The sequence below is a fragment of the Artemia franciscana genome, chromosome 21 (genome assembly GCF_032884065.1).
Source record: "Artemia franciscana chromosome 21, ASM3288406v1, whole genome shotgun sequence".
Classification (NCBI taxonomy): Eukaryota; Metazoa; Arthropoda; class Branchiopoda; order Anostraca; family Artemiidae; genus Artemia; species Artemia franciscana.
Window position 1 is genome coordinate 26,629,828 of NC_088883.1, and position 72,089 is coordinate 26,701,916.

Genomic DNA, 72,089 nt, shown 5'->3' on the forward strand with positions numbered 1-72,089 from the left:
AAAAAAGTTTAAGAGAAGAGAAAACGAGTTTTTTAAATCTTGTATAGTTTTTCAGTCTTTTTTTTCTCCTCATTCGATTTTTCTTTGCCTCATTAAGCTGCTTAATGCTAAATCACAGCAACAACTTCTCCCCTATTCAGCTAGCCCCGTTTAAGTCTTATTACCCACTTCCAAAAACAGAAAATGTAGTTCGGGTATTACTATTTTCTCCTTCTATTATTTTCTCCTTCATCTAATATTTTCTCCTTCCTTCACGATGTTGCAGCTTCTTCATTTTTCTATAACCTTGAAGGCTACTTATAAACACTATTCTAGTTAATATACATAAAGGAATGTAAATAATTTTATTTTTATAAAGAACAAAATCTATGATAAAATTAAACAACAATATTATTACAATTAGCCTAGCACAGCAGCTGCGTGTGCAATAAAGCCAACAATTGAAGATACACTTAAGGGAACAGCAGCAGGAACACCTCAGCAAGCAGATGCAGGTACGACTAAGCCAACAGTCTTAATTACTGCTTATTTATTTTTTGCGAATAAACCACATCAAGCCTATTGTGCCAACTGCTAACAAAACTGAGCCACCATAAATAAGTTTTTTCACATAAGATTTGTCTGAAACAGGGTTTGGCTCTTTTGGCTCTTGTAAAACCTCAAAATCATTTGAAATCTGAATTGGAGCGTCAACAAAGGTTTTCGTCAGGCCTTGATGATCTTTGAATGGGTCATCAGAAGGAATCTGGCTCTGACTAGTTCTTTTCTCCCTTGTCACTTCCTTCTGAACAGTGTTTTCACTACAACCTATTGTTATTATTTCCTTTTCGGTAGTTTCTGCTTCAAGAGCTGATATCTTATCACTTGAAGAAGATTTAACTTGGTCATGAGAAGTAATAGCGATGATATTGCAGTTTGACTCTTTCGAAATTCCTTTATCAGGACTAATAATCTCTTCTTCGTCCAGATCAAAAGAAATCATCCAAACATCTAAAGCCAGATCCATAAGGCGCAATATATGATTTTTTGTGCTGGAAAGAAGGTTAGGATTTTCATGGAGAATTTCCAGGTCGGTAATGATATGTTTATTTTGCTCAGCAAAATTCTTTCCAGCACATGTCAATAACTTGCAAGACCTAGCTATAGAAGAATCTTGTTTAGATTTGATCATCATTTCAATTACCTCCTTGCCGTTCGAAGCAGAAACAAGACCTTCTTTCAAAAGTGTGCCAAAAAATTCAGAATCATTCATGTTTAACAATGGTTTTGGCTCCTCTCCAATTTTTATGCGTGGCATTTCTTGTTTAATGATCCTAGATAGGCTTCCAAGTCAAAATCTTTAACTTTCTGGTTTGTATCCGTAGAGATTTAAGCAGATTAGAAAATATATTGACATCTTCGCCACTTTTAGCCCCGACACTGCAAATTATATTTACTACTTCCTCAAGATCTTCTTTCCCAAATTGCGATACAAGTTCAAAAATCTTGGTTGAAAAACGATTATAAGATGCACTAGTAATATCGCTCAAAATGCTCTTTAGTTCAGTTTTCCAATCTTTTTCATATGTTTTCGATGATGATGCCGTACTGCTAGTCTTGGCCAAAATAACTGCATTGCTGGAATTCTTCGTAGGCATATTAATTGTTCTAGGAGGAGTAGTGAACTGCTGATAATCATCTTTTTGTAAGTTCGACTTAGAACTTTCTGCACCCAATACTTGTTTCTTATTCCTAACTTGATAAGACATATTTCTATGATCACTCTTAATAACTATCTGAATCAGAACTTTAAATGACCGTCACAGTATGGTTCAGCATCTTATATAGCGAAAATGACGTCATGTTCCCTACTGTTATGATGTTTGTAATTGAAAGTGACGTCACAACACTTTAATATTGGCCCTACAGTGTGTTGCCATAGTCCCACTTTCGTGGTCATTTCAACAGAAAATGACGTCACTCTACTTGTACTGCTTTTATGTTTCCATAATCTTAAATAGCGTCAAGCTAATTGTACTACCATTATACGGTTGTAATGTAATGTTATGTAACCTAATCTGGCATGATATCAAACGACTTCAGATGATTCTTCAGAAGAAGTCACATGATTTTTTAAAATCCAAGGCCCAAAAATTAAATTCTGCCACAGTTTTCTAAGCAGGTGCATGTGGTAAGGGAAGGAGGTTTTCAATTTCTTGAACGTCTAGGAGGCTCAGAACTCATGGTTGATACAGCAATCGTCCGCAAGTAAAATTATGTAGGTTCCCTGTACAGGGGCATCAAAACACCAAAAAAAAGGGTGGGGGCAATAGCGATTTTTATTGACTTTGTTGTTTAGTTTGTTTAATGAACATGCAAAAAAGGTATGTCCTTTTTTTAAGTTGAAAGCAACTGGAGACCGACCAGCAGTAGGCAGTATTTTTCGGGGGGGGGGGTGTAAACGCCGGCTCCGACCTATTTTTTGCTTTCTCTTTGACATGTCAATATTGTGTGTTGAAAAAATTTTCAGAGGGAATATTAAGAGGGGCGGGGCCTAGACTCGTATTTAGGGATGTTGAACAGCTTACCTAAATTGAAAAACCCTTTTCAGAAATTGTTTTCTGGCACCGTGTCCAAGAAACGATAGATTTTTATTTGAATGACAATTTGCTACTGTTTCATAAAAGTGTAAATTTCACGATTGCAAATTGATATGATAGCTTCCAAGCCAAACAACCCTGAATATTTTCTCACAACTGTAACAATAAGATTAATTCGAAACCTTTGATCAATTTATTCTTATTTTAAAATGTGTTTGATTCTACGATCTTTATAGATTGGAATTTCAAGTTTAGCGTATATAAGATATTTGTAAATAGAAAATGCAAAAATAGATAGAACTAGGCAAATTGGGTAAACAATCCAAGGGCATTTTATGAGAGGGGGGAATTCAGCGGGGTGGGAAGCGACACTGGCTGTCCGTAAAGCACCAGAACAGGAATTTGGGTTCTTCAACTGGTTATTCACCCCAGAATATTCCTCCTCACAAAAGTCCCGCTGCAGAATTCCCCATGCCTATAAATTTGTAGGAAATGCTTGAAGGTCACGGGGCCACAAACAAGCATTTCAAGTGACTCCTTATTTAAGAAAAAAACAAAAAACAGGCATATATGGCAAAAATTATATATGTCGTTAAATAGAAAAAAAGTTTATTCAGCTGAAAGTAAATAGCTTCATTAAAACTTAAAAAGAGGCAAAAATTATTACGTATATAAGTGGAACTGACTTTGAAATTTCTTCCCGTGACATTTTAAAACTAAGATTCATTTAAGAGACAAAGTTTTTTCAGATGAAATTCAGGAGTACAGATGAAACTTTTTTGTTTGTAGTAAATGAATACTTCTGCTACGATGGGGACTTCTCCTACTAGTCTGGCTAATGGTATCAAGGTGAAAATTTTAAAAAATGCTGAAGTTTTATGAAATTCCGTTTGCACTGTATTCATCAAGCACTTCGTGGTAATGAACTGTAAGTAAAGAGCAGTGGCGATTTTCTAAGGGATTAGAAAACGGTGAAATTTTGGTGGTGGATATTTTTTTCTCTAAGAAATAAAGAGGGGTGAATGTAGATTTTACCGCCCCCTCTCACGCCGTCAACACTTTAAACATTATAACATCAATCTTCATTGAAAGTTGCATGTATTTACTGATAATTTCGTTATTACATATACGTTATTAGTTAATCTTTTTTGGTTTTATCACCTCAGTTTATTTCTGCTAGTTTTGAAAGATGCATAACGTCATTTATTGAAAAAGGCAAATATAGGCAAAGGCACTGAAAAAGGGCACTCTTATTTATATACTGAAGTAATATATATATATATTGAAATATATTATATATTGATATATTGATATGTGGAATTAATTCAATTATCAATTCAATTACTGATATATTGAATATATTGATATATTTAGTACATTTATATATTGAAAAAGGCACTCTTAAATATAGGCAAAGGCTAGAGCCTAAACCTCGAAGTTGTGAGCCACTTACCGCGAGCCAACTGTCGTCAATGATGACTTGCATAACATTGAAGACATAGAAAAGCCGCGAAAGGAAAGGTTTAACTCCTTTGGCAATGAGGCTAAGTAACCGTCGTACCTCTTAAGCGCTCTTTGGTATTAGTCCGATTTTTAATTAGAGGCAGGGTTGCCACCACTAGTGATTCATCACTGTTTATAGTTATTTTTTATGTTGCCTAGTGATTTTCTTCTAGCTAGTGATTTATTGTGATTCTGTTCTAAAACCAGAGATTTTTTTAAAAATCTAGTGATTTTTTTTTCAAAATACGCAACGTAGATTTCTGATTCAATCGAATAAATCAGACAAGACGCTAATTAATAAAATAAACGCAAAATAGTGATTCACTAGTGCTACTGATATTCTCTAGATTAGCATGTTGCAAATATACCGCCTTTGAAACTTTCAATTTCCAAAAATATGTCCAAATCAGTTATGGACCTCAGAGCGTTATCATCAAGATAACAGGTGAGCCTAGTTAATCGCAAAATTGCTAAAATGTTTTATACTTCCTATTTCACAACATTTGATCAGTTTGAATTTCTGTCTTCATCTTTATGGGGTTTTTTCCCCTCAATAATCTATCAGTTCTAAATTAGATTTTCTTATGTTAAAAACTTTGAAAGTTGAGTGAATGGTGGATATGAATACACCCTCTGCATCTGCAAATAGAACAGAAATAGATTCATTGAAAAATAAGAAGGTAGGTATAGATTAAATATACTTTTCTAAATAAACAATGAAATCATTGAAAAAGAAAATAGGACTAAGCGCAGTTAACTTCCTATTCTTGAATTTTTTGGATTTATGTGCTAACATATCAAATAGTTTCAGGTAACGAATTGTAAGAATGAAGCGACAATAGAAACCGAAATTCTAGAAACGGAATTTTGATATCAATTGATATATCATCGGCTTATTATGTTGATTCCAAATATATATTATTCGTTAAATTTAGTTTTTCCCATAAAAGGTAAAAAAGCACCTCCATTTTCTACTACCCTGAAAATGCTTACTATGTTGTGCTAAAGTGATTCAGAGGATGCTTAAACTCAAAGTGGAAATTGCGGTCACAGATATGTTTAGGGAGGGTAATTTAATTATTAAACTGACTTCTTTGGTCGATAATTTGGAAAAATAAAGCTTTTATAGCAAATTGATGCAAGGGCCGAAAATACATCTATTGATTAAATTAGATAATTTGAAAGCTAATTGAAAGCTGTGGGAGCCAAATTTGAAAAGCAATAAGTTTGACTACCCCTACTACTATGATACTAGTACTATTAAGGCTAAGCGTGCTGCTACTACTGTTACTGCTAACACAATGCTAGTACTGCTAGTACTACCACTAATACTATTATAATAGTACTATTAAGGCTAAGTGTATGAAGGTGAAAATTTGAGAAAATAATGAAGGGAAATTTGAACTACACCAGAACATCCCATGTGCATGCATACTGTCGAAAATATAGATATTTCAAGAATTGTTTGTGGTATTAAGTTGGAACTTTCAGGGAATGCTTTAGTGTGAAAGTCAATTGACCAAGCCACAATATGTGAACGCTACTACTAGGTCTACTTCCACTGCTATTTTTAATAGTACTGCAACTACTGCTTCTATTACAACTATTTGTATGGCTAAGAGTATTAAAATGAAAATTTCAGGAAGTGTTGAAGTTGAACTAAATTAAAATTAGGATGACAATAGAACTACCTTATTGAATGAGTTACCACGGTAATATGGTAATGATGCTCTCTTCTGGCGAAAAAAAATGAAATTTAATAATTACTGTTCAAGCCAGCACCAAGCGAAAACATTCAACAGATCCAAAACTCCCCAGGTATCAAGAATCCACCTACAAGTGGCTTTGTCTGAGTACTATAAGATTGTTTATTTTACATGGCGATGGCCAAGGCCGGAGAAAAACAAGCACGGTAATCATTTCATTTCAAAAAGAGCTATTTAAAATTTTTAAAGTTATTTCAAAAGAGCTATTTATTCTAATTAAACGACTTTTGGGATTCAGGGGGCATTCTTAAAGAATTGGAGCAAAATTTGACCTTTAGCGTAAAGAGCGAGGCATTGACGACGGGGCGAACCTCATCATATTACGCATATGAGGGAGTTTCTTCCCCTCATCAGTACTTCGCTCTTAACACTTAAGTTAGTATTTTGTTGATGAATAAAGGGTGATACAAACAATAATTTGTTGGTGTTATTTTTCGGTCAATCTTAGCATTTAGTATTATCTTAAGTAGATTCTTAACTATGATTTTTATTAGATAATAAACCAAAGATATCGTATGCCTTCAGCTTGTGGTTGCTATTAAACAAACAAACAAGTTTTTTCCAAGTGAAAGGAACGTACAAGATTAAAACATAAAACGAGCAGGAATTATTATGTAAATGAGGGGCTTTCTCCCTTCTCCGTAAGTAACTCTTTACGCTAATGTTTGACTTTTTGTTCAAGTTATTTAAGAATGACTCCTCACACACATGGACAGTTTAAATCCCTCATATAGGTTATTACAACCGAAAGGAAAATGTGAGAAAATTGTAGTTTGGGCAGTTCGTGGTAACGAGCTGTAAGTAAGGAGCAACCTGGCTCATAAGTAACCAAAACATTAAAAGATATCTTTTTAATGGATTTTGATATCAATAGATATATTAAAAGAATCAGCTTTTTATTCTGATTTTAAATATGTAGTTTTCATTAAGTTTTGTATTATTTGTCAAAGGTTACGAGTCTGAAATATTTTTCCTAATTTTCAAAAAAATGAGAACACCACCAAAAAGTCAAGTGATCTAATGAAAATCACACCATCAGATTCAGCGTATCAGAGAACCCTACTGTATAGGTTTCAAGTTCCTGTCTGAAAAAAGTGGAATTTTCAATTTTTTGCCCGAAGAAAGATCACGGATGCGTGTTTATTTTTTTTATTTGCTTTTGGCAGGGGTGACCGTATGTACCCAGTGGTCCTGGAATATCAGAAGAGGGATCATTCGAACGGAAATTAGAGTTCTAAGGCTCTTTTTAAGTGACCAGAGTTTGGTCACTTTTAAGTGACCAAAGTTCTAGTGCTCTTTTTAAGTGACCTTTTTAAGTGTGCAACTAGGCCACCTCTCCCGCCACTTTTTCCTCCAAAATCGTCGCAAAATTTTGAGATAGCCAAGTTGTTCATCATAGTTGAAAGGCCCAATAACTATGCCTTTGGGAATAACAAGACCCCCTCCCCACAGCCCCAGGGGAGAGGTTTTAAAGCTATAGAATTTACCCATTGTTTACGCGTAGTATTTGTTATTGGGATACATGCATGCATTTTTGGGTTGAGGGGGGGGTCAAATTTTCTGCTGGGGGTTTTCTCACGGGGGAACTTTCAATGGGGAGGATGTTTCCAGGGAGTAAACTTGTCAGAGATAAAACACTACGGGAATTAGCCTGAATTTTTATACAATTTTTTTATTCACCGGAATTGAATAAAATTTTATTCACCGGAATTGGATTGTCTAGAGGATATTTTCATGGTAAGATGGTTTCTTCGTAGAGATGGGGGTAATTTCCTGACATTATATTAAAAACAATCAGAAAATAAATTTGTAAAAAAATGAGTTTTTCAACTGAAAATAAGGAGCTACATTATAACTTAAAACGAGCAGACATTATTACGTATATGAAGGTGGTTGCCCCTTTCAACACCTCACTCTTTACGCAAAAGTTTGAACGTTTTCCCAAAACTTGATGAATGACTCCTGAAACACAAGGGCCATTTAATTAGAACAATAAGACGCCTTTTTAAAAGTGTTAAAAAACTTTAGCGTAAAGAGCAAGGTGTTGATGAGAGGCGATCCCTTCATATGCGTAATAGTTTCTGTTCGTTTTAAGTTTCTATGTTGCTCCTTACTTTCAGCTGAAAAAACTTGTTTTTTATTTAATTATCATCCTCAAATCCAGTGCAACTGACTAAATAGTCTTAAAAATGGATACCAAAGGCCTTTTAGTCCCCAAAAAAGGCGTTCATGAAAACACCAAGTGCGACAATATTTTTAGAGTTTTAACAACAAATCCGCCATTTGAAGTGAAACTTGATAAATTCCTGAAAATTTCAAAATAAATTAATTTAATTGGAACTCTGTTCAAAAGATTAAACTCATTATTTAAAATGAAAAAATATTAAAAAAAATCCATAGGAAATCTTTTTCTCCCTATAAATTTTCGTTTTTTAGTGACAATGGTACATTTTATCACTTAAGCTATAAAGGACCCAGGGCTCCTCACCTGGATCTACGTTACTGTAAAACAGCACAGTTTATGTTTTATCGATTTAAAAAAAAAACTTTTCAACGATTCAATCCATGTTGAAGATTTCCCCCCCCCCCTTCATTAATTTCTTCAATAATTTCATACTTTCATCTGAAAATGACTAAGCTTTATTCGTTTTTCCGATCAATTCGCAAAAACTCTTTCCATGTAAATTTTTTTCCGGAAATCAAAATATGATGAAGATTTTCCTCCAGAAAATCTCCAAGTGCAAAATTTTGTTGAGAAAGTGAAGCCACAGCTTAGATACCAATATACAGTTATGAAAAATCGATTTATTTTTGGGACACAGTGCGTGGTAGCGATGCTAGCGGCTGGAAACTGGAAACTGGTATTGGTATCTAATTGGTATCACTAAACTGGTATTGGTATCTAGTTGGTATCACTAAACTGGTATTGGTATCTAATTGGTATCACTAAACTGGTATTGGTATCTAATTGGTATCACTAAACTGGTATTGGTATCTAATTGGTATCACTAAACTGGTATTGGTATCTAAGCTATATATGCAACAAAACAAAATTGCGTTCCCGCCTATGGTGTTGTAGTATGATCTACGCGTCGCAGCGCGGGCTTAGAGGAGGCGCCAAGTTCAGTGCTCTGTACCAAAAACTTCTCATGGACAAGATGGGAGTTTCCACAACTATATTGGTATCTATGCTGTGAGTGAAAGTAAGACAAATAAATAGAACTTCATACAGGAATTCAGTCAATGCAAAATTTGCCTTGGAAATTTCTCTTTCCTGAAAAATGATCCCCATTGAAATCAACCCCTAGCCCAAAACACTACCTCCTAAAAAATCCGCGTAATGTTAAACCTAAGGGTATTGTGTTGAAACATTTCAACTATTCTGAACAAATGGCTATCACAAAATTTTGATCAGACGTCTTTGGAGAAAAAAGGACTCTGAGGGTGGCTAGTTGCCCTCTAGTCTTTTTGGTAAAAGGATACAAGAAATTTAAATTTCCGGTCAAATGAACCTTCTCTATATGTTCTAGAACTGTTGGTTCGATATGGACGATCTGTTGTTAGACAAATAAAGATGAATCCGTGATCTTTCTTCTGGCAAAAAATATAAAATTAAAAATTTTTTTGGTAAGGAGCTTGAAAGCTCAACAATAGGATTCCCTGACGTTTGAATCTAATGGTTGAATTTCATTCCAATTCTATGACCCTTAAGGGGAGTTTCCTCCTCCTTCGAATTTTTCGAATTTGTCGTCAAATTTTTGCTGGTTTGTTGTCTATTATGCGTAACACTAAGCTTAATCAATCTTATATATTTGAACACACCTTAGATCGATATCAAAATTTCTAAAGAGTTTTGGAATCAAAACTAACTCTTAATTAGATATCAAAACTCTAAAGAGTTTTGGTTACTAAACTCTGTGCCATGTCGGTCCATAACGGTTTATTTCCCACCACTCCCCCTTCTAATATCTGACATATTCTGTGTAGAGCTGACTTTGAAAAAAATGTAAAATGTACTTCTTAAAGTTGTTAAAAATGATTTATTTTAAACATCAAACAACTTGTTTTGTTCCTATTGAAACTTTAATAAGCATAACTTTTCTGTATTGTCTTTCATATTTTTTTTTTTTCAGACTAAAGGTAAGAGGAGATAAAGAATGCGGCACTAGACCCTTAAGGTCCGAACAGGCGGTACTGATATCTGTCTCAAGGCCATTCAGCCAGGAAGTACAACGGAGGGGGTGGGGGCCAGCCCTCCTTTGCTTTCTCACACCATTCATTTCTTCAGAGTACCTAAATGTAAAAAGCTTTTTTTCTGCAACACAGTCTGAGTAGTGCTCTAAGGACTTCATTGGTAGTTTATGAAATGAATTTATTTGACAAGATTTGCAAAATTGTTTCAAAATAGTTTGCAAATAGTTTCAATATATTTTTTTCAAGCTTTTGACTTCGATATGCGATTTTTGAGGTCCATAATATGTAAAATATGTGCTGTAGAAAAAAAAGGTATAAGAGAAGAGAAAACGAGTTTTTTAAATCTTGTATAGTTTTTCAGTCTTTTTTTTTCTCCTCATTCCATTTTTTTGCCTCATTAAGCTTCTTCAACTTCTCCCCTATTCAGCTAGCCCCGTTTAAGTCTTATTACCCACTTCCAAAAACAGAAAAAGTAGTTTGGGTATTATTATTTTCTTCTTCTATTATTTTCTCCTTCATCTATTATTTTCTCCTTCCTTCACGATGTTGCAGCTTCTTCACTTTTCTATAGCCTTGAAGGCTACTTATCAACACTATTCTAGTTAATATACATAAAGGAATGTAAATAATTTTATTTTTATAAAGAACAATATCTATAATAAAATTAAACAACAATATTATTACAATTAGCATAGCATAGCAGCTGCGTGTGCAATAAAGCCAACAATTGAAGATACACTTAAGGGAACAGCAGCAGGAACACCTCAGCACACAGATGCAGGTACGACTAAGCCAACAGCCTTAATTACTGCTTATTTATTTTTTGCGAATAAACCACATCAAGCCTATTGTGCCAACTGCTAACAAAACTGTGCCACCGTAAATAAGTTTTTTCACATAAGATTTGTCTGAAACAGGGTTTGGCTCTTTTGGCTCTTGCAGAACCTCAAAATCATTTGAAATCTGAATTGGAGCGTCAACAAAGGTTTTCGTCAGGCCTTGATGATCTTTGAATGGGTCATCAGAAGGAATCTGGCTCTGACTAGTTCTTTTCTCCCTTGTCACTTCCTTCTGAACAGTGTTTTCACTACAACCTATTGTTATTATTTCCTTTTCGGTAGTTTCTGCTTCAAGAGCTGATATCTTATCACTTGAAGAAGATTTAACTTGGTCATGAGAAGTAATAGCGATGATATTGCAGTTTGACTCTTTCGAAATTCCTTGATCAGGACTAATAAATTCTTCTTCGTCCAGATCAAAAGAAATCATCCAAACATCTAAAGCCAGATCTATAAGGCGCAATATATGATTTTTTGTGCTGGAAAGAAGGTTAGGATTTTCATGGAGAATTTCCAGGTCGGTAATGATATGTTTATTTTGCTCAGCAAAATTCTTTCCAGCACATGTCAATAACTTGCAAGACCTAGCTATAGAAGAATCTTGTTTAGATTTGATCATCATTTCAATTACCTCCTTGCCGTTCGAAGCAGAAACAAGACCTTCTTTCAAAAGAGTGCCAAAAAATTCTGAATCATTCATGTTTAACAATGGTTTTGGCTCCTCTCCAATTTTTATAGCGTGACATTTCTTGTTTAATGATCCTAGATAGGCTTCCAAGTCAAAATCTTTAACTTTGCTGGTTTGTATCCGTAGAGATTTAAGCAGATTAGAAAATATATTGACATCTTCGCCACTTTTAGCCCCGACACTGCAAATTATATTTACTACTTCCTCAAGATCTTCTTTCCCAAATTGCGATACAAGTTCAAAAATCTTGGTTGAAAAACGATTATAAGATGCACTAGTAATATCGCTCAAAATGCTCTTTAGTTCAGTTTTCCAATCTTTTTCATATGTTTTCGATGATGATGCCGTACTGCTAGTCTTGGCCAAAATAACTGCATTGCTGGAATTCTTCGTAGGCATATTAATTGTTCTAGGAGGAGTAGTGAACTGCTGATAATCATCTTTTTGTAAGTTCGACTTAGAACTTTCTGCACCAAATACTTGTTTCTTATTCCTAACTTGATAAGACATATTTCTATGATCACTCTTAATAACTATCTGAATCAGAACTTTAAATGACCGTCACAGTGTGGTTCAGCATCTTATATAGCGAAAATGACGTCATGTTTCCTACTGTTATGATGTTTGTAATTGAAAGTGACGTCACAACACTTTAATATTGGCCCTACAGTGTGTTGCCATAGTCCCACTTTCGTGGTCATTTCAACAGAAAATGACGTCACTCTACTTGTACTGCTTTTATGTTTTCATAATCTTAAATAGCGTCAAGCTAATTGTACTACCATTATACGGTTGTAATGTAATGTTATGTAACCTAATCTGGTATGATATCAAACGACTTCAGATGATTCTTCAGAAGAAGTCACATGATTTTTTAAAATCCAAGGCCCAAAAATTGAATTCTGCCACAATTTTCTAAGCAGGTGCATGTGGTAAGGGAAGAAGGTTTTCAATTTCTTGAACGTCTAGGAGGCTCAGAACTCATGGTTGATACAGCAATCGTCCGCAAGTAAAATTATGTAGGTTACCTGTACAGGGGCATCAAAACACCAAAAAAAAGGGTGGGGGCAATAGCAATTTTTATTGACTTTGTTGTTTTGTTTGTTTAATGAACATGCAAAAAAAAAAACGGTATGTCCTTTTTTTAAGTTGAAAGCAACTGGAGACCGACCAGCAGTAGGCAGTATTTTTCGGGGGGGGGGGGGTGTAAACGCCGGCTCCGACCTATTTTGTGCTTTCTCTTTGACATGTCAATATTGTATGTTGAAAAAATTTTCAGAGGGAATATTAAGAGGGGCGAAGCCTAGACTCGTATTTAGGGATGTTGAACAGCTTACCTAATCTGAAAAACCCTTTTCAGAAATTGTTTTCTGGCACCGTGCCCAAGAAACGATAGATTTTTATTTGAATGACAATTTGCTACTGTTTCAAAAAAGTGTAAATTTCACGATTGCAAATTGATATGATAGCTTCCAAGCCAAACAACCCTGAATATTTTCTCACAACTGTAACAATAAGATTAATTCGAAACCTTTGATCAATTTATTCTTATTTTAAAATGTGTTTGATTCTACGATCTTTATAGATTAGAATTTCAAGTTTAGGGTATACAAGATATTTCTAAATAGAAAATGCAAAAATAGATAGAACTAGGCAGATTGGGTAAACAATCCAAGGGAATTTTATGAGAGGGGGGGATTCAGCGGGGTGGGAAGCGACACTGGCTGTCCGTCATGCACCAGAACAGGGATCTGGGTTCTTCAACTGGTTATTCACTCCAGAATATTTCTCCTCACAAAAGTCCCGCTGCAGATTACCCCATGCCTATAATTTTTTTAGGAAATGCTTGAGGGTCACGGAGCCACGCACACGCATTTCAAGTGACTCCTTATTTAAGAAAAAAACAAAAAACAGGCATATATGGAAAAAATTATACATGTCGTTAAATAGAAAAAAGTTTATTCAGCTGAAAGTAAATAGCTTCATTAAAACTTAAAAAGAGGCCAAAATTATTACGCATATAAGTGGAACTGACTTTGAAATTTCTTCCCGTGACATTTTAAAATTAAGATTCATTTAAGAGACAAAGTTTTTTCAGATGAAATTCAGGAGTACAGATGAAACTTTTTTGTTTGTAGTAAATGAATACTTCTGCTACGATGGGGACTTCTCCAACTACTCTGGCTAATGGTATCAAGGTTAAAATTTCAAAAAATGCTGAAGTTTTATGAACTTCCGTTTGCAGTGTATTCATCAAGCACTTCATGGTAATGAATTGTAAGTAAAGAGCAGTGGCGGTTTTCTAAGGGATTAGTAAACGGTGGATTTTCAGTGGTGGATATTTTTTCTAAGGGATAGAAGGCGACAAATGTAGGTTTTACCGCCCCCTCTCACGCCGTAAACACTTTAACATCAATCTTCATTGAAAGTTGCATGTATTTACTGATAATTTCGTTATTACATATACGTAATTAGTTAATCTTTTTTTTGGTTTTATAACCTCAGTTTATTTCTGGTAGTTTTGAAAGATTCATAATGTTATTTACTGAAAAAGGCAAATATTGGCAAATGCACTGAAAAAGGGCACTCTTATTTATATATTGAAATTGTATATATATTGAAATATATTGATATATTGATGTATTGAATTAATTCAGTTATTAATTAATTATTGATATATTGAATATATTCATATATTGAATACAATTCATTTATATATTGAAAAAGGCACTCTTAAATATAGGCAAAGGCACTGAAAAAGGGCACTCTTATTTATATATTGTAATTGTATATATATATATATATATATATATATATATATATATATATATATATATATATATATATATATATATATATATATATATATATATTGAAATATATTATATATTGAATTAATTCAATTATTTATTTATTGAACATATTGATATATTGAATACAATATATTTATATATTGAAAAAGGCACTCTTAAATATAGGCAAAGGCCAGAGCTTAGAGTTCGAAGTTGTGAGCCGCTTACCGTGAGCCAACTGTCGTCAATGATGACTTGCATGACATTGAAGACATAGAAAGGAGCGAAAGGAAAGGTTTAACTCCTTTGGCAGTGAGGCCAAGTAATCGTCGTACCTCTTAAGCGCTCTTTGATATTAGTCCGATTTTTAATTAGAGGCAGGGTTACCACCACTAGTGATTTATCACTGTTTATAGTCATTTCTTATGTTGCCTAGTGATTTTCTTCTAGCTAGTGATTTATACTGATTTTGTTCTAAAACTAGTGAATTTTTTAAAAATCTAGTGATTTTTTTTTCAAAATACGCAACGTAGATTTCTGATTCAATCGAATAAATCAGACAAGAAGCTAATTAATAAAAAAAAGCAAAATAGTGATTCATTAGTGCTACTGATATTCTCTAGATTAGCATGTTGCAAATATACCGCCTTTGAAACTTTCAATTTTCAACAATATGTCCAAATCAGTTATGGACCTCTGAGCGTTATCATCAAGATAACAGGTGAGCCTAGTTAATCGCAAAATTGCTAAAATGTTCTATACTTCCTATTTCACAACATTTGATCAGTTTGAATTTTTGTCTTCATCTTTATGGGTTTTTTTTTCCTCAATAATCTATCAGTTCTAAATTAGATTTTCTTATGTTAAAACCTTTGAAAGTTGAGTGAATGGTGGATATGAATACACCCTCTACATCTGCAAATAGAACAGAAATAGATTCATTGAAAAATAAGAAGGTAGGTATAGATTAAATATAATTTTTTAAATGAACAAAGAAATCATTGAAAAAGAAAATAGGACTTTTTATAATAGGATTTGTAATATAACTAGACAGATTAAATCGACTGTAGTTTGATGATTGAAGTCGGCTGGGAGTAAGAGGGGGGGGGTATCACTCTGGGAATTCTCTAGTGGTTTTAATCTTTACTTGTGACATTTAATCGAAACTCCAATAATTCTCCACATTTTCTTATTTGTAATTGAAACACCTAATAAGCGCAGTTAACTTCCTATTCTTGAATTTTTTGGATTTATGTGCTAACATATCAAATAGTTCCAGGTAACGAACTGTAAGAATGAAGCGACAATAGTAACCGAAACTCTAGAAACGCAATTTTGATATCAATTGATATATCATCGTCTTATTACGTTGATTCCAAATATATAAGATTCGTTAAGTTTAGTTTTTCCCATAAAAGGTAAAAAAGCACCTCCATTTTCTACTACTCTGAAAAATGCTTACTATGTTGTGCTAAAGTGATTCAGAGGATGCTTAAACTCAAAGTGGAAATTGCGGTCTTAGATATGTTTAGGGAGGGTAATTTAATTATTAAACGGACTTCTTTGGTCGATAATTTGGAAAAATAAAGCTTTTTTAGCAAATTGATGCAAGGGCCGAAAATACATCTATTGATTAAAAAAGATAATTTGAAAGCTAATTGAAAGCTGTGGGAGCCAAATTTGAAAAGCAATAAGTTTGACTACCCCTACTACTATGATACTAGTACTATTAAGGCTAAGCGTGCTGCTACTACTGTTACTGCTAACACATTGCTAGTACTGCTAGTACTACCACTAATACTATTATAATCAAACAGTTCGTGGTAACGAACTGTAGTAAGGAGCGACCCGGCTCAATAGTAAACGAAACTCTAAAAAATGGAATTTTGATGCTAAAAGATATATCAAAAGAATCCAATTTTCACGTTGATTCTAAATATATAAGTTTCAATTAATTTAGTCCTTGTCATCAAAAGTTACGAGCCTGAGAAAATTTGCCTTATTTTGGAAAATAGGGGGAAACATCCCCTAAAAGTCATAGAATCTTAACAAAAATCACACCATCGCATTCGGCGTATCAGAGAACCCTATAGCAAAAATTTCAAGCTCCTATCTAAAAAAATGTGGAATTTCGTATTTTTTGCCAGACGACATGACTTACTCCCCCACAATCCCTAGGGGAGGGGCTACAAGTTACAAACTTTGACCAGCGTTTACATATAGTAATGGTTATTGGGAACTGTACAGACGTTTTCAGGGGGATTTTTAGGTTTGGGGGGTGGGGTTGATAGGAGGGGGCTATGTGGAAGGATCTTTCCTTGGAGGAATATGTCATGGGGGAAGAAAAATTCAATGAAAAGGGCGCAGGATTTTCTAGCATTACTATAAAAAAAAACAATGAAAAAATAAACATGAAAACGTTTTTTCAATTGAAAGTAAGGAATAGCATTTAAATTTAAAACGAACAGAGATTATTACGCATATGAGGGGTTCTAAAAATACTTTAGCATAAAGAGCGAGGTATTTAGGAGGAGATAAATACCTCGCTCTTTATGCTAAGGTATTTTTAGTAATTTCAACTATTTATTCTACGGCCTTTTTGATTCAGGGGTCATTCTTAAAGAATTGGGACGAAACTTACGATTTAGTGTAAAGAGCGAGGTATTAACGAGGGTAAAAACCCCCTCGTACACCTAATAAAAATATAAGAATATAAAAGTTTGTTACGTAAGTCAACTCTTAAGTTACGCATATTTTTTACTAAATTTGAACTACATCAGAACATCCCATGTGCATGCATACTGTCGAAAATATAGATATTTCAAGAATGGTTTGGGGTATTAAGTTGGAACTTTCAGGGAATGCTTTAGTGTAAAAGTCAATTGACCAAGGCACAATATGTGAACGCTACTACTAAGTCTACTTCCACTACTATTTTTAATAGTACTGCAACTACTGCTTCTATTACAACTATTTGTATGGCTAAGAGTATTAAAATGAAAATTTCAGGAAGTGTTGAAGTTGAACTAAATTAAAACTAGGATGACAATAGAACTACCTTATTGAATGAGTTACCACGGTAATATGGTAATGATGCTCTCTTCTGGCGAAAAAAAAATGAAGTTTAATAATTACTGTTCAAGCCAGCACCTAGCGAAAACAGTCAACAGATCAAAAACTCCCCAGGTATCAAGAATCCACCTACAAGTGGCTTTGTCTGAGTACTATAAGATTGTTTATTTTACATGGCGATGGCCAAGGCCGGAGAAAAACAAGCACGGTAATCATTTCATTTCAAAAAGAGCTATTTAAAATTTTCAAAGTTATTTCAAAAGAGCTATTTATTCTAATTAAACGACTTTTGGGATTCAGGGGGCATTCTTAAAGAATTGGAGCAAAATTAGACCTTTAGCGTAAAGAGCGAGGAATTGACGACGGGGCGAACCTCCTCATATTACGTATATGAGGGAGTTTCTTCCCCTCATCAGTACCTCGATCTTAACACTTAAGTTAGTATTTTGTTGAATAAAGGGTGATACAAACAATAATTTGTTGGTGTTATTTTTCGGTCAATCTTAGCATTTAATATTATCTTAAGTAGCTTCTTAACTATGATTTTTATGAGATAATAAACCAAAGATATCGTATGCCTTCAGCTTGTGATTGCTATTAAACAAACATACAAGTTTTTACCAACTGAAAGGAAGGAACAAGATTAAAACATAAAACGAGCAGGAATTATTATGTAAATGAGGGGCTTGCTCTCTTCTCCGTAAGTAACTCTTTACGCTAATATTTGACTTTTTGTTCAAATTATTTAAGAATGACTCATTATTTAAAATGAGAATATATTAAAAAAAAATCCATAGGAAATCTTTTTCTCCCTATAAATTTTCGTTTTTTAGTGACAATGGCACATTTTATCACTTAAGCTATAAAGGACCCAGGGCTCCTCACCTGGATCTACGTTACTGTTAAACAGCACAGTTTATGTTTTATCGATTAAAAAAAAAAAAACTTTTCAACGATTCAATCCATGTTGAAGATTTCCCCTTCAGATGACTAAGCTTTCATTCGTTTTTCCGATCAATTCGCAAAAACTCTTTCCATGTAAATTTTTTCCCGGAAATCAAAACATGCTGAAGATTTTCCTCCAGAAAATCTCCACGTGCAAAATTTTGTTGGTAAAGTGAAGCCACAGCTTAGATACCAATATACAGTTATGAAAACTCGATTTATTTTTGGGACACAGTGCGTGGTAGCGATGCTAGCGGCTGGAGACAGGAAACTGGTATTGGTATCTAATTGGTAACAGGGAACTGGTATTGGTATCTAAGCTATATATGCAACAAAACAAAATTGCGTTCCCGCCTATGGTGTTGTAGTATGATCTACGCGTCAGAGCGCGGGCTTGGAGGAGGCGCCAGGTTCAATGCTCCGTACCAAAAACTTCTCATGGGCAAGATAGGAGTTTCCACAACTGTATTGGTATCTATGCTGTGAGTGAAAGTAAGACAAATAAATAGAACTTCATACAGGAATTCAGTCAATGCAAAATTTGCCTTGGAAATTTCTCTTTCCTGGAAAATGATCCCCATTTAATCAACCCCTTGCCCAAAACCCCACCCCCTAAAAAATCTGCGTGTACTTCCCAAAAACAACTACTATTCATAGAGAATGGACAGATTTTAACTTAAACATCTATCCCCAGGGGCTCCAGAGGGGTAATGTTAAACCTAAAGGTATAGTGTTGAAACATTTCAACTATTCTGAACAAATGGCTTTCACAAAATTTTGATCAGACGTCTTTGGAGAAAAAAAGGACTCCGAGGGGGGCTAGTTGCCCTCTAGTCTTTTTGGTGAAAGGGTACAACAATTAAAATTTCCGGTCAAATGAGCCTTCTCTATGTGTTCTAGGACTGTTGGTTCAATATGGACGATCTGTTGTTGGACAAATAAAGACGAATCCGTGATCTTTCTTCTGGCAAAAAATATAAAATTAAAAATTTTTGTGGTAAGGAGCTTGAAAGCTCAACAATAGGATTCCCTGACGATTGAATCTAATGGTTGGATTTCATTCCAATTCTTTGACTTTTAAGGGGAGTTTCCCCCTCCTTCGAATTTTTCAAATTTTTCGTCAAATTCTTGCTGGTTTGTTGTGTTTTATGCGTAACACTAAGCTTAATCAATCTTTGAACACAATTTGAACACAGCTTAGTAAGCTGAACATATATAAATCGATATTAAAATTTTGCCTTTTAGAGTTTTGGTTACTAAACTCTGAGCCGTGTCGCTCCATAACTGTTTATTTCCCACCACTCCCCCTTCTAATATCTGACATATTCTGTGTAGAGTTGATTTTGAAAAAATGTAAAATGTACTTCTTAAAGTTGTTAAAAATGATTTATTTTAAACATCAAACAACTTGTTTTGTTCCTATTGAAACTTTAATAAACATAACTTCTCTGTATAGTCTTTCATATTTTTTTCAGACTAAAGGTAAGAGGACATAAAGAATGCGGCACTAGACCCTTAAGGTCCAAACAAAATGTACTGATATCTGTCTCAAGGCCATTCAGCCAGGAAGTACAAAGGGGGGGGGGCAGCCCTCCTTTGCTTTCTCACACCATTCATTTCTTCAGAGTACCTAAATGTAAAAAGCTTTTTTTCTACAACACAGTCTGAGTAGTGCTCTAAATACTTCATTGGTAGTTTATGAAATGAATTTATTTGACAAGATTTGCAAAATTGTTTCAAAATAGTTTACAAATAGTTTGCAAATAGTTTCAATATATTTTTTTCAAGCTTTTGACTTCGATATGCGATTTTTGAGGTCCATAATATGTAAAATGTGTGCTGTAAAAAAAAGGTATAAGAGAAGAGAAAACGAGTTTTTTAAATCTTGTATAGTTTTTCAGTCTTTTTTCTCTTCTCCTCACTCCAATTTTTTTGCCTTATTAAGCTGCTTAATGCTAAATCACAGCAACAACTTCTCCCCTATTCAGCTAGCCCCGTTTAAGTCTTATTACCCCCTTCCAAAAACAGAAAATGTAGTTCGGGTATTACTATTTTCTCCTTCTATTATTTTCTCCTTCATCTAATATTTTCTCCTTCCTTCACGATGTTGCAGCTTCTTCACTTTTCTATAATCTTGAAGGCTACATATAAACACTATTCTAGTTAATATACATAAAGGAATGTAAATAATTTTATTTTTATAAAGAACAATATCTATAATAAAATTAAACAACAATATTATTACAATTAACATAGCACAGCAGCTGCGTGTGCAATAAAGCCAACAATTGAAGATACACTTAAGGGAACAGCAGCAGGAACACCTCAGCACACAGATGCAGGTACGACTAAGCCAACAGCCTTAATTACTGCTTATTTATTTTTTGCGAATAAACCACATCAAGCCTATTGTGCCAACTGCTAACAAAACTGTGCCACCGTAAATAAGTTTTTTCACATAAGATTTGTCTGAAACAGGGTTTGGTTCTTTTGGCTCTTGCAGAACCTCAAAATCATTTGAAATCTGAATTGGAGCGTCAACAAAGGTTTTCGTCAGGCCTTGATGATCTTTGAATGGGTCATCAGAAGGAATCTGGCTCTGACTGGTTCTTTTCTCCCTTGTCACTTCCTTCTGAACAGGGTTTTCACTACAACCTATTGTTATTATTTCCTTTTCGGTAGTTTCTGATTCAAGAGCTGATAGCTTATCACTTGAAGAAGATTTAACTTGGTCATGAGAAGTAATAGCGATGATATTGCAGTTTGACTCTTTCGAAATTGGACTAATAATCTCTTCTTCGTCCAGATCAAAAGAAATCATCCAAACATCTAAAGCCAGATCTATAAGGCGCAATATATGATTTTTTGTGCTGGAAAGAAGGTTAGGATTTTCATGGAGAATTTCCAGGTCGGTAATGATATGTTTATTTTGCTCAGCAAAATTCTTTCCAGCACATGTCAATAACTTGCAAGACCTAGCTATAGAAGAATCTTGTTTAGATTTGATCATCATTTCAATTACCTCCTTGCCGTTCGAAGCAGAAACAAGACCTTCTTTCAAAAGAGTGCCAAAAAATTCTGAATCATTCATGTTTAACAATGGTTTTGGCTCCTCTCCAATTTTTATAGCGTGACATTTCTTGTTTAATGATCCTAGATAGGCTTCCAAGTCAAAATCTTTAACTTTGCCGGTGTGTATCCGTAGAGATTTAAGCAGATTAGAAAATATATTGACATCTTCGCCACTTTTAGCCCCGACACTGCAAATTATATTTACTACTTCCTCAAGATCTTCTTTCCCAAATTGCGATACAAGTTCAAAAATTTTGGTTATAAAACGATTATAAGATGCACTAGTAATATCGCTCAAAATGCGCTTTAGTTCAGTTTTCCAATCTTTTTCATATGTTTTCGATGATGATGCCGTACTGCTAGTCTTGGCTGAAATAACTGCATTGCTGGAATTCTTCGTAGGCATATTAATTGTTCTATGAGGAGTAGTGAACTGCTGATAATCATCTTTTTGTAAGTTCGACTTAGAACTTTCTGCACCCAATACTTGTTTCTTATTCCTAACTTGATAAGACATATTTCTATGATCACTCTTAATAACTATCTGAATCAGAACTTTAAATGACCGTCACAGTATGGTTCTGCATCTTATATAGCGAAAATGACGTCATGTTCCCTACTGTTATGATGTTTGCAATTGAAAGTGACGTCACAACACTTTAATATTGGCCCTACAGTGTGTTGCCATAGTCCCACTTTCGTGGTCATTTCAACAGAAAATGACGTCACTCTACTTGTACTGCTTTTATGTTTTCATAATCTTAAATAGCGTCAAGCTAACTGTACTACCATTATGCGGTTGTAATGTAATGTTATGTAACCTAATATGGTATGATATCAAACGAATTCAGATGATTCTTCAGAAGAAGTCACATGATTTTTTAAAATCCAAGGCCCAAAAATTGAATTCTGCCACAGTTTTCTAAGCAGGTGCATGTGGTAAGGGAAGGAGGTTTTCAATTTTCTTGAACATCTAGGAGGCTCAGAACTCATGGATGATACAGCAATCGTCCGCAAGTAAAATTATGTAGGTTCCCTGTACAGTGGCATCAAAAGTAGGTTCCCTATGTAGGTTCACCAAAAAAAAGGCAGGGGGCAATAGCGATTTTTATTGACTTTGTTGTTTTGTTTGTTTAATGAACATGCAAAAAAAGGGGTACGTCCTTTTTTTAAGTTGAAAGCATCTGGAGACCGACCAGCCGTAGGCAGTAGTTTTCGGGGGGGGGGTGTAAACGCCGGCTCAGACCTATTTTGTGCTTTCTTTTTGACATGACAATATTGTATGTTGAAAAAATTTTCAGAGGGAATATTAAGAGGGGCGAAGCCTATTTCAAGTTTAGGGTATACAAGATATTTGTAAATAGAAAATGCAAAAATAGATAGAACTAGGCAAATTGGGTAAACAATCCAAGGGAATTTTATGAGAGGGTGGGATTCAGTGGGGTGGGAAGCGACACTGGCTGTCCGTCATGCACCAGAACAGGGATCTGGGTTCTTCAACTGGTTATTCACTCCAGAATATTTCTCCTCACAAAAGTCCTGCTGCAGATTACCCCATGCCTATAAATTTTTTAGGAAATGCTTGAGGGTCACGGAGCCACGCACACGCATTTCAAGTGACTCCTTATTTAAGAAAAAAACGAAAAACAGGCATATATGGAAAAAATTATACATGTCGTTAAATAGAAAAAAGTTTATTCAGCTGAAAGTAAATAGCTTCTTTAAAACTTAAAAAGAGGCAAAAATTATTACGTATATAAGTGTATTCCCGTGACATTTTAAAACTAAGATTCATTTAAGAGACGAAGTTTTTTCAGATGAAATTCAGGAGTACAGATGAAACTTTTTTGTTTGTAGTAAATGAATACTTCTGCTACGATGGGGACTTCTCCTACTACTCTGGCTAATGGTATCAAGGTGAAAATTTCAAAAAATGTTGAAGTTTTATGAAATTCCATTTGCAGTGTATTCATCAAGCACTTCATGGTAATGAACTGTAAGTAAAGAGCAGTGGCGATTTTCTAAAGGATTAGAAAACGGTGGATTTTCAGTGTTGGATATTTTTTCTAAGGGATAAAGGGTAGAAAATGTAGATTTTACCGTCCCCTCTCACGCCGTCAACACTTTAAACATTATAACATCAATCTTCATTGAAAGTTGCATGTATTTACTGATAATTTAGTTGTTACATATACGTTATTAGTTAATCTTTTATGGTTTTATCACGTCAGTTTATTTCTGCTAGTTTTGAAAGATGCATAACGTCATTTATTGAAAAAGGCAAATATAGGCAAAGGCACTGAAAAAGGGCACTCTTATTTATATATTGAAGTTATATATATATATATATATATAATGAAATATATTATATATTGATATATTGATATGTTGAATTAATTCAATTATCAATTCAATTATTGATATATTGAATATATTGAATATATTAATATATTTAATACATTTATATATTGAAAAAGGCACTCTTAAATATAGGCAAAGGCACTGAAAAGGGCACTCTTATTTATATATTGAAATTGTATATATATATATATATATATATATATATATATATATATATATATATATATATATATATATATATATATATATATATATATATATATATATATATATATATATATATATGAAATATATTATATATTGAATTAATTCAATTATTAATTCAATTATTTATATATGGAATATATTGATATATTGAATACAATATATTTATATATCGAAAAAGGCACTCTTAAATATAGGCAAAGGCCAGAGCCTAGAGTTTGAAGTTGTGAGCCACTTACCGTGAGCCAACTGTCGTCAATGATGACTTACATAACACTCAAGACCTTGAAAGGAGCGAAAGGAAAGGTTTAACTCCTTTGGCAATGAGACCAAGTAACCGTCGTACCTCTTAAGCGCTCTTTGATATTAGTCCGATTTTTAATTAGAGGCAGGGTTGCCACCGCTAGTGATTTATCACTGTTTATAGTCATTATTTATGTTGCCTAGTGAGTTTCTTCTAGCTAGTGATTTATAGTGATTTTGTTCTAAGACTAGTGATTTTTTTTTCAAAATACGCAACGTAGATTTATGATTCAATCGAATAAATCAGACAAGAAGCTAATTAATAAAAAAAAAAAAAAATAGTGATTCACTAGTGCTACTGATATTCTCTAGATTAGCATGTTGCAAATATATCGCCTTTGAAACTTTCAATTTTCAACAATATGTCCAAATCAGTTATAGACCTCAAAGCGTTATCATCAAGATAACAGGCGAGCCTAGTTAATCGCAAAATTGCTAAAATGTTCTATACTTCCTATTTCACAACATTTGCTCAGTTTGAATTTTTGTCTTCATTTTTATGTTTTTTTCCCTCAATAATCTATCAGTTCTAAATTAGATTTTCTTATGTTGAAACCTTTGAAAGTTGAGTGAATGGTGGATATGAATACACCCTCTACATCTGCAAATAAAACAGAAATAGTTTCATTGAAAATAAGAAGGTTGGTATAGATTAAATATAATTTTCTAAATGAACAAAGAAATCATTGAAAAAGAAAATAGGACTTTTTATAATAGGATTTTTAATATAACTAGACAGATTAAATCGACTGTAGTTTGATGACTGAAGTCGGTTGGGAGTAAGGGGGGGCACCACTCTGGGAAGTCTCTAATGGTTTAATTTTTAGTGTCATTTAATCGAAACTCCAATAATTTTCCACAATTTCTTATTTGTAATTGAAATACCTAATAAGCGCAGTTAACTTCCTATTCTTGAATTTTTTGGATTTATGTGCTAACATTTCAAATAGTTCCAGGTAACGAACTGTAAGAATGAAGCGACAATAGTAACCGAAACTCTAGTAACGGAATTTTGATATCAATTGATATATCATCGTCTTATTATGTTGATTCCAAATATATAAGATTCGTTAAGTTTAGTTTTTCCCATAAAAGGTAAAAAACTGCTAAAATTTGCCCTAAAGAGGGAGAAAATACCCACTAAAAGTAAGAGAATTCTAATTAAAATCAAACCATTAGATTCAACGTATCAGAGAACCTTACTGTAGATGTTTCAAGGCCCTATCTACAAAAGTGTTGAATTTTGTTTATTTGCCAGAAGAAACATCCCGGATACGTGTTAATTTGTTGTAGTTTTTTTCAGGGGCGGCGTATCGAGCCAATGGTCCTAGAACATCGGGAGAGGTTTCTTCGAACGGAAATTAAAATTTCTGGCGTCCCTTTTATTTTAACAAAAAGATCAGACGGCTACTAACCCCCAGCTTTTTTCATTTTCCCCTCATTTTTTTTCCAAAAAATTGTTCTTGGGCTATATATTTGCACATTAGGAGGATGGGGTAAGGTTAAGCTAGGTTAGATTACTTTACTCCCAAACCCCGCTGCTGAGCAAATATATAGCCAAAATTATATTATTAGGATATAACATAGATTAATTATATTATTAAAAATAAACTAATTACTTTTTCATCATATTTTGGCATATTTATTAGGATTAACATAACCATACTCAAAATTTCTACTTGATATATTTCGGGACAATACGACGTGTGTGTGTAGGAGGGGGGTAGCTGCCTTCCGATCACTTTGGCATTTCAAAAGGGCACTAGAGCTTCTGATTACCAATCCAATGAGCCCCCTCCGAATGGACATGAGTCCATTTTGAAGTTGCTACGACATCACTTTCTATAAAAAAAACCTTATATGCCAAAGGGCATAACTTACAACCCTTGTCCTGAGGGCTGTAGGGAGGGGGGTTGCCATCTTCAAAGAAATAGTTTTTAGACTTTTCAACTTCGTTGAATAAAATGGCTATATCAAAATTTTGATCGGAAGTGTTTGGAGAAATAATGGGCGAGGGGGGGGGCATTCACCTTCCGATTACTTTCGACTATGAAAAGAAACACTAGCCTAGTAAAATTCCAATCAAATGGGCCCTTTTTGAAGTTTCTATAATAACGCTTTCTATAAAAACCTCATATGCCCCTAAGCAAAACTTACAACCTTCGCTCTGAGGGCTGTGGGGGGCGTCATCCTCAGACATAATTTTCGGACCTTTCAACTGCGTTAAAAATGGCTACCTCAAAATTTTGATTGGATATGTTTGGGGAAAAGGTGGGAGTGGGAGGGGGGTTAGCTACCCTCCAGTCACTTTCGACCATTACTAGCACTAGCCGATTCAATTTCAAATTTTGATCAACACTAGCCGATTCAATTTCCAATCGAATGAGCCTTCTTTGAAGTTTCTACGACAACGCCAGCCCCCAGAGAATAACTTACAACCCTAGTCCTGATGACTGGGGGAGGGGAGATTTGCCATCCTCAAAGACATAATTTCCGGACCTTTGAACCACTTGGAACAAAATGGTTATCTCAAAATTTTGATTGGATGTGCTTGGGGATAGGGTGGGCGTGGGAGGGGCTTAGTTGCCCTCCAATCACTTTCGACTATAAAAAAGGGCATAAGCTATTTCAATTTCCAATCGAATGAATCTGTTTTGAAGTTTCTTTGACAACTCCTTTGATAGTAAGTGCCCTGGTCTAAGACAAAAAAAAAAATTGTGCCAACGTCCTTCTATACTTCTTTACTTAGATTTGTGAAGGGTGGGATAATTTTTTTCCATGAAAATATAGAAAGACCACTTTCAAAATTGTCTCCATTAGGTTCAGCGTATCAGAGAACCCTACTGTAGAGATTTCAAGCCCCTATCAGCAAAAGTGTTGAATTTTGAATTATTTACCAGAAGGGACATCACTGATCCTTGTTAATTTGCTGGGTTTTTTGTTTTGTTTTTTTCAGGGGCGGTCGTATCGAACCAACCGTCCTAGAACATCGTCAGAGGGCTCATTTGAACGGAAATTAAAATTTCTGATATCCGTTTTATTTGAAAAAAGATCGGACGGCTACTAGCCCCCCTCCCACCTCCTTTTTTCCCAAAAAATTGTTCTTGGGCTATATATTTGCACTTTAGGAGGTTGGGGTAAGGTTAGGCTAGGTTAGGTTACATAAATCCCAAACACCCCTACTGAGCAAATATACAGCCCAGATTATATTATTAGGATAAAATATATTACAATTATATTATTAACATAAACTAATTACATTTTCGTCATATTCTAGAATACTTCATTAGGATTAACATAACTTTACTTCTTGGGTGTGTTCCGTATAATTAACAAGTACCTCTTTTATTAAAGCAGCAATAAAACCGATGCTTATCGAAATTTGTGAAGGGTGGGATAATTTTTTTCGATGAAAAAATACAAAGGCCATTTTCAAAATTGCCATTGTTGTCCCAGTAATTATAGCAGCTCAACTATAGTAACAAGAAAATAGAGTCTATATTTCTTGGGAAAAAGACTGAGGTTTTGAATCAAAAATAAAAAAATAAAAAGAAGAAGCAAATATTTTGATTAGATCACCGATAACCAATTTTCTGTGGTCGGGGTATAAGCCAATATTACCAATTCCAGAAAATACAGGGAGGGAGCAAGGTTTTTGTTATATTCTCTGCATAAAGATGCAAAAAGGCATTTTTCAAAATTTTAAAGGCAGGTTTTGCTTGAGAAAAAACTAAACGTCAATTTAAAGGTATTTTTTCACATCATTGGGGGCAATTTTACCCCCTTCAACAGATTTTTGCACGTGATATTTTTCTTCAAGAACAATTTTAAAGATTCCAATCTATAAGTTTGCATTTCTTATTTTTAATCCAAACTTTTACATTTAGTAATTACAGTTTAGTAATTCTAATTGTACTCGTCTATGTCAGAAATTTATTTATTTATTTTTATATTCATATTCCCTAAAGTTCATTTTTCAACTGATTTGCTTCTTCAAATACGATTTTTCAAATCCAGTTTGTAAATTTATTTTACTTGCTTTTACTCCGAACTCGATCACCAAAAAAGTAATGAAATTAAACTTATCCCCAAATTGACGGATTTGGCGGATGTTATATGCATCAATGTTCGATGCATCGAATTCGCTCATTTGTGCAAAAGATACAAGTTGACGGCGTTTGCAATGGAATTCGGGCATAAATATTATTTTTAGAAGACACTATTATTTGTGGTGGTACGTGCCTTCTTCGATTCAAGCTCTTTCTTAATTCTATCAAATAAAATTTTATTCTAGAAATTACCCTCACAATTAAACATTGCAGAAATTCAATTCCATGCCAAATATAAAATAAAAACATTAAATTATAATAGTAATTATTTCAATTAATCTTTCTGATAAAGACCCCGAACTCCTTGAAATAGTGTTGGATCAAAACAAAAAATACAACATTAGAATCACTCTTGTCGAAAACTTTGTAAAGAAAACCTATGACTTATCAGATTGATGGCAAAATGAAGGGGAGTTGCGGGTAAGAGAAAATACAGGTAAAGAATGAGGAAATAGAGAAGAAAACAGAAAATGATGTTTCACGAAGGAAACCTAAAGAAGCCAGAGTTAGGTTTTTTCTCAGGGGGGGGGTGGTAAAAGTAGACTTTGTTGCCCCTTGCTACATCCTCGATACTCTAAATATTACAATTTTTGCCCGAAAACATTATACTTAAGCTGGTTTTGCTGCCCCAGAGCGTACCACCTGGGGCACTTGCCATCTTTGGCGTCCTCCCCTCTCCCCCTGATCCGACCCCGACAGAAGCAGATGGGAATATGGACAAGATTTAAGATTGGAAGAAGAGAAAGGTCTTTTCATACGAAGTTTTCAATTTCAAATTTCTTTAATTTTCATTAAATCACCTAGTTGACAAAAATGTGTTTTTAGTTGTTGTTCGAGATGGAGGCTACAGACCCCCAAGTAAAAGTCTTCACCAATTTCAATAGCACATTTTTTTCAGGGCAAATTACAATAGTGCCCTTTTTAACCTCAATCTGATCATTTTTCAAGAGCTTATAAAATTCTAAGAAAAATATCGTAACTAAAATTTATTGCTGTTTAGTCAGAATGAAATTCCATTGAAAATTTATGTCATTACATGTTCTTTTATCCTTTTTCTTTTTGTTACTATGGGCCATGGTGTGTTCTTTACTAGATTGTAGCTACTGCCACAATAATTATAATTACAAGAGCAAATCTACTTACCAATTAAACCTCGGAATATTTGCAATTGCTTCCCATAAAATAAAAATTACTCAGCGTCCTCAGTCAAACCCTTTGATACCCGAATTTTGCAGTTTATTTTTGTAATGAATTTTTTTCTTTAATATATTTTTTAATCATAAACATTGTCTAAATTAATTTACATATGAAATAAACCCCAGTAAAATCTATTTTGAACTATTTTAGTGACTTAGGCGATTTTCCAAGATTAAAGCAACAGAAAATTTCAAACAAACCTGAAAAAGGACATGTCATTTCTATGGTTTGCTTCACATTTTTCCTTTATATAGTTCAACATATCCTGCCCTTCTGACATATTTGCCTCGTATTAAAAAAAAAAAAAAAAAAAAAACAAGGCACCAAGAAGTAAATACCTTGTCAGGTTATTACAATTTTATAAAAACCCATTTAAATAACTATTAGCATTATTCTACAGCGCTCTATTTCTTTCGGTAAAATTCTAGATGGGGCTTTAAGCAATATTGCCAAGTAGTTGAGTTATAAAAATGAAACATAGAGCAATACTTCTAGAGCGTTAACTGTAATGAATAAAGATCTTATTTTTTAATTCCCTTTCTAAGGCACTGACCTTTCATGGAATTTTGCAAATTTCATGTTATAAATATGTTAAGAACATATACCTGCGCATAGCTCAGAACATACATTTGTGAACATAACATGCTTAGAAATAGGTAAAAAGAAAGGTAAGGAAAGAAAGAAAAAAGAGAAGAAAGAAAGAAAGGTAAGTAAAAAGAAAGGTAAAAAGAAAGTGCTTTGAAGCTTTTAACTTTAGTCAATCCTGATTTATACGGTTTTAAAGAGTTTAGAAAAATGTGACCTAAATTTGAAAAAAAAAAATCCAGATACAGCCTAAACCCATGCTTTCCCAAGTCCATTGTCAAAATCCAGAGTGAAATAAAAGCAGGCCCAAGTCAAGATTACAGACCTTGATTGCTTTTTTATTCATGTGAAGCATGATTAACAATCTTAACAGGCCAAAATTGCCTTATACAAAGAGAAGGAACAACGCTCTTCACCCCCCATAGAATATACCCCCATAGAATATATCTTTAAGTCGATCACTTGAAGATTCGAAGCACTAATCACTGAAGATCACGCGATATGATGAAGAGCAAAAGAGTTTTATTATGATGTCCTTTTTACTTTAAATTTCAGCTAATTTTAATTGCCTTACAGACGAGCAAAGGGGGGATTTGCTATGGGACAGGACAGGGGGCAACTGCCCCCTCCACGCCTCAGTTTGCCTCCCTAGACGTCGTTTACCCTTCAGCTGAAACTATGTTTCTGCAAAGAAAAATCATGACAAAACTAAGATTACCCTGCATAATAGAAGCATCCAGAGGAACAGGCCAGTTTTCTTTTGTACATAATTGCCCTTATGGTGCTATATGGCTCATTTTTCTCTGTCATTTTCACTTGATTTGCGAAAATTCACTCCAATTTCGCCCCCTTCTTCTAAAATTTTGACAAAATAATGCCACTAGAGACGAGCATGATTCTAAAGTATTTCTTTTGTTTCCACTATGCCTATTAGGTAGCCAGCTACTCCCCATTGTATATCACCTCTGTTAACCGTTGAGGTAGCACAAACAATTGTGCCATCGATTGCACAAATGATGGCACAAGCGATTGTGCCATCGTTTTGGCACATCCGGTGCCAAACACCCAGTGCCACATCCTAAATAATTTAATTGATTTATGAACTAATTTAAAAAATTGACTTTTGTAAAAAATAAAAGAACAGCTGGCAAGGCTCCAAAAGTTTCCCGTCTAGTGGGGCTTTTAAAAATTCAACCTTTCTAAGAGAATTTGTTAGTTAAAGTTAGAATCAACTAGCAAATTAATGAAAAAACTAAACTTCCTAAAAATGTAAAACAAGTTGTGTGGCTACCAGTAATTATTTATCTTCTCCGGATATCATTATTTTAAATAAACTTATTAAACTAATGCTTCACTTATTTTTCACTTCTAGCTCAGGAAAATGTTAGCTAGCAATTTTAGACCAGGTTTCTTAGTGAGACATTTTCTAGAACAATTTTTCTATGCTATGTAAATTGGTCATTTGCCAATAAACTTGGACTATGAATAATCAACTCTAGGTTATGCACAATAACTTTTTGGCATTTTTGTTTTAAAAAAATCACGAAAAATTCCCCTTCCCCGGATATTAATATCCCTTTTTACAGTTCATTAAAAAAATATTTTAAAAAATCCTAGCCCCCACTCTACTCATGATCATATTCGTGAATTAGTTCAACAGTGAAAACATTATTTTTTTTCTAAAAAAATCAGGTCAAATTCCATACCATATAATCATTTCTATTATTTGTTAAAGCAACTTCCTGCACTTCAAAGTCCTACTTGTTGAAGGGAATTTTGCAACAACAATGAAGTAAATCATAACACACTATGCAAATACAGGTTGTTAAGAGGTCGCATCAGCAATGCTTCAGGAATGATTTATGGTATTAAGTAGAAACTTTCATTGTGTTTTGGGAGGGGGGGTGAAGAAAACCAACGGTGTTATGTGCATACTTCTACTAATGCTACTACTGCAACTATTGCTACTACGCAAGCTAAAGGTATTAGGGTAAAGATTTCAAGGAATATTTAGGCGGGTGTTTAAACTAGGAATACTTAGCAGATGTTTCAGTAGGAATGTTTATTACCCTATATTACATGATTCCCTTATAAAAGCAAAAAAAGGAATAACATTTTAATAGTCAAAGTCGTGAAAGGTCAGAAGTACTAAGTGTAAGTATAAAAAAAATATATTAAAAAATAGCATAGTTTCCCAGACAAGATAACATTCTGATCAATGAAAATTACAATAGACTTTAAAGAAAAACAATAAAATTAGTGACTTCCAGGTACGTCAGTTAATTAATTATTTTATTTAAATAATGTAACACAATTATTTGATTTAAATTTGATTTGAAAATTTTTTTTTGCATCTTAAGGAAGTTATCTAAAAAAAATCCTTGCCCCTGCCGCTTGTTCGTGAATTATTGTCCTTTATGCCTAGGTGTTATCAAATCAAGCATACTACGGAGATAAGACCAGCCTATTAGAGAAGGAGCTAGAGTTTCAGCACCCCGTGATAATGTCATTCTTGTCCCCTCCCCGCCATCACTACAGTAATATAAGGATCGATACAGCAATATAAGCTTAGGACCCCCCTGAGAGGCTACGCCTGGGACTGCCACCTCCTAGCTACGGCTCACCGTAGACCTTAGTTCCTCCAGTACCTCCAGAGGCATACATTACATTATTGAGTAGCCCCCAATCCTTCCTCAAGTTGGTATCTGCGTAGATGCCCTCCCAACTCTGGGGTGAGACTCTTCTGGAGGGCTCTTCCGTGACGTTTGTACGTTCTACGAACTTCTACTTCTTTGGTCTTCCTTGATGACGGGGACCTTATAGTTGCCATTTGAGGGGCATTTTAGGAAGTTTATCATCTAGCACATGGGGGGTATGTCAAAGGTATTGCCATCTTCGTTGCCTCACAATGGAGACGATTTATGGTTGGCATTTGAGGGTATGGATCTCGTCGTTTCTGACGATATCGCCCATTGCCCCTCCCCCTAGCACCAATAATAAAGTAATGGACTAATTGAGGTGGTTTTTGCTTTCTAATAATCAAAATGGCAATAATAACGTTCCATCCCATAATTTGCTGCAATTAGAAGAAAGGTCAGCATTTAACATTATTTGAAAAACGATTAGAAACTAAATAAAAAAGAACAAGTTTTTTTTACTGAAAGTTAGGAGTAACGCTAAAACTCAAAACGAGCAGAAATTATTCCGTATATAAAGGGGTTGCCCCCCTTCTCGATACCTTGCTGTTTACGCTAAGTTTGACTGTTGTGTCCCAAATTTTTAAAAACGGCTCCTGAGACACAAGCACTTTTTTTAAAAGTGCTAAAAGCTTTAGCGTAAAGAGGAAGGTATTGAGAAGAAATAATTTAATATACAGAATAGTTTCTTTTTGTTTTGAGTTTTAATTTTTCTCCTTAATTTGAGTTTAAAAAAAAATTATTTACTTCAAACAATAGGCACGAATTTGAAGTAAACTAAATTTCAAGTTTGATTTATCATTTCAGTTCATGGATCCAGTTTTTTTCAAACTAGAAAAAAAGAAGAAAAGGGAGAGATGGAAAAAGATTTTGTGGGGCGTAATAGGAGAAGGAGGTGAATTAAGAGGAAGATTGAGAAAAGTATAAGAAGAAAAAGATGATACAAACGATTCTCTGGCGCTGTAAAATTAACACTTTACGTCAGCAGTCAGTTGAAACAATTTAAAGGGCTTTAAGGAAAATTTTTTGGGACTTTCCAGGACTAGAAACTTTCGAGAGCATTTTTGTCCTAGAAAGATCCACTGCAATTCGTTTTTGATAGCTGATGCACAATTATGTGATGCATATTATACATAATTTTATACATAATTGTAATTATATTTATAATTATACATAATTTTATAATAAATCAAATTATAAAGACATTTAAATGAAGCTTAATCGTAATTTCCCAGTTTTAAAATTAATTCCAATGTCGTTTATTCTGCATGGACATCCTTTATCCTGTGCCATCAGTTGAGAGAGAGGGGGCAGAGAGCGTTTTCCTCCTAGATTCCTTAAATGGGTTTTTTGCGGCATTTTCATTGAAATTGTTGGAAAAAGTCCCCCCCCGAAAAAAACAAAAATTTCTTGCGTCGATACCAGAGTATGTATATTTAGAAATACTCCTAGCTTCTGAAACTAGTAACCTGAAAATATACCTTTGGTACATTATAAGTTGGTTGGACATCTCAGAATTTTATTCGATACTTTCATGGCCCTCTTCAGGCAAAAATTGACATATTATGCCACAAAATAGCAGAAAATGCTGTCTTACTATGGTGCAACCCCTTTGGCTACATAGGACTGTTCCCTATAGCTACAAGAAATTTCAGTTTTCGTTTGAATAAGCCCTCACCTTATATTTTAGAATCACTTAATTTATATGACTACTCTAGGGGGGGGGGGAATAAACAATCGTCCTACTCAAGAGAATATAAAAATTCGCATTTACATTGACAGGGGTTGAAAGCTGTTTCGGATCATTCTAATCTACTGAATTTAATTGTGTAGTTTCTATCGAAATCATTTGCCTTTCGGTAAGTTTCTGCTACTTATTTACAGCTAGAATGATTTTATCAAGTTTTTAAATTTTGGATAATCGTTTTCGAAATTTATTGAATTTACGTACTTGAAATACCACAAGAAATCAATCCCTTTGATTTACATATTAAAAAATACAAATTTTCACTTTAAAAAAATTTCAAAACAAAAGTGCTTCGTACGCTATTTGTATTATTGACAAAGGCCACATATCTTTTGACGTTTGGCGTTAAAAACGTTACACTAGAAACGTTATATAATTAGTCAATCAAGAAAATTCAAGTACTAAGGAAAGTTCTGGTACTTATTTTCAGATAGAAAGATTTTATCAAGTTTTTTAATTTTGGCTAATCGTTTTCAAAATTTATTGAATTTACTTATTTGAAAATACCACGAGAAACCAATCCTTTTGATTTGCATCTTTTACAAAGTTTTAAAACAAAAGTGTTTCGTACGCTATTTGCATTTTTGACGAAGGCCACATGTATTTCGACGTTTAGCGTTAAAAACGTTACACTAGAAAAGTTATATAATTCCTGCAAAAAGGGATTACTATGCTTTGTTCAAGTGACAAATCTCAATCACCACGTGTATAGGTAAAGGTACGCACGCAGAGGGGGGATTCATGCCTTGTCCCTCACTCTTATATCGGTTACCACAGTAATTAAGATTGTTGTTGTAACCGCTTCCCTAAGCTAGACTGTTTTGTGGAATTTTTATTATCCCCCACCCTTCCTCTGAAATAAGCTCCTCCAATTGTGGCTTAAGTTCCCAATATGCTCGGAAAGCAGAAAAAACTAAACTTGAAAATGTTTAAGGTTTACTCGAGTCAAAAATTGGGCTTGGGTTCTGCTTTATTAAAATTACTACCATATATAAATAGTGGGATAAATAAAAATAAATAGTAAATGAACAACTTCAAAGTTCTTTTTCATTATACGGAAGTTTTCCACAGGATAGATGGTGACACTTATCCATTGATTTGATAGTAGACTCAAAAGAAGCCATGGGTGACTTTAGGTGACTTGGCAAGATGGCCCTGGTAATGCTGAAAAAAATTAGGGTTTTAGCACGAAATAAAAAAAAATTGGCTCAACGGCCGCATTATCTAATCACAAATCTTATATGGCACCTCAAAATGCGTAATGATAAAAGGCCTAAAGTTCACATAACTGAATTTATAGATAAACGAAACTTCTACTACTAAGGCTGATGTTACAAATTCGAAAAAATAAACTTCTAATTGCATCAAATGCCAAAAAAGCTTAGATTGAGTACTCTTCAAATTCCAAGCCTATAAATTCAGACTAGGTACCTTGGTTTACCAAAAATGTCACATAGAACCCTTAGCTCCAAAAACACCTTTATTATCAACATACCGACAATAAGCTCCACATATGCATGTAGTGCTTTTAATATACAAGTTTAAGAATTCAGATTAGGCATGTAGATTTGACCAAAAGTGTCACATAGAATCCTTAGCTCCAAGAACACCTTCATCATCAACATAACGACCTTAAGCTCCACCTATGCGCATAGCGACTTTAATCTACAGGTTCAGGCTAGGCAAATAGGTTTGACCAAAAATGTCAAATAATGCATTTAGCTCCGAGAGCACCTTATCTACAGGATATCACTAAACTCTGCGTAAGTATATATTGTGTTTCAACCGTCACATTCTTGCATCTCTCTTTAATTTATTTGCCCTTCCTCAAATTTTGTATGTTAATTCTTACCAAGTCTGATATAAGAAAATACGTTCATGTTTCTTAAGGTTCTCTAAATACCTGCTTCAATTCCCCCCATGGTCACAAAACTCATGGATTTTTTAGAGGTTTGAAACAACTGATCTTGAAGAAGCTGTTTCCCGATAAGCAGGATACACATTGCAAAGACAGATAACTATCATTGGTACCCACTACTAGTGCGTCGTGTGTAGCTTAGAACCGTAAGTTTAAATGTATTGTATTTATTGTTTTCTTATTTTCTGTTGTTTGTGTTAGCGCAGTGTTTAATTAGTGATAATGATTAATTATTAATTATTGTTAATTGTTATAATTATAATATTATTATTTATAATTATAATTATAAATAATAATACTATTATTTATAATTATAATAATATTATTATATATTATTATAATTATAATTATTATTGTTAATTATTATAATTAATTATTATAATATATTATTATTATAATTATTAATGAATATGATTAATTATCAATTATTGATTTAATTATTTAATAATTAATTATTTTACACTGTTGCTGTTTAACGGGTTCTTCCATAAATAGTAATAAAAGCACATTTAAGCTCTACATGTAATAATTCAAACTAAGACGTTTGACTAAAAACGTCACAGGTCTCTCTAACTATATATAAAGCCTTTTAACTCCACATAAACCCTTTAAGCTCTATATAAAGCACGCAACACTTCTGAGCTCCAAATAAAGCATATGACGTGTTAACCTCAAAATCTATGAATTTGGGCTAGGCAATTCAGATTGACTAAAAATTTCCCATAACGCCTTTTAAATTATTGCAACCGACTGATGACGTAAAGTGGATTTTTGCATCACCAGAAAGACAATGCGTCACTACCCTAATATTATCTGTTTTCATTAAATTCTTTTCTTTTCTAAGTAATTAAGGATTTTTATTGAGACCAGCTAAATCATCTAATCACTAAGGAGTATCTTAGATCACTAATTTCTTGAGAACGAATTTACTTTCAATCAGGAATTTATAATTCCTATAAGTTTTTATTCGGTATATTTAAGTATATTTCAGAATAATTCATTTTATTTCTATTCAATATAATTCAGCATATAGTAGATAGTACCGGGAGCCGCCCCGGCACGGCTATGCAGCAGGCTCCTATATATGGATTCTCATTGTCGCTTATCTTTTAACGACTGACAATGTGAGCGTTTTTTTGATGTCATGACGTCATCACAGGTTCAATTTAACCACCACGGGAAAAATACGAATTCTCTCCTAAATCTATGGCCATTTTAGATTGTTTTGGTGACCAGCAATGTCAATGTGCCAGTTAAGAAAAAGAACTATGTAGCCGATTTTGAAGTCGGGCCTTGACACTCGGCATGTGGTAGGCTTGTATATATTGATTCTCATTGTAAGTAGGAGCCTCCAAATGAGTCACCTTTGTTTGCTACTCATTCCTCGGGAAAATGGAGGGCCTCCCGGAAATACATATAATGTTAAAGGGTCCCAATGACTTGTAATCAACAGCTCCGTAATTTATGCATTTTTTCAGTTTGTAACAGGTTTTGCGCCACATTTTGTTGGTGTCAAAGATTTTGATGATGTTGTTCTTTCAACGTAATATTTATTTCTTTTTCACTCTCACTTGACTCGTTCTGAGTTTTGCTGTCGCACGCTTTTGTAAATTGACTAATACTTGGTATCCTCTACTTAGCTATGTTCGTTTTGTAATGTTGCACGTGTCATAGATATAAAAACAGTAAGTTCACTCCTGGGGAAAGGGGGACTATGTAATTTATTCTCTTGAAGTATACTTATAAATATGACGTCAATCATACGATTTTTCGTTTCATGATTAAGTTATTTGTGTAATTTTACCTGCATCACAAACACTAAAAAGGATACAACTACTACTGAGGCAAATATGACGTATGTATGCTTTTTGAATGTATTCATAAATATGACGTCACTCACTTAGACGTCTTTTTCCAAAATAAAAGCTCTTAATGAATTTTCTCAGACTTCTGACCTATATAGATCGTTTTAATAGGCCAAAAAACTCCCAGAATACCAATTTTCCTAAAAAAATACGGAGCCATTTTTGAGGAAAAAATACATGCATAAATAAATACTGACATACACAATTATTGCTCGTGTAAAGAGATTGTATATCTAATTTCTTTTGTCACTCAATACACAAGAATACTAGATGGCAGTGACGTCAACTCATGAAAAGATCCGTATATTACAAAATATTTATATACTACTACTCCTACTAACTAGCTGCAGTACCAAGCCCCCAAAGACCCACGTAGCAGTGTACCTCCTTCCTTCATCTCATTCTATTCAAACCTTCCCCCTTTACCCCCTCCCAAGAAGTCCCAATCTTCTTTAGATCCTTTGCTATAACCTCTTCCCACCTCATCTGGGATAGCCTGTTCATTTTCCTCATAACTTTATAATTTCGAACGAATACATACCTGAGAATTCGGTTACTGTTCTCTTGGCTTTTAACAAATTGTCCAAGCTCACAAAGAAGCCTTTCCACGCACTGTTCAGCTTGCAAAGCGTTCATAATTGATTCAACAGTTCGAGTATTGCTGCTAAATAATGGTTGTGCAGCCTTTTGTGAAGCACCGCGTCTTTGTCTTCCAGCCTGTAATTTGCATCAGTTAATTTCTAGATTTGTCAATCCACTATTCAATTTTCCTCTAAGAAAGATTTGTTTTAGAATATGCCTATTTGAATCATGATCTAATTTGAATATTACTTTGGATGTCATTCGAATTTCTTTAAATTAAATTTGAACTTGGGTCAAATTTGACTAGGTTTAACCTTGCTTTAGACTTGATTTGGATAACGACAATAATAGAAAAAAGTCAGTGAGTGTAAAATTTCAATGAAAAAATTTCATAAATGTCAATAAGAAAAATTAGTTCCTTTTACGACAGATTTCATGTGCATTATTGTAATTTACAGCAGGTGCTTACGGGGAGTCCTTTTGGAACTCAGCTGCACGGGATTTTTTTTCCGATTTTCCCACATTTCTGCACAATTTAGTTCTTCTGTGAAGTACTGTTTTTGACAAAGGGCGAAGCTCAAGCATTTTTGTTGGGGGCCAAGAGGGGTTCATATTCGGATATTTAAGGGGCATGGGCTAGTAAATAGGGGAGAGGGGGTAGTAAATAAACTGCAAGTGGAGTGGTGACCCTGGTTTGAGCTGGAATTTCAGATGTGACTTTCCATTAATAATTTATCAAGGCCACAGTTGTCTCCCTTCTCAGACATCTTACTATTTATATAAGATGTCATATAGTATATCTTATATTTATGTACTGTGCTTTATTATTTATACACCCAACCTTACGAGCTCTGCTTTCTGTTGGGGTTAATATTTTTTTGTATCTTTAAGTATATTAAATAGAATATATACCTATCTCAGAAAATATATATACAAGAAGGGTAGTGTTCGAGTGGGTATCCCCCCAAACAAACCCGAACGACCATTGTTGTACTGGAAGCGAATGGCGTATCAGGTTTGATTTTAAACCTCTTATGAGCTCACAAATCAGTAATGAGAAGCAACTTCACTCATACCCTAGTCACACTTGTGGATAAAAAAGCCACTTTATTTAATTAAAGCAGTTTTTTTTATATTTTAACATCACCCTAGTATTTCACAAGCAAAAAACTCATTTGGGAAAAATTTGTTTTGAAAAGGCTGTATCAGCATTTATTTGTTTCCGTGTGTTTCTCACTAATACTTTTTCTTCGCATCTTTTCTCGTATTCTTGTTACAGATAAACTGGAAACACCAGAAACCAGAAAAAAAAAACAGAAAAACTGGTGTTGCCTGCTTCAATCTTTTTTGTTTCAAAAAACTATAACTCTTGACTCTGGTTGGTCCATCAGAAATTTTATGCTTAAAGGTCGAATAATATCGAGAAATTAATCGAGATTATTAATCGAAATTAATTACTCGTTTGTAATCGAGAAATTACAAACGGCATTTCAATGACTGCAGAATTCGCACTGAAGCAGGGTGCAAAAAGATATTGTCTAGTGAGAAATTCAGGAACGCTTATTATTATTCTAACTAGTCTTAACAGTGAAATATCATTTTGATAACACAGTAATGAGAATTTAGAAAAATGGCCTGAAATTCCTCAAAAATGCATCCGAATCGAAACGAAAACCACACTACTGGAACTGTCATTGACGAAGACCCTATAGAGACAACGTCTCCTTACTTGAACGTAAGGGCCGTACCCAGTAGGAGGGTTAGGAGGTTTGACCCCCCTGCGAATGGTTTAATGACTCGTACAAACGTAAAAATACATATAAACAAATTTTAAGGTGTTCTTCAAAGTTTTTACTCCCCCCCTTAAAAAAATTACCTCCTCCCCCGAACAGAAATTCTGGGTACGACCCTGGTTGAACAACAAGGAAATCTGTTATTTGCTTTGTTAAGTTTACAATGACTGATGAAGATGCTCAAAGAGTCTATGCCAAAAAACTTGCTGCTGATAGAGAAAGTCAGAAAAGAAAGCGTGCCGAGGATCTATCAGCAGCAAGTTTTTTGGCATAGACTCTTTGAGCATCTTCATCAGTCATTGTAAACTTAAACATTAATAGATTTCTACGTGAACATATGTCTTATATAACTTGAATGACGTCACCGTCAAAGCAAAAATGACGACAACTAATTTCATGACGTCAGCCGACACAGAAACATGACGTCACCTGACAACTAATTTCATGACGTCAGCCGACACAGAAACATGACGTCACCTGATCCACAGATCCACAGACAGACAACTTATTTTTATATAGATAGATATGTATAGTTGAGTAACTTTCCACCTATCCAATTTGAACAATTCGATTTTATATAGTGACCCTTGGATTTTGAAGTTACAACACGGACTTTTACACTTATGAGAAGAAAGCGTCATGTAAAAATATTAATTTCCCCATAGAGACTTTAAAGTTATTTTTGTCTTTTCAACAGCAGACTAGAAGATACCACCAGACTGGCCCGGGATTGTTTGCTGTCGAGGTGAACAGATACATCTTTCTAAACAGTTGGTCTATTACCGCAGAAGTATCGCGTCGGGATCAGGAAGCCCGTATTGCCGTTACGATTCTGTGATTTCTCGGCTATTATCTTAACAGGAATTTAATTCCTGTTAAACAGGCTTTAGTTAGCTTTAATTTTTTTAGGAGTGCTTGAATTGGTCCATCGTCGCTAATTAACTTAATTAACTTCAATCTTTTAATCGCTAATTAACTTCAATCTTTTGGATTTACCATTCAAAAGTTATAATTATTATGCATCTTTTACATCTTATTCATTTTATGCACCTTTTATACATAATTATAATGACTATCTTACCTTTTCCTCTGTCTGGCCTCCTTCTTTAGCAGTAGCTTGGCTATAGGCAGTAACTGTTGGAGAACTTAATGGCTGTGTATAGAGTGTAGTAGTGGTAATAGGAAGTGGAGGAGGAGCCATATTCTGGTCATGGTTGGATAATAAGGAAGCTATGATGCCCTTTTTCATGACAAAGATACCTGCTAGCAGTTGAAACAGAAATATCATTCCAGCGATAGTTAATCCAGTGAAAAATATAGATGGTAACAGGTCACCCTTTTTTGCATACATTTCTCCAAGAGGGGTTGAAGGCTGGTAAGCGAAGAACCCTCGTGAGATAGGTAAAGGTGCTGATGGGATGAATGGGGCGTTCGCAAAGGCGTTCTTAAAAGGTTGAAGAATTCCGAAATTTCCGAAGCTTGGTAAAGATGCCGGTGCTGCAACAGGGATATTCATTTGCTGATTTTGAAAAGACTGAGGATATTGCTGTTGTTGCTGCTGCTGTGGAGGATATTGCGGTCGTTTTGGGGAGTACTGAGGTTGCTGAGAAGGAAATTGAGGTTGCTGAGGGGGAAACTGAGGTTGTTGAGGATGATATTGCTGAGGTCGCCTCTGGAATACAGGTTGTGGGCGTTGAGGTCTTTGAGGTCTAGGTTCTGGTCTTGGCTCCTGCCAGTACTCGTCTTCCTGTGGCTCCTCAGTCTGCTCTGGCTTTTGAATGACGACAATAGTGCCGCCTCTTCGTTTTTCTTCATGGTCTTCATCAGAGCTCTTTCCATGTGGCATTCTTACCACAGCTACTCCAGAATGTTGAGCTTGACTTTCTCCAGGAGACATCCTAACAACTGCAACGTTGCCTTGATCATCCTGCTGAGGGATATCCATGAGCTGCACATTTGGCTGACCGATTCTCTGGAAGTTTGGATTTTGTCTTGATATAGGACGACTGCCTTGCTGAACAACTGAAGCTGGCAGTGCCTCTACGTGCACCTTCCGCTTTGATATTTCATCATTTTGACGTGGAGTTCTTTCCTCACCTTGTGGTAATGCTGTGACGCCAAGAACCAGCAGAATCAGGGTGAAGGCTAGAATAGAAATTCGTTTAGATCAATCCTCATTTTCCGCTGAAAGTATAGAATTTAATTATGAAAAAGAATTATGTCAAAATACAAATGTCTATTTATATCAAGGATATTATTTAATGAGGAAAATTCCCACTTAGTTAGAATTAGGCTAAGGAGTAAAAATAGCTCGATTTTTTCTGTGTTAATTCAAATTTGTTACTTCTGTAATTTGCTTTAAACGGTACTCTGAATGAGAAGTAACAGTGGTAGGTAATAAAAGTGTCCACAAATCTCTCACTTCACCAATTAGAAACATGGTTTTTTTCTCGTGAGTACAAACAATAAAGTTTTAATAATTCTACTTAGAAGTTAATGACGTATAGAGCCCCCTCCCCACGTACTAGAAGGAGCAGTTTTCTTTATTTTTAATAAAAGTAAAATAAGGCTTATAAGCTTTTATACATAAAGCTTAAGATACCAAAGTTTTATGATAAGAAATAAGGGTTAATTCCATTTTTTGACTTGAAGAGCGAAATTCAAAGTTTTACTTTAATTACGAAATTATTATTTGAGCAATTATAGAGGAACTGAAGGTACTTTATAGAGATGGAGCTCCAATTCCCAAAAACTATATTTAGATCAAATGTTTTCTATCCATGGAGAAGTCAAATCGGGAAAGCCAATTCTTTAGGATATTTAGTTTTTCTTATAGGAGGAAATGGAAACTTCGAGGGAGGGTGTAAAGAGGCCTTGAATAGATTAGGCTGGAGGAGGACCGTGCGTAGCTTTGTTGGCCTCAGGCGGCTTGATGCTGCAGTGAACTATTAGTAGTAGTAGCAGTAGTTTACATAATGGTTTAAATAAATAAGTTTCGAAACTTGATAATCCTTTTGTGGACGAGTCAATATTTAGGCGACAAAATTTTTTTTGCAATCTTATTCTTTTCCCTGAACATCATATTTGAGTCCACTTGCCCTCCAAAAACAGATCAAAGTTTCAATTCAACTCCCCAGTCGTCTTCCGGAATAATTATTTCGGAAAAAAAAGTGTTGAATGGTATGGCTGATTCAATTTTGATAGTATGGGTGATTATACTGGCTTTTGATTTACCTCGCTATTTCACGTGATTAAACTAGAAGTTCTAGCGGGGCTAATAGTGCTAAAACTTTTTGGAGGATTGGAGAAACTTTTTTGGCCTGAACATTTCTTCTTGATCCCCATAAATCGTTCCCAAGAGTGTACAGTTATGGTATTTTGATAACTTTGGAACGCATGTGCTGATTGTGCCAAAACTTTTAAACAGATTAGAGACGGGAATCTATAAACCGTTCTGTTTGGTTCCTTCCGCGATTGAATATTCAACACTTACTCACCCCCCTTCTCAACCGAAATTCCCCGAAAGTTTCAAATTGATCGTCAATTGAAACTTTCCCAGTATCCCGTTCCCAGGATTTTGGCCTGACTTTTTTGCCAGGATTTTGGCCAAAACTTTTTTTGGCCTGAACATTTCTTCTTGATCCCCATAAATCGTTCCCAAGAGTGTACAGTTATGGTATTTTAATAACTTTGGCACGCATGGGCTGATTGTGCCAAAACTTTTAAACAGATTAGAGACGGGAATCTATAAACCGTTCTGTTTGCTTCCTTCCGCGATTGAATATTCAACACTTACTCACCCCCCTTCTCAACCGAAATTCCCCGAAAGTTTCAAATTGATCCTCAATTGAAACTTTCCCAGTATCCCGTTCCCAGGATTTTGGCCTGACTTTTTTGCCAGGATTTTGGCCAAAACTTTTTTTGGCCTGAACATTTCTTCTTGATCCCCATAAATCGTTCCCAAGAGTGTACAGTTATGGTATTTTAATAACTGGCACGCATGGGCTGATTGTGCCAAAACTTTTAAACAGATTAGAGACGGGAATCTATAAACCGTTCTGTTTGCTTCCTTCCGCGATTGAATATTCAACACTTACTCACCCCCCTTCTCAACCGAAATTCCCAGAAAGTTTCAAATTGATCCTCAATTGAAACTTTCCCAGTATCCCGTTCCCAGGATACTGCAGGTTCACTGCTTTCATCACCTGGCACCATAGACTGATTTTTTATTTACCTTGATATTAAACTGCGAATACATTATAGGTCCCATAAGGGGCTTATAATGCAAAGATATTTGAGTGGATAAGAGAAAAATATTTTTAGCCCCAGCCCCTCTGCTCCCTTTCCTCAGGTCAAATTGAAGTCCTCTCGCCCCCCTCCCCACACCACACTTCCTGATAGTTTGAACTTAATATCCCATGTCATTCCCGAGATGTTGCACATGCACTAATTTGGTAATGTGGTATTATTTAGCGTATTTTGACTTACTTGACCACCTTAACGTGAATAGATTCCAACCCTAATAGGGGATTATAATGCAAGAAACTTTAGGTGATTCGGAAACATAATATATTTGGCTATACCCCAACACAAAATTTGGAGTCCCACTGCCCCACCCTCTTTTTCCTACTGCGCTACCCGGAAGTTTCAACTCTGTTAACCAAGGTGTTTCTGATGTATTTTTTGTGCTTTTTGATTCGTCTCGATACTTAACTGTGAATAGATTTCGTAGGTTCTATAGCACCTTATGTGGTAAAAGCCTTATGATGTAGCATAGACAAAAGTTTTAACCCCTTCCCCACTCGACAAAATTTGAAGTCCAAATTTTGCCCCATCCATCTTTTTAATGTCCACAATAATGACTGAAAGTTGGAGCTTCATCCCGCAAGCTCTTGCGGCTATAATATATTTAGCCCCAACACAAAATTTGAAGTCCCACTGCCCCTCCCTCTTTTTCCTACTGCGCTACCCGGAAGTTTCAACTCTGTTAACCAAGGTTTTTCTTATTTATTTTTTGTGCTTTTTGATTCGTCTCGATACTTAATTGTGAATAGATTTCGTAGGTTCTATAGCACCTTATGTGGTAAAAGCCTGATTATGTAGCAGAGACAAAAAATTTTTAACCCCTTCCCCACTCGACAAAATTTGAAGTCCAAATTTTGCCCCATTCATCTTTTTAATGTCAACAATAATGCCTGAAAGTTGCAGCTTCATTCCGCAAGCTCTTACCAGAATGTTTCATATAGGCTACTTCGATGACCTGAATATACATAGTATGTTTTAATATACCTTCCCCCTTCTCATGTCAAAATTTCGGATATAGTTGATCATTCTCCCCCCCCCCAAATAAAAAATTTAAATAAGAAAATTCTGTAATACTTAATTCGATCCCCCAAAGTGTTCCTAAGTTATTGCGGATAATTTGAAACCTTGGGTGCACATATCATATTTTGATTTATTCATGCATGCGTGTCGTTCCAGAGTATATCGTAGAGAAGCTAGGAGCCTAGGCCTTACAGAAGATTCCAAAGAGCTCCTATTGATCGAAAAACCAAGACTGAAAGGACCGCCTGTTTTACTGAAACTTTTTTGCGAAAAATCACTTTTGGCCTTTTTTGGGCCCCTTTCTGGGTGCAGATCTTGCTCTGATACAATTTTTGGTATGTTAGGTTGCTCTTGGTGCAATAACTTATGGCTCTAAGCTGAAAACTGATAGGAACAAGCTTTTTCGGAGATAGCAAGAAGTCACTAAACTAGAATTTTACTAAATCCAATCAAATTTTGAAATGATAAAATTTCAGAATACAAACAATAAATAAAGAATACAAGATTTGTTTTAATTTCGTGAAAATATAACATTTTTGACTTTATTACATTCATAAAATACCGAGGACATCAAAAAATCATCTTGCGTTCTGGACCCCATCTTAAGTCTGTGAATACGTGAAAGTCAAAGTTTTGATTTTTTTTTTCTAATAGGAAGTTTTAAGGGCAGCATGACGTCTTTGTCTGTATTGTAACATCGTGAAAAAATATGCAAAACTAAATACAAAATTTTTATTAATGCTGTTCGTATATAAAAATTTAAACAGTAACAATTTGTTAATTACCAATTACAATTATAACTTCAACGGAAAGCAAGATCTTCTTAAGCTATTTGGTTGTATTTTTTGCTGCTTAATTTTTGCTGACTATTCAACTTTTTTTTTTTTTTTAATTTAGCACCCACTAGTCCATTACTGTAAAAAACTACATAAGTGCAAGTGGATGCCTTTTTTTATTAAATAAAATTCCAAAGTTTGCTAATTTTTGAAGACATATATCGTTGTTCAAATTTCCACTTGACGGATTCAAATAACCATTTCTTTTCCGCTGTCCTTGGTACTTTGAGATCTGTATTCCTTCTGTAAGTTTTTAATCATTTTTTGTCGCCCTATCTTTTTAACGTTTCAATATAAAACGACAAATTTCCTATAAATCAACATATGCAACTCAGCACAAACCATCTACCAGATTACATTTTTGAAATTTCCTTTGTGCTTTTTAGGTTGAAAAGAAAAACATGCTGAAGATATAAAACTTTAGTCATAATTTTTTTTTTTCAAAACATGTGTAGATCATTCTCTAATGAAACCTAAGCAATATCATAGTTCTGGATATGTGAATAGATAAATAAGATAGGTGTAATAATAACAACAATAGAAGTATGTTGTCTTTTTGGTGCAAGTTTCAGATTTTGATTGTCGCAAAAGAGCAGGTTTTGTAGATAATACAAATTTTTTGGCACCCACAAAATGTTAATTCGTATTTTTCTTGAAATAATTCAAAGACAAGTCATTTTGCTTTCGATAAGTATTGTAAAGCAAATTATCTAGGAAAGCTTTTGGCATAGCCAAAAACATACCTTACCTGTACAAAAAACTTTCATTTTAACCATTGGCTTTCACTCTTAAAACTGAACTAATTTGAACTGAAAATTTATCATGAACTTCCTATTTTACTACCTTCTTTAGCTCCTCCCTTGTCCTTTCGCTTTTTACCAAGAAGTCATAATAGGTTAACGTCTTACATTTTGGAATGCTGACCTTGAAACACGGAAGTTAAAAGAGTTCAAACAAATTTCAAGAATTCAAAATTTGTTAGTATTTTTTGTGCGGCTCTCGATTCTACATCTAAAATGGTAAGCGAAATTTACCCCTTTTTTTAAAAATTGAATTACTTTCATTTCAGGCACTAATTTCACAGAAACTGGGGAGTGAACAAAATATGTGGAATAACCTTTGCCCTAGCCCTTAGTTCATTATCTGTTTTGAATCAAAATTAATAAGGTTAATGTTTAATCGGCCCTCACCCTTTCCTGTTAGTTTCAAGCATTTATGAAAAATAAATCTTTGCAATAAAAAGCATAAAAACGTGCATTTACCTTTATACCTAACTGTTATAAAAAAACTATATATATATATATATATATATATATATATATATATATATATATATATATATATATATATATATATATATATATACATATAGTGAATAAAAAAAATCACCGGTGCAACAGCACAGATACAGAAACAAACACGCACCATAAAACCAAACATAAAATATGTAAACTATAAAAAGTAATAATAAATATTAGATAATATATAATAAATAATATATAAATTATAGTAAATTATAAATAATAGATAATATAAAAAATTGACACATAAACAAAAAAGAAAGAGAGAAGGAAAAAGGAAGACTGTTTTCCTACTTTAGTAATTAATATAGATAAGTACTTGAACGAGGCATTAACTTTACTCATCCATCCAATTACATAGGTCAAACAGCATGACCATACACAATCAACCGCAAAGAATAATCTATGGACAGGCAGTCGTGTCGTAAGTAAGTATAAGTCGTCATATACCGAATAATTAAAGCAATAAATCAGACAAATAGTTCAAAGGCGACCACCCAACACAAAGACTCATCAGGCGAATACACAGGATCCCCTATCCCCAGGAACTGTGGAGGTCAAGCCATCTCCGAAGGCATAGTTCTTGGACCCCCCAATTATGCTGAACAAAATAGCCATCTCAAAATCTTGATCGGACGATCTACGGGAAAAAATCGTACTTATATATATATATATATATATATATATATATATATATATATATATATATATATATATATATATATATATATATATATATATATATATATATATATATATATATATATATATATATATATATATATATATATATATATAATGTTTAAAAAATCACCAATGCAACAGCACAAACACAGAAATAAACATACACCTAAAAAAGACAGAAGCTAAGGTACTTTTTTGACAGGGTATAAAGAATGTCTTGATATGGTAATCTGTTTAGCGATATTATGAATAGGCGTGCAATGTTTGGGTACCCCCTCCCTTTAATTGCACCTTTAAATCAATAATATTGCCTGGCTTCATCTGGCGGCGTAGATAAAAAATGGGCAAATAACTCATACTGATAAACATCGATATTCAAATATCGATTGTTAAAGCTAAATGTTAATTATCGAATAGTTTAGCTTAAGTAAAATGCAGGTCCGACAGTCTCGATTTAAAAAAAAAATGTTCAACAGTAACCCTTTTTTGACAAGGAACGTTCCCTAAACCAGGGTTGCCATTGCTTAATTTTCCCGAAGCTTCTAAGATTCAATCCTTTGCGTGGGATCTTGGGAAAGAATATATGCCAAACATTACCCTCAAAAAGTATGCTCAGCAGCGTTTTTTTCAAGAGGGACAAACTCTCATTGGCAACCCTGCTCTAAACTTTCAACTTTTAAAATTGACTTATTATGATGCAAGTATTGCATGAAAGATGACATTCGCAAAAATAAAAACTTTTAGAAAATGTTGAACTGTCCAGAAACATATTGTTTTTTTCTTCTGTAGTAAAATTTTCTGGCCGAATTGTTTTATAATGGATACCTGAAACTAAATTATTTATGTTATTTAAAATATATTAATTCATTTTCAGCAAATTTCCTCCGTCATCTCTTTGCTCCTTGTTTTTTCTGCTGTTTTGCTTGGATTCGCTCTTGGTCAACCTCCAAACAGTTATCAGCCATACAGGCGGCCAGGTGGTAGCCCGTATCAGTTTATGGGCAATCAAGCCCCCTCTTTTGATGAAGAATTGGCAGGTAAGGTCCAGTCTATGCAACTTTTTGCAACTGGGTTTTATTTCTATTGACCTTGAAATTTTAGTCACTTGAGGATTGCGAGACGGGTTTTAAACGCCCCACCCAAGTTCCAAGGTGTCGGCACTGCGTGCCGACACCTTGGAACTATGGGCTTCCTTTGCGTCTTAATCAACTTAATCACCGCATTTGTCGGTACACTGGACGATTTCGTTGGTATATTATTTATTCTCTCCCCCTGAACTCTAAACCCTAGCTTCGCCTCTGAGGGGGGGGGGATATATTAGCCTTATTAGCCATTAACTATTAAGCACCTAGGGTTTAAAATATGTAATCTTACAATCTGGAAGTATACTAAATATAATTTTTCAGGCTAAATTGTACGCAAAAATTTTACGGGCTGAGGGTTTTTTTTCAGCGAGGATGGAACTATCTGGAGGGAAATTGACAGGGGGTGTACTTTACGTTGGATGAAATGTTCATGGAGAAGTTTCCCGCCATATGGGTATATTTCATGGAGGCTGAGCCAGACTTGCCTGCATTACTCGAAAAAAGAACATCAGTTAAATAAAAAAAGAAAAATTTAAAGGGTTTCCCACTCTTCAATATTTTGCTCTTTATGCTAAAGTCCGACTGTTTGTCCTAATATTTAAGAAAAGCTGCTGATTCGCTGGGGCCGTTTAACGGGGTAAGAAGCTTTTTTAAAAGTGCTAATAGCTTTAGCGTAAAGAGTAAGGTATTGAGAAGGGAGTAACCCTTCATATAGGGAATAATTTCTGTTCGTTTAGAGTTTTAATGTTGCTCCTTATTTTCAGTTAGAAAAACTTGTTTGTTTTATGTTTAATCCTATCTATTATCCTTATATATCCTTGCCTTCAAGAGAGTTTATTTCAATTAATTTCCGTACGTTTCTTAGTAGAAAAGGCGTCTGATTGGTTGATGGTATTCACATAACATCACTTTCAGCCAATCAAAGATCTGTCCAACCAACAAACCTACGATAATTAATTGTAATAATTTCTATTGAACGCACGTTTAAAAAAGAAATTTAGCCGGTTTAAAAATAACCAATCGTCAAGACTTCCTGCACATAAGTAACATTACTGGTACTATGAGCAAGGGCATTCAGGATTTTATTCGGCGGGTGGGGCTACAAAACCCTTAAAACAAGCAACACAATGTTTTTATATGTATTTTGTTACGTTTTTGCGAGTCAGACAAAGATCTTAGGGGGAGTGGGTTCAAAAAAGGTATCCCACTCACCTGAATACAGCCTTGACCATTAGCCTCCCTCTTAAATCCCTTCTCATGCATAATGAAAAGGGGGGACTCCCTAAAATGTCGTCATTTTTGCCTTGATTTAATTTTTTTAAATAGGACTATAGGATTTCCCTGTGTTATTTCATTAAGTTGTCTCCCTTTGCCTTTTACTCTGTATTTATTGATTAGCAATTAAAGACAGTCTCCCTGCCACAAATCCAGCCCCTCCCCCTCCTACCTTGTCTTTAAATAAATTCGTTCATTCATCTCCTAGTTTTGGGTTTTTTGTACTTATTATATTTTTATATCATCCTAGAGTCAGTTTTTATACTGATTAAATTTGAAAAAAAACTGTTTTTTTTTAACTGAAAGCAAGGAACGACATTAAAACTTAAAATGAACAGAAATTACTCCGTGTGTGAAAGGGGCTGTTCCCTTCTCAACGCCCCGCTCTTTACGCTAAAGTTTGACTCTTTCTCTCAATTCTATTTTATTAAACAGTAAAAAACTTTAGCGTAATGAGCGGGGCATTCAGAAGGGAACAGCTCCTTTCATACACGGAGTAATTTCTGTTCGTTCTAAGTTTTAATGTCGCTCCTTGCTTTCAGTTAAAAAAAAAAACAGTTTTTTCTAATGTAATTTCTGAACGTTTTTGAATTAATGCATGTTTGATTTTGGCTCTCCGCGTATAAATTATTAAAATGAAATTTGTATATTTATTCTTTTTTCGCTAAATGGCTTTCTCTTTGTTTTGATCAGACCGTTTTGAGAAAAAGGAGTGGGGGAGGAGGCCTTGTTGCCCTCCAATTTTTCGGTTATTTAAAAAGGCAGCTAGAACTTTTAATCTTTAACGAACGTTTTTAATAGTAAAAAATAAACGTAACTTAAGAATTAACTTCTGTAACGAACTTCTATGTTCGTATATTTTTATTATGTATATGAGGGGGTTTGTCCCATTGCTAATACGTAGAATAAATAGTTGAAATTACTAAAAATACTTTAGCGTAAAGAGCGAGGTATTTAGTAGGAGAAGAACCTCTCATATATGTAATAATCTCTGTTCGTTTTAAGTTTTAATGCTACTCCTTACTTTCAGTTGATAAAACTTTTTTATATTTATTTTTTAATTGTTTTTTTATAATAATACTAGAAAATCCTGCGCCCCCTTCATTGAATTTCTCTTCCCCCATGACATGTTTCTCCAATAAAAGATCCTCCCACATAGCCCCCTCCCCTCAATCCCCCGGACAAAAAAATGCCCCTCAAAACGTCTGTACATTTTCCAATAACCATTACTGTATGTAAACACTGATCAAAGTTTGTAACTTGCAGCCCCTCCCCCGGGGACTGTTGGGGAATAAGTCATCCCCAAAAACATAGTTATTGCGGTTTCCGACTATGCTGAACAAATGGCTATCTCAAAATTTTGATCCGTTGACTTTTGGAAAAAAATGAGCGTAGGAGGGGGCCTAGGTACCCTCCAATTTTTTTGGTCACTTAAAAAGGGAACTAGAACTTTTCATTTCTGTAAGAATGAGCCCTCTTACGACATTCTGGGACCATTTGGTCGATACGATGACCCCTGGAAAAAAAAAAAAACAAATAAACACGCACCCGTGATCGGTCTTCTGGCAAAAAAATACGAAGTTCCACATTATTTTAGATAGGAGCTTGAAACTTTTACAATAGGGTTATCTTATACGCTAAATGCTATGGTGTGATTTTCATTAAGATTCCATGGCTTTTAGGGGGTGTTTTCCCTATTTTCCAAAATAAGGCAAATTTTCTCAGGTTCGTAACTTTTGATAAGTAAGAATAAATTTGATGACACTTAGGCTATATATTTTAAATCAGCATTAAAAAAACCCATTCTTTTGGTGTATCTTTTAGTATCAAAATTCCGTTTTTTTAGAGTTTCGGTTACAATTGAGCCGGGGTCCATCAGATGTTTGATCATATTTCGTTTCGGTGCCAGTCTAACAGTGGAATCCGTCTGTGATATTCTCTGTGTATGCCGTACAATTATAACTTAATTTATTTTAGCTTTTTTAAATTTATTTAATAGGCCAAAATTCAATTATACTTTCAGATGAGTCACCTGCACCACTGAATCAGCAGAATATGGGTAATCAACAGACAAGCTACTTGACACCGGATCAGGTAACCCCATACCCTCCTTCTCTACTGATGGCCTCCGCCCCTTCTCCTGCTTATTCTAGCTTTATGAGTAAGTATTATGTATATATTTCTCATTGACTGGTTGAAAAATATCTCCGTCTGTGGTTTTGTTCCTTTGATTTTTTATTCTCTTTTCAGTTTTTAGTTTCTCGTTCGTCATGAATGCTGCCTTATAATTTGTTTAAACTTTAATCTAAAAAAATATCGCTTTAGTAAGATGCAAAAATTTTGGAATAGAATGATTGTAGGATACTGTGAAAGAACACCCTAACTGCAGACTGAAAATTATTCCCGAATCTTCAGACTAGATACAAACTGAGGAATATAATTTGGGGAATACAAACAATCAAAAAGTCCAAAAACAAGAAAATAGCTTACAAATTTTGGTATATCATAAGAGAAACCGCCAAAATCTTGGTTACAGGGTCTCATGCAATAAAAAAACGAAAACGAAAGAAAACGATTTACATTTCTTGGCCTTTCATCCAGGAAGTACAATGGGGGTTGGGGCCAGCCATTCTGTACTTTCGCACACCCTTCCTGTTTACCCTCCCCAGATTTCTCCAGGTACCCATTCACAGTTGGATCGACTCTGACCTAGCTTGCAGAGTCACAGAAACTAATTTTGTCATTGAAATTGAACATTAACATTAAAACCTAAAACGAACAGGCTATACGAGGGGGACTTCCCCCTCCATAACACCCACTTTATACGCTAAGGTTTTATTTGGATTTACTAAAAGCACTTATGTGTGTATAAATGTAGTTAATAGGTAATAATAAGTGTTTTAGGTTTCTCTTTAAAACATTTGAATTGAAAATTTTATTCTTTGAAGTAAATGTGCATCAACTAAATCTCCTACTTTTGAACGAGTGGAAAAAATACACTTTATGCCACACCAACCATCATTATGTTTGTGCAATCTTTCATAAAGCATTGAGGGCAAAAAGTCTAATTCATGGTTGTCCTCTTAAGGGCAACCTCGTATTAATATATATATATATATATATATATATATATATATATATACTAGCTGTTGGGGTGGCGCTTCGCGCCACCCCAACACCTAGTTGGTGGGGGCGCTTCGCGCCCCCCCCAAGCCCCCCCCGCGCGCGTAAGTCGTTACGCGCCATAATAGTTACGCGCCATTGTAGTTGTGTCCCTATGTCCCACCTGTGAATATAGATATATATATATATATATGGTTTTAACTACGTAAAACTTGCGAATATACAACATTCTTTGCTGTCCCATTGTCTTTGCATATAAATAGATTGTCAGGTTTACCGACTCTTGAACATGCAACATATAATGGTCCATGGGAAAACAATCTGTATTCAGATCTATACCTCATGATTCTAATGATTGCCCTTGAGCTTTGTTGATGGTGATTGCTAATCGACCATTCCCTGTCCCGGTGTCCCGGTCGTCATTTACATCCCCCTGTTTCCCCCGGTGTCCCCGTTGTAGTTGTGTCCCTGTGTCCCGGTCGTCATTTATATTCCCTGTGTCCCGGGTCCCGGTCATCATTTGTATCCCGGTGTCCCGGTCTGTATATACATTCGTTTTTTAGTTTTGTTTTTCTCCTTTATTTTTTTCCTTTTTTTTTCTTTTTTAGCTTATTTAGATTTTTAAATTTTTTAGTTTTTTTTATTAGTTTTTAGTTTTTATTTCTTTTTAGTTTTTTTGTCCCGGTCGTCATTTATATCCCCCTGTTTCCCCCGGTTTCCCCGTTGTAGTTGTGTCCCTGTGTCCCGGTCGTTATTTATATTCCCTGTGTCCCGGTCGTCATTTGTATCCCGGTGTACCGGTCTGTATATACATTCGTTTTTTAGTTTTGTTTTTCTCCTTTATTTTTTTCCTTTTTTTTCTTTTTTAGTTTATTTAGATTTTTAGATTTTTTAGTTTTTTTATTAGTTTTTAGTTTTTTTTTCTTTTTAGTTTTTTTGTAGTTTTTACCTTCTTTTTAGTTTTGTTAATTTTTTTTTTTACTTGTGTCCTGGTCGTCATTTATACTCCCTGTGTCCCGGTGCTTTGTTGATTGCTAATCGAACATTCCTTTTGTCCTGGTCGCTTTCTCTTTGAGTGTCGTCATTTATTTTTTTCTTTTTTAGTTCTTTTAGTTTTTACCTTTTTTATTTTTTTTTTAGTTTTTAGTTTTTTTAGTTTTTTACCTTTTTTTAGTTTTTTTAGTTTTTTAGCTTTTTTATTTTTTTTATTAGTTTTTAGTTTTTTTGTAGTTTTTGCCTTTTTTTTAGTTTTTTTAGTTTTTTAGCTTTTTTATTAGTTTTTAGTTTTTTTTGTAGTTTTTGCCTTTTTTTAGTTTTTTTAGTTTTTTAGCTTTTTTATTTTTTTTATTAGTTTTTAGTTTTTTTTGTAGTTTTTGCCTTTTTTTAGTTTTTTCAGTTTTGACGTCACCTGATCCAGTTTTTTCAGGTGACGTCACCTGATCCACGATCCACAGATCCACAGACAACTTATTTTTATATATATAGATAGTTTTTTTTTTTTTACTTATGTCCTGGTCGTCATTTATACTCCCTGTGTCCCGGTGCTTTGTTGATTGCTAATCGAACATTCCTTTTGTCCTGGTCGCTTTCTCTTTGAGTGTCGTCATTTATTAGTTTTTTCCTTTTTTTTTAGTTTTTTATTGGTTTTTACCTTTATTTTAGCTTATTTTTCAGTTTTTTCCTTTTTTTTAGTTTTTTTTTATTTTTTATTTTTTTTAGTTTTTTACCTTTTTTTAGTTTTTTTAGTTTTTTTAGTTTTTTAGCTTTTTTACTTTTTTTATTAGTTTTTAGTTTTTTTTTGTAGTTTTTGCCTTTTTTTAGTTTTTTCAGTTTTTTTTTTAGTTTTTTATTGGTTTTTACCTTTATAGTTTTTTTAGTTTTTTAGCTTTTTTATTTTTTTTATTAGTTTTTAGTTTTTTTTGTAGTTTTTGCCTTTTTTTAGTTTTTTCAGTTTTGACGTCACCTAAACCAGTTTTTTCAGGTGACGTCACCTGACACATCCATCCATCCATCCACAGACAGACAGACAACTTATTTTTATATATATAGATATATATATATATATATATATATATATATATATATATATATATATATATATATATATATATATATATATATATATATATATGAAAGGGGGTCCGAAATTAAATCTGTAATCATTTAAATATTCATTCAATTCATAAGAAGTATTTCTCAATGAAACTTTGAAAACATGGTACTAAAACACTTTCTTAGAGCTTAGATACCCATTCTCTATTAGAGAATTCATATGCCAACATTAATAGATGGAGGGCAACTACAATATGCTCTACAATCTCTAGTTCTATTGGATAATCGGTCTGTAATAACGGTTTGTTTTTATGAACCGCGTGTGTGTTTAGAGACGAATGGTATACTGCACGCCAGAATAGTCTTTGAGACTCAGGGACTGCACCCAGACTATATGAATTGGTAATATTTCTGGTATAATTTTGAAATCAGGTTTGTAATTTTTAGAAGTTTTATAAAAATTATCAAATATGTTTTTTTTATCTCCATTTTAATTTTCAGGACCTCGTTACCCACCACCAGCTTCTCCCCCCAATCTTGGACTGTTAGAATCTATTCTGTCGTTGAAGTCATCATTCCTTCCTACCCTGGTAAAATCAAGTTTAGCAGCCCTTGGTTTTATCTTTGTAATAAAGCTTATCATCAACTTGTTCGCCCTTCCAAAGATGGCAGCCATGGAAGCATCAGGAATGCCACACACAATATTAGCGAAGGCAAATGCAGAGACACCGCTAAATTCGGTTGATGCGGGTATTATACGTCATAAGAGAGATGTGAACGAAATCAGCAGCTATGACCACTTAGAAAGTGTGGCCAAGATTCTCGAAACTCTCAGTGAATTTTATTGATTACCTTTTATTTATTTTATTTATTAATTAAATTATTTTAGAATTTTATAGATATATTGTCACACTTGATTGATGTACCATCAGCTTCACAATCATATTTATTACTGTCTCGCGGTCGCAAGTTTTCCCTAATAAATTTATGTTCAGTCTAAGAACTGAAATTAAGGTGTAATACTTAAATTATATGATGTTTCATTTTAAAATCCTTATAACAATCTTGGCATAATTTTGATCATGCAAGGGGAAGGGGTGAATGCCATGTCTGTATAAAGGGGTGAATGAATGTCTGTATAAATTTAATGTTGAATCCAAAAGACTACTAGATTTTCAAACGAAAGCTATTTTTTCTTGAGCTTTTTGATGCCACATTTTCGCTTATTTTTTTGTTTTTGCTCCTTTTTGCTCATTTTTCATCATATTCTTTTTCTTAATACCCGAATCTTTGCATAATTAAAAGGGCACTGATATTCAAAGTTTCCATCTTTTCTAATGTCAAAAAATTATGCCCCGAATCTTTACTCTGATTGCTGAATAAAAAAAAATTGCGCTCAAAAGCTGAGCATGAGTCAACTCGCCAAATTTAGTACGAGATATAATATCAATATTCGAATCTCCTCTATAAAAACCTAGTATCTGCATTTTCATGTTTTAAAGGTACCAATTTTTAGCGACAGAAAATGAGAGTGTAACTTTTAGGCTGACGCTTTAGAGAACTTGCCTGAGACTCTAGGCGGGCGTGCCTCTCCAAAAGCTAATACACAAGTATTTGTCCAATTTGAGAGTCATAGCTACTCCCGCCGTTTGCCCTGGCAAATTACCAAAACATCTAACACCGTTTGCCCTGGCAAATTACCAAAACATATAACACCGCTTGCCCTGGCAAATTACCAAAACATATAACACCGTTTGCCCTGGTAAATTACCAAAACATATAACACCGTTTGCCCTGGCAAATTACCAAAACATATAACACCGTTTGCCCTGGCAAATTACAAAACCTATAAGGTTCCTAATTCACGGGCGAGTCCAGGGGACCTCTCGGTTATGTGTTAGTCCTAAAACACGGTAGTCTGCCTGAGATTCTAAGCAGGCAAGCCTTTTAGACTTAGGTCACTTTTTCGCCTGTGAGTTCAAGTAAATTCGGTCCCCCCCCCTTTTGTATGCATTGTCCGTCATGAGTCAGCCTAAGCTCTTGAAAGTCCCTAAGGTTTCATAACTATTTACCTTAGTTCTACCCTAAGATGGATGGATAGATGGACTATCAATCGACAAGTGAAAATGACATCATTTTTGTGCATTCCTGAAAAAGGCTTATGCCAGCTGAACCTCTCACTCAGACTATCTGTCTTGGATTTTTTTCACATTAACTATGGATTGATGGCAACTTGATTTTAATTCAAGTTGATTAATGGCAAAATAAACATACTTTTATTTACCATTGGTAATTGCACTGGTAATTGGAATCGGTAAATTTTAATTACAATTGATACGAATGGTAATTACACCTAATGGTAATTAAATCTAACGATAAAGTTACATGTAATATAACCTATTAAAGAAAATTTTTGTTGCTATTGAATAAGGGAATTTATTATAAAATCCAGACATAAAAATGCCTCCTTTAGGTCTAAAAATATTTGATTTAAAGTTTATACTATTGCCACCAATTTTCAAAAATAGCTTAGCAAAAAAAGTTTCAAATGAAGCAAAAAAATAAAATCCAAGAAAAATGTTACAACATTTTATTGAAAGTAAAAACATAAAATTTAAGACAAGTCAGCCATTCTGATAAATCTGCGTATTGTTGTTATGATATCCAATGTCATTTAATCCTTTTAGGTAAGCCATATTTCTAATCCCATTGCAAAACAAATAAATAAATGCTATACTAGACAAAGTTACATAAAACACAACAACAAAGGGCACCATAATATCCCCTGCAACTGCCAGGAAATTCCCTGTAACGGTCCTAGGCATGTAAAATTCAACCGGTACTTCCCCAAAACGGGGCTGATACAGACGAAGTCCACTTTTGACCTCTCTGATTCTTCCGTTAGTTTCGACAATGGCAACATCAGGAACAACAGCTTCACCAGCTCTTAGGGAAGGATTCTGAAATTGTTGAGTCAACCCAGTCTCTTCCAGAGTTCCATATGTCATACCAGGTTCAAGTGATAACCTATTTGGCTGATAAGTATCAAGGAAAGTCATTTCTGATTCCTCTTCCTGTGGACTGAGAATGTGAATGTTACGATAGTCTTCTAAGAGGTGGTCGCGATTACCAGTGCCATCTGGCCAATTTGGAGTAAATGAGTTTTGACAAATAACCCCTTGGAGGCAATGTGTCGTGAGCATTACCTAAAAAAAGCCACTTTATTTAAACAGCATTGTCAGTGCTTTTGCTTCCTTCCTTTTTTATTTTCAATGAGTTTTTCATTTATGTATATTTGTTTTATGAATTTTCTGTTTATTTATTTAGGTTTATTTATATCTTTTTAAGGTTTATTCATGCTTTTCAAATATCTTAAAAAGGTCGCAGGTTGGCAAAAAAGAAAGATATCAGTAAAAGAAAACATGCAAAGTCGACTAGAATCGACAAATTCAAAATAGAAGCTTTTTTAACAATTACTTTTTTTTAAATATGTTCTTTTGCCACGTCTATCGCAAATTAGATTACTATAAATCTTACAAACAATTACAAAGAATATAGTACGAATACACGGTAAGTTTTGGTTTACATCTTTTTTTTCTTATGGCAAATTTTGGCTGTAACCTGTACAGAAATTCCCCTCAATAACTGAAAATTAAAACAATACACCCTCGACCCAAATCCTTTTAGAGAACTGGCTGAAAAACTGGAAAGTAGGCAGATTACATATTAGTGGACAGATTGTTGTAATAAACTTTCACGTTTCTTATGCTTCTTTTTCAAAAAAATATTAGCCATTACTTTAAAATTTGGAAAAAAATAGCCACTCAGCTCCCTTGCTTCCCTCTGTTCATACCACGTGTTACACTAGGCACGTGTGCAATATTTTTTTTTTTTTGGGGGGGGGAAATTAAAAAAAACACATATTAGCTAATTTAAGTAAAAAGTGCCAAGAAATAGAGGAAAATATAAGGATTTCTTGGGGTCTGTTGCAGAGGGCCCTTCGCTTTAGTTTAATTAGTACTGAATTAAGCCATTCTGACAAAAGTTCTGGCTATTTGACATTTGCACGCTTTTATTTATCAAATATGTAAAAACACTTGAGCTAAAATTTTAATGTTGGAGTTCAAGCGAATAAATAAACACCGAAACACCGAACACCGAAACCGAAATCCACTACCGAAATGGTATGAAAAAAATAGCTTCTTATCACATTGGTTCTGTTTTAGACGATTTATTTTTGAAGCACAAGTGCAAAGAATTCAAACTTCAGTGTAAAACATAAAGGCGGACGGCATACAACCTCATAAACTGAATTACCTTTTCGTTTAAGTTTTTACTCTCAGTATTTACTTTCACCTAAAAAAAATTTCAACTTTAATTTCTGTTCATGCTTAATATCATTTTGAGATTATTTCAGGGGGCTATTCCTATCGAAAATAGTTATTTTTTTTAAGGGCTTTTACTTGAAGACCCCTCTTCCAATGCTCAAAGGGTTTAAGCTGGATCTTCTTTTGAATTTACTTCTCGGGAGTTTTTTTTATAACATTTTTGTTTATTCCGAATTCAAACAAGTTATACCATTCTCATCGTTTTAATTCCATTCACTGATAAACACTTCCATTCAAAAATTCCCACTTGCTGGGATCGTGTCCCCAAAATTTATTTTGAAAAACCTATAATACCTTTGATCAAAATAACCTTATGATATAATATACTATGATATAATAGAATATACTATGACGCTGAATACGACCCTACATAAGAAACTTTCTTCGAAGATCTCAATATGCATCCATCTGCTTAAAATCAGTAATCCTCCATAGCTATCAGTTACCCCTCCGGGGGGGGGGGTGCACGGGTCATAATACCTTTGGACTCTTACTTTTTTGCCGTCTTTGATTAAAATTTCTACTTTTAGATTTTAGCAACTTTGGATTTATTTTAACTACTTTGAGACCTTGCTCGGCTGGAATGGGCCCCGGAAATGAAAAAAGGTGAGAGATGAGGCTCCATAAATCATGTTGTTACTAAACCTGTTTCCAATCTCTTTTTTAACCTCAGAGGCTTTATTAAGAATTTTTGGAACTCATGATTTTCGTTTTAATGAGTTTCCTTCTGTAATTCTACGACTGCTAGAAAAAAGATTAGGAAGATCAAGTACCCTTGAAACGATAACTTTGAAATTTTATATTTTCTTATTGAAGGACTTTAAAATTACATGAAGGGGCCTAGAACTTGATGAGGGGCCGGTTGATATGTTCTTCATTTTGAGTAATACTAGGTGACTTCGAGATGTTACCTGATAAATCAATCCATTATTTTGTATGCTGTTTAATGAATTTAAACATATTATTTTATATGCCCAAGTTTTTAAGATAATTTTGATTGTATACTGAAAGTTACTGATATCCCAGCTCCTTTAAGACTACGAAAAGTGTTATAGATTAGTTTGTTTTTGTGAAGCTACATATTTACCTTTGACTCTTAAATCAATGTTCTTCTTCTTTATACTTGGCTTTTGTGTTTTCAGTAAAGCACTAGTTTTCTCTAATCCTACAAACATAGGGAAATGTCACCAGTTGATTTATTTGCACTAGTTTTATTGATATATTTTAGATAGGCTAGGAAGTAACAAATTTTGTTCGTTTTAAGTTTCAACTTCGCTCTTTACTTCCCTCGGAACAACTTTGTTTTTTTTTATTAATATTGGGAAATATTCGGAAATTTTTTAGGGTGAGATTTTTGTAGGTGGATTTTCCGCGGGGAGAGCTTTCCATGGGAAAGAATGTTTCTGATGGGGCTTTCCAGGAGAAAATTTAAAAGGGGATGGGAATTTTCTTGCGCTGTTTGAAAATCATCATAAATTAAATAAAACGAAAGTAGAAGTTAGGAACAACATTAAAACTTAAAACGAACAGAAATTATTCTGTATATGAAGAAGGGGCTTCCCGCAGTAAAAAAAAATGAATCATGGCAGTGTTTGTTCTGCATTAAATTTGAATTAAAAACGGGCAAAGACTAATTTAAAAAAATAAGTTTTTCTAAGAGAAGTAAAGAGCGAAGTTGAAACTTAAAACGGACAAAATTATTGTTTCACAGTCTATCTAACATACATCGATAAAACTTGTGCAAATAAACCAACTAATAATATTTCCCTAGCGCTTTACTGAAAACACCCAAACGCAAGTATAAAAAAAAATAGAATCCTGATTTAGGAGTCAAAATTGAGTTCATAGCCTGACGAAAACACACTAACCTATGAAGCGCTTCATAGTCTTACAACTGCTCATATCACTCATATCAATTACTCATACTCAATTACTCATATCAGTAATTTCCAATATACAATTAAAATTATTTAAAAATTAAAGCAACAAAATAAATATTATTTTACTATCCACAAAGCCATTGAACAACACGCACAAATAATGGATTGATTTATCAGGTAATATTTTGGAGTCGACAGCTATAACACCAATAGTGAGTATAGTTAAAAAAGAAATCGCCAATGTAACAACACACACACAGATACAAGCACACACCACAAAATCGAACACAAAAAGTATAAACTATAAAAACTAAAAAATATTGAATAATAAAAAAAGACAGAAGGAGAAAGGCAGACAGTTTTCCTACTTTAGTAATTAATATAGATAAGTACTTGAACGAAGCCTTAATCCTACTCATCCATTCAATTACATAGGTCAAACAGCATAGTTATACACAATCAACCGCAAAGAATAGTACATGGACAAGCAGTCGTGTCGTAAGTAAGTATAAGTCGTCATTTACCAAATATTAATAACAGTAAAAAATATACACATTAAAAAAGACAAATAATGCAGAGGCGACCACCCAGCACAAGGGCAATACAGGTACACACTTGCCTACAGGGTTTCGGCACTTTAAATTCTCTACCCGGGCTATATAAAATTTTAAAGTATATAAAAATGCTCTTTATTGTTACTCGAAATGAAGAACAAATAAATCATAACATGAACTCCAGAACACTGTTATTTCTCCCTATACAACGGAATATTTCAAGTTATGATACAAATTCTAAAGCTACTTTATAGTCCTAATACTTTCAAGATGGCTTCACTCCGGACTTGTCTACAAACTAATCATGAAATGTCCTTTTCGGAGCCAAAACGAAATTCAATCATTGGACTGAGCTCAATGTGCAGGAGTGATACCAAATTACACACACACACATACAAAAGAATAAAGCTACAGTCCTAAAATGCTTCATTCTTTTTTTCAAAAAGTTTCCTTAATTGGTTTGCTTCTACTGTACCAAAACTCCTAATTTTTTTGTGTTTTCAGTAAAGTGCTAATTTTTTATAATCATACAAACATAAGGAAATATTATCAGTTGCTGTATTTGCACTAATTTTACCGATGCATGTTAGATAGAGTGTGAAGTAATAATTTTGTTCGTTTTTTAGTTTCAACTTCGCTCTTTACTTCCCATAGTAAAACTCTGTTTCTTTTAAATATATATATATATATATATATATATATATATATATATATATATATATATATATATATATATATATATATATATATATATATATATATATGATAATGTAATATATATATACTATATCATATAATATTTATATCATATATATGTATGATATATATATATATATGATATATATATATATATATATATATATATATATATATATATATATATATATATATATATATATATATATATATATGTATATATATATATATATATATATATATATATATATATATATATATATATATATATATATATATATATATAAATAAGTTGTTTGTCTGTGGGTCTGTCGAGTGACGTCATATCATCATGTCGTCATGAAGTCATTAAAAGTATTTAAGAAAATCGTTCAAAGACAAATTTTTAATTGTAAGAAGATCGTGGACGGAAAAATGTTTAATTGTAAAATGACTGAAGAACCTACAATGGCAACAGCCGAGGAAGCTGCTCAAAGAGTCTATGCCAAAAAACTTGCGGCTGATAGAGAAAGTAAGAAAAGAAAGCGTGCCGAGGAATCACAAGAACGGCAAGAAAACAGGCTTGCGGCTAAAGAACGCAAAACCGCGCAGTTAGATGAAAATCCACCTGGACAGCGAGAGTCAAAACATATCAAAAATGAAAATGATAGCGATGATGATTGGGTTTGGGATTTTGACTTGGATAAGGTCATCAATGCCTACCAGATTTTAGTTAAAAAAACAAAGGTTCGGCGATATGTTTTTCATAGTGACGCTGAAAAATAAAGAAGAAAAAGAAAACTGAAAAAAGAAAAAAGGTAAAAAACTAAAGAAAAAACTAAAAAGAAAAAACACTCAAAGAGAAATTATAGACCGGGACACAAATGACGACCGGGACAGAGGGAATATAAATGACGACTGGGACACTCAAAGGGAAATTACAGACTGGGATACCGGGACACAAATAACGACCGGGACACAAATGACGACCGGGACACAGGGAATATAAATGACGACCAGGACACAGGCATTTAAGAATATCGTTCAAAGACAAATTTTTAATTGTAAGAAGATCGTTGAAAGAGAAATTTCTAATTGTAAAATGACTGAAGAACCTACAATGGCAACACCCGAGGAAGCTGCTCAAAACGAATGTATTCACGCCGAAGTAGCTGAGTTGGTAAAGCGTTATGTTTCAGGTTCTAGGTCCGAGAGGCTCCAGGTTAGAACCATGGCTTTAGCATTAATACAAAAGAAGAAAAAAACTAAAAAAGGTAAAAACTACAAAAAAACTAAAAAGAAAATACTAAAAAAACTAAAAAACTAAAAAAAAACAAATAAAAGGTAAAAAACTAAAAACTAAAAAAGAAAAAAAAACTAAAAAAAAAACTAAAAAAAGGTAAAAACTATAAAAAAAAACTAAAAAGAAAAAAAAACTAAAAGCTAATAAAAAAACTAAAAAAAAAACTAAAAACTGAAAAAGAAAAAAAAACTAAAAAAAGGGAAAAAACTGTAAAATAAAGGAGAAAAAGAAAACTAAAAGCCGGGACACAGGGAATATAAATGATGACCGGGACACTCAAAGAGAAATTACAGACTGGGACACTGGGACACAAATGACGACCGGGACACTCAAAGATAAATTACAGACCGGGACACCGGGGCACAAATGACGACCGGGACACAGGGAATATAAATGACGAACGGGACGCTCAAAGAGAAATTACAGACTGGGACACTGGGACACAAATGACGACCGGGATACTGGGAATATAAATGATGACCGGGACACAGGGAATGTTCGATTAGCAATCACCATCATCAAAGCTCAAGGGCAATCATTAGAATAATGAGGTATAGATCTGAATACGGATTGTTTTTCCCATGGACATTTTTATGTTGCATGTTCAAGAGTCGGTAAACCTGACAATCTATTTATATGCACAGACAATGGGACATCGAAGAATGTTGTATATTCGCAAGTTTTACGTAGTGAAAAACATATATATATATATATATATATATATATATATATATATATATATATATATATATATATATATATATATATATATATATATATATATATATATATATATATATATACATATATATATATATATATATATATATATATATATATATATATATATATATATATTTATATATCTATAACGAAAAGAGAAATCTTTTCTCTTTTATCTATATTCACAGGTGGGACACAGGGACACAACTACAATGGCGGGTAACTAATATGGCGCGTAACGACTTACGCGCGCGGGGGGCTTGGGGGGCACGAAGCCCCCCCATATATATATATATATATATATATATATATATATATATATATATATATATATATATATATATATATATATATATATATATATACAGCCGGATAAAAAGTGGTTTTATATAAAAGACTGGAAAGAAGTTAACCGCGAGATGTTTCGTTTTGAATGTGACAGAATATTAAATAAAATAAAGGTACCCTTTCATTTGTTGTGCACGCTCTCTGGCCTTAGTGAAAAAGAAATAGCCATCGGATTTACCACCTATCTAGCTGAAAATAACCATGCATTAAAGTGTGCTGAAGCTTCAGCTGTCCTGTGCAAGCGTATTAGGAAAGGCTATCAAGTTCAGGGTTGGTCAAAAAACCCTTCCCTTATTTCTGCGTGCGAGTCTTCTAAAATTTGGCTGAATATTTGGAGGGATTGCGGCAGGCCTAAGTCTGGGACTATAAATGGTCTGCGGCTACGTTCTAAACGTTTTTTGCTAAAGTGTTAAGAAAACATAAGGTTGATCTTATTGAGAAAAACGCTCATAAAATTGCAGAGAACCCTTCGAAGCTCTGGAAAAAATTTGAACGCCATTGTGAACACATTAGTGCAAATAATATTCCTGAGCCTGAGTGGATAAATTATTATAAGCATGAGTTTTCTTCTCCCGATCCTGCTCTTGAGTCAAAATTTGAAAAAGAATTAAGTGCTTGTCTGAAGAAACACGAACCTTCGACATTTATAATTAAGCCAAGTGATGTATCGTTGTATTGTCAAAAACTAAAGAAAAGAAATTCCGCGGGAGTTGATGGAATTACTGCCAGACATTTTGATTGTGCAAGTGCTCTTCTTTTTAATCATTTATCTCTACTTTTTCAAATGTCTATTGAAAACGGAGTTGTTCCTTATCAATTTACAGTTGGTCAAATAACCCCTATCCCGAAAAAAGGCAAAAAGGATTTTACTTCGTGTGATTCGTTCCGACCTATAAGAGTTTCTTGTACTATTTTTAAATTGTTTGAGTCAGTTATTTTGGATGAAATTGTTTCTAAATGTTATGTCCCACCCCACCAGTTTGGTTACCAAAAAGGTATTAGTCGGGAGCATGCCCTTTTTGCTTTAATGAATGTTCTTGCTGATGCAGAAAGAAGTAGATCCCATATTATCCTTTGTTCTTTAGATGTTGCTCGTGCTTTCGACTCTTGCATTTTTTCCCAAGTTTTATTTGAAGCGTATAAAAGAGGGGTAAATTTTTGTATAGTGAAGTGCCTTCTGTATATGTACCATCACCTTAAGGCGAAGTTAAAGGGGGGATCTTCCCTTTTTGATATTTTGAAAGGAGTCCGTCAAGGTGGCCTTACCTCACCTTCTTTATTTAATAACTCTGTTTTAAATGCCCAAAGTTCTGTTAATTTTAGTTGTATTCACCGTGGATTTAACTTGTCTTTAATAACTTTTGCAGATGACGTTTTGAATCTAAGCCGTACTTTTAGTGGATGTGAAAACACGTTTAATCAGCTTTATAATGAATATAAAAATATTGGGCTTTCTTTCAATGTTGATAAAACTGCTGTTGTAGCTTTCAATTTTAAAGAGACAAATGGCCCTATTTTTTTATCTTTAGCTAATGTTCATGTCCCCCTTTCTCAAAAATTAGTTTACCTTGGAATGCCTATTGGAAAAAATATGAAAGAAACTGTGAATTTATCCCTTGAACTTTTGAAGAAAAAACTGAGAATTGCTTATGCTTCAATTGCATCTAATATTAAACATATTGATAAATTAAATCTTGCGAAAATTTATAATAGCCTAGTTGTACCTCATCTCCTTTCTCTTTGTCCGGTTTGGCAGTTTTTTAGTGAACCTCAGAAACTATCTGTTCGTAGAGTATATTTTCGTTATGCTAAATTCCTTCTCAGTTACCCTCCTTGGACTAGAAATAGTTACTTAGTGAACAAATTCCGCCTAGTTTCTCCTACATCTATTATTGATAAAAGGCTTCATGATTTTCGTTCTTCTATGTCGATAGTGTCTCACCCATGGTCAGCATTACTTATTTAATTGTTTGATTGTGTTAATTTGTATTTATTTGTACCTTTTTTTTCTCTTATTACTCCATCTTAAGGGCGTTCCGCCCTCTTTTTGTAGATTGGTTATAAATAAATTGATTAATTGATATATATATATATATATATATATATATATATATATATATATATATATATATATATATATATATATATATATATATATATATATATGTATACATATATGTATATATATATATATATATATATATATACATATATATATACATATATATATATATATATATATATATATATATATATATATATATATATATATATATATATATATATATATATATATATATATATATGATAATCTTTGGTAGTCTATTTCCTTCATCTGCAAAACGTCGCCTAGACATTTGAACCTATCCATTTATTATAGCTCTAGAAAGAGGGCTGAGCCACATTTTTCGTACAGCTTATCTGCTGTATATACGGTCGGTAAAACGAGTACCTTGTTGTAATTTGCTATGGGGCAACTGTCTCCGATGAACTGTGTTCCTGCCCCCCCCCATCTTAAATTTAGTATTTTCTAAAATCTAGTCAAAACTGAGATAGACCTACATAATTCAAGCATCCACAGAACCAGATCAAATTCTTTTGTATAACTTTGCCTTTATAGCTGGTTTTTCATTTGGTCATTTTCACGTAAGTTGAGAAAATCTACTCCAACTTTGCCCCTCCCCAAAGATTTAGAAGAAATTACACCCCTTAGTAAGACTGCCCATAGACATAATTCCTCTGAAAAACATTTAACAAAATCTTTCTCGATCTTTTAAAGCGCCCACATTTCAAAACCATGCCTGGCCACAGGCATTACTCTGGCTTTAAATGTTCTAATCTTAGTTCACAGATTAACCTGTCCTTCCAGACTTTTTTCAATGGTGAAAAAACACCCTTGGCCTTGGCTATTCTACTTATAATTATTACAATTATACTTAATTGTATATTTCTCATCCTTAACTGAGTAGCTTCGACTTCTTTTCTCTTTAGATAAAATATATGTTAACAGTTTCAATACGACATCTAGCTATAATTGAGCAGTCAATGACTAACCTTCAATATAAATTCGATAAAGTTCATATTAAATGATAGATTCACATCCAGGTTCACGCCACTATTTACAGTATACCTAAAAAGTATTTTTAAGCTGAAAGGCAGTTAGCGCGACTTTTGCTTTCAATAGGTCTATTTTAAAGTACATTTATATTTTTACCCTCCATAAATTCCATGGCTAAATCCGGATTCCAGCATTAGCTCTATTTTAACAACAAATTACGTTTACACACCTACTAAGTTGAAATAGAGCATCCGGGTTCACACAAGTTCAATACTTGATTTAAAAAAAATTAAATGGTGATTGGGGGTAGTTCTTGGGCACAGCTTTTTAAATTCACCTATGCACTGTGAAGTAAAGGGTTGGGATAGAGCTTCGATAATTAAAAATATAATACTTCCATGTATGGTCAATTGTAGTTACTAGGTAATCCGAAAGAACTTAGATTTACCTTGAACCCTTAGACCCAAGGTCCTTCTGTTTTTTTTTTTTTTTTTTTTTTTTTTTTTTTTTTTTTTTTTTTTTTTTTTTTTTTTTTTTTTTAGAGGAGTTTAAGGCATCCAAAGAGAGACGCTAGTTATCTCTCACTGCTACTGCCCGTCTAGGATCCTCCCAATCGGGCTGGATATAAGTATTAAATTTATGAAGTCATGTTGGTAACTGTGTCATAGGCTGTTTGGGGCGTCCTGTCTTTCTGTTTGTTTGTTTTTTGTTTGTTTTTTTGTTTTTTTTTTTGTTTTTTTTGTTTTCTTTTTAAGTTGTGCTTCCTCACTGCATAATCAGTGGTTCCCAAAGTTGGCTCGTCTCCAACGAGGACCGTATCCCATATTTTTTTCGAGGGGTGTTTTACACGAAGACTTTTTTGGGGGGGGGGGTGTATTAGAAAACGCATAAAAAATTTGTTTATATCCATTTTTGTTACGTCTTTACGAGTGAGGCAAACACTTCAGGGGGAAGGGGTCAAACCCCCTAGCCCCCCTGGATACGGCCTTGTCTCCAACCCATCTGGCAGAAATTTCCAATCTTAGGACCCATCTTTTTGCTGTCTTAGAGAAAAGAGGGCATTAAATATTAGTAATACTCAGATTCCGTTGTGACGAGTAGTGGAACTTATTTGTTTTAATTGGAATGGAAAAAATTACAAATAATACCTATGACAAATGAATGACAGACAGTTGAAATGAGAAACAAGACTTAACTATTTTTTCTGTTGCATATCTAATTCAGCTATTGGAGAGAGGATAAATTACAATTTTAAAAAGTTGTAGTGAATAGTCAATAAACATTAGTGACTTCTTTTTTGTTTATTGTGTATTTTAAAGATGATTCGATAACTGATTCGGTAAGAAATTTCATCTTTTAACAGTGCGTAGCAATATATATAGTTGTTCACACAATGTTCAGAAATGGACTGTGATCAAATTAAATGAAAAAAGCACCATTTATGCCAATGAAACACACGTTTTAAGTAAAAATTCCAAACACATACAAAATTATTTATAGACTCACCCAAGGGATAAAAATAACCTTATCCGGCGATAAAATTATGCAATTGCAATAAAAAATAACATAGAAAATTCTTTGAATAAAATGGCGGATTAAGATGAGTGTATATTCAAAGTTGTCCAGAGTAGTGATTCAAAAACTATGGCTCGCGACCCAATAGTGGATCGCGAGCGAATATTGAGCGGGTCGGGAAAATGGTAGGCGCTTCCATAAGGCACTACTACAAAAAATAGGTCATTAGGCTTTGAACTTTTGGCTGTATTAGCCCCCCTCCTCCAATGTCCAATGACCTCCCCTCTATGCAATCAACCGTTTGAGGCGGGAATCAAATGTACACGTGACCAGCCTTCTTAAAAAAATGTAAAATATCGCCTTGGATGTTGGAACTTGAAACCTCCAAATTATAGCTCTTATGTACCCCTAATTTAATACCATGATTTTATTAAGTTTGCCCTTCGCCTTATTTTTTGAGAGCTTCCCACCTTTTCCGAATGACTGTCAATTTTCTTTATTCTAACAGTTGGTATACAATTTGTATACAAATTGTATACAAAATGGCACCATTTTGTATACAAAATGGTATACAAGTTGGTATACAATTTGAAATAAGCAGGGTTTGGTATACCAGTACAAGGCGAGGGTCATGCAGGGTTTACAAGTTACTATACGCAGGATTTTCCGGGAAATTCCACATTTTTGAAGATAGGAGCTTGAAACTTCTACAATATGGTTCTCTAATACGCTGAATCTGACGGTGTAATTTTCGTTAAAACTGTATGACTTTTAGAGGGTGTTTCCTCCCATTTTCTTAAATATTCTCTCAGGCTCGTAACTTTGATAGGTAAACAGCATTAAAATGCGGTTCTTTTAATGTAACTATTGGTATAAAAATTCTATTTTTTAGAGTTTCGGTTACTATTGAGCCTGGTCGCTCCTAAACGCTCCGCTCTTTACGCTAAAGTTTGACTTTTTCTCACAACCCTACTTTTTAAAAAAACAAAAACTTCAGCGTACGGAGCGAGGCGTATGCTGAAGTATATATCCCCTTATATACGTAATAATTTCTGTTCGTTTTAAGTATAAATGCTGCTCCTTACTTCCAGTTGCAAAACTTTTTTTATTTATTTTCTTATTGTTTTATTTTATTAACGGTAAAAAAAATCCTG

General features: G+C 34.0%; 3 protein-coding genes and 1 long non-coding RNA gene across 4 annotated transcripts; 2 read left to right on the forward strand and 2 right to left on the reverse strand.

The window, feature by feature from the left end:
* The first annotated feature begins 15,181 nt into the window (after positions 1 to 15,181).
* On the forward strand, positions 15,182 to 36,765 carry LOC136040617 (uncharacterized). Its single transcript, XR_010620836.1, has 3 exons — positions 15,182 to 15,317; positions 23,308 to 23,446; positions 36,601 to 36,765. It is a non-coding gene; the product is annotated as an uncharacterized LOC136040617 (long non-coding RNA).
* On the reverse strand, positions 35,611 to 47,837 carry LOC136040614 (histone acetyltransferase KAT6A-like). Its single transcript, XM_065724892.1, has 4 exons — positions 47,720 to 47,837; positions 41,892 to 42,955; positions 38,977 to 39,152; positions 35,611 to 35,816 (listed from the first exon to the last, which is right to left on the reverse strand). Exons 1-4 carry the CDS (start codon positions 47,745 to 47,747, stop codon positions 35,687 to 35,689), a joined length of 1,398 nt encoding a protein of 465 aa, XP_065580964.1. The 5' UTR covers positions 47,748 to 47,837; the 3' UTR covers positions 35,611 to 35,686.
* Positions 47,838 to 47,900: 63 nt separating this feature from the next.
* LOC136040616 (uncharacterized) lies at positions 47,901 to 57,387 on the forward strand. Its single transcript, XM_065724893.1, has 4 exons — positions 47,901 to 47,990; positions 49,831 to 49,993; positions 53,340 to 53,477; positions 56,993 to 57,387. Exons 1-4 carry the CDS (start codon positions 47,988 to 47,990, stop codon positions 57,337 to 57,339), a joined length of 651 nt encoding a protein of 216 aa, XP_065580965.1. The 5' UTR covers positions 47,901 to 47,987; the 3' UTR covers positions 57,340 to 57,387.
* A 1,719-nt stretch (positions 57,388 to 59,106) lies between these two features.
* On the reverse strand, positions 59,107 to 69,515 carry LOC136040626 (uncharacterized). Its single transcript, XM_065724902.1, has 2 exons — positions 69,417 to 69,515; positions 59,107 to 59,697 (listed from the first exon to the last, which is right to left on the reverse strand). The coding sequence occupies exons 1-2, from the start codon at positions 69,441 to 69,443 to the stop codon at positions 59,116 to 59,118; spliced, it is 609 nt and encodes a 202-aa protein (XP_065580974.1). The 5' UTR covers positions 69,444 to 69,515; the 3' UTR covers positions 59,107 to 59,115.
* Between the last annotated feature and the right edge of the window lie 2,574 nt (positions 69,516 to 72,089).

What these genes read in the sequence shown, in the direction of transcription:
- LOC136040614 (XM_065724892.1), bottom strand. Translation starts at nt 47,747, where the DNA reads ATGGTTAAAATGAAAGTTTTTTGTACAG. An exon ending in GAGGCCAGACAGAGGAAAAG is followed by an intron (nt 39,153 to 41,891) that starts GTAAGATAGTCA and finishes TGCAAATTACAG; the next exon opens with GCTGGAAGACAAAGACGCGG. An exon ending in AACAGTAACCGAATTCTCAG is followed by an intron (nt 35,817 to 38,976) that starts GTATGTATTCGT and finishes AATTTTTTTCAG; the next exon opens with CATTACCAGGGCCATCTTGC.
- LOC136040616 (XM_065724893.1), top strand. An exon ending in TTTTGATGAAGAATTGGCAG is followed by an intron (nt 49,994 to 53,339) that starts GTAAGGTCCAGT and finishes TTATACTTTCAG; the next exon opens with ATGAGTCACCTGCACCACTG. An exon ending in TGCTTATTCTAGCTTTATGA is followed by an intron (nt 53,478 to 56,992) that starts GTAAGTATTATG and finishes TTTAATTTTCAG; the next exon opens with GACCTCGTTACCCACCACCA.
- LOC136040626 (XM_065724902.1), bottom strand. Translation starts at nt 69,443, where the DNA reads ATGAACTTTATCGAATTTATATTGAAG. An exon ending in TTATCGAATTTATATTGAAG is followed by an intron (nt 59,698 to 69,416) that starts GTTAGTCATTGA and finishes GGCTTTTTTTAG; the next exon opens with GTAATGCTCACGACACATTG.